We start from the raw sequence: 72089 nt of genomic DNA, 5'->3' as shown, positions 1-72089 counted from the left end.
GCCAATAAGAAAATGTTTCAGAAAAAAAATGCAATCCAACTATCTGAATTATTGTGACCCATGAAGGACCATAGCTGAGAAGACGTGCACATGCTTTGCATCCAGAATGTCCCAGGTTCAATCAATGGCATCTCCAGATCGGACTGGGAAAGACTCCTGTCTGAAATTCTGGAGAATTCTGTTCTCCTTCCTTCAGCCAGGGCCATAGCTCAGTGGTCGATCACATGCTCCGAATTAAGAAGGTCCCAAGTTCAGTTCCTCCATCCCCATCTCTAATTATATTGTCAGGTGTCATGGTTGGAACGCCTCCACCAGACCAGATATCCTGCAGAGCTGCTGCCAGGCAGTGTAGACAATACTGAGCTAGATGGACCGATGGTATAAGGCAGCTCCCTATGTTCATAGGAATGCATGGCACTTATCCATTTTGATTTAAGAGCAATCCTGAGACATTCTTGTGATCAGTAGTGGATAACGTAATAACTTACAGGATTTTATGGAAGTACACAGAACAAGTCATGCTTGTGTGACCTAATCATCTAGATCAGACCTCCTTAACCTTGAGAAAATGGTGTAGCATATAACTCCTACCCTGCCTCTATCTGTCTATCCATCGTGTGTGTGTGTGTGGGGGGGGGGTAAAGTGCTGTAGAATAGTAAGCCAATACACTTCCAAGAGATTTGTTTCATCTAAAAAGTCTTAACATTGACAGATAGCCAGTGAACTACACCACAGGATGGCCATGCATGTTTTTGTTTTGTTTATTAAATGGTTTCTGAAGGGTCAGTTTCCCACTCCAATTTGTGACTGCTGGAAGTGTTAGAAGACTTTATTTATTTATTTATTTATTTATTTATTTATAACATTTGTTGGCCGCCTTTCAGGACAGAATCCTGCCCAAGGCAGCTTACAGAAATAAAATACATAAAACAGTTAAAATATTAAAAGTGATAAAAAGATAAACACAATAAAAAAGCAATAAAAACAAGAATAAAAGCTAACAATAAAACCAGCGACACCGATGGCAATAACAGCAACGAGAGCAGTCATATCAAGAGAAGGCCACAGTAAAATAATAGGTTTTTCAAGGCCTTCTTATAAGCCTGCAAAGACGGAGCATAGTGGACCTCCAATGCCAACTTGTTCCAAAGCTATGGGGCCACTACAGAGAAAGCCCTCTCACGTGTGGTCACCCACCTAACTGCTCTCACGGGGGGGGGGGGATGGAATGGCCTGTTTTTTCGTATCTTAATGTCTGGGCAGGCTGATATGGGTGAAGGCGGTCCTTCAAATAACTTGGTCCCAAACCATTGAAGACTTTAAAGGTCAAAAACAGCACTTTAAATTGGGCTTGGAAACACACTGGTAACCAGGGCAACCAGGGCATCTGATGCTTCTGAGTTAGAAGCATATTTTTGCCTAGGATTTAGGGATGTACGAAAGTCACTTACCTTTTCGAAGGGTGACATTCGTGGTGGGGGGGAGGCGCTCCATCCCTCCCCCTGAAATTCTGGCTGGGGGGGAGGCGCTCCATCCCTCCCCCCCGAAATTCTGGCCAGGGGGGGAGGTGCTCCATCCCTCCACCCCCGAATCCTGGCCGGCCGGGCCCACAAATGGCGGCGGCCGTAGCCGCCACCGTTTGCATCCCTGCAGTCAGCTGTGATGGGCTACGTAAATGTTTACGTAGCCTATCACGGCTGAGTAAAAAAAAAAAAGCGCGTCTATGCTATTTGCGTTCCCCTTATTTTCGCTGTAGTCTACGTAAATGTTTATGTAGACTAAGATGTGCCAAAATAAGGAACGCAAATGGTGGCGCCCATGGGCGCCGCCATTTGTGTATGCACTTTTTTTTTTTTTTTTACTCAGCCGTGATAGGCTACGTAAACTTTTACGTAGCCTATCACAGTGTTTTTTAAAATTTAGCCATGATAGGCTATGGAAATCTTTACGTAGCCTGTCACGTTGGGTTTTTTTTGTTTTTTGTTTAAACTTGGAAATGGCAGCGGCGGCAGCCAGTTGGAAGACCGGCCGCCGCCGCCGCACCACCACTGAACCGCCGCCGCACCGCCGCCGCCGCCGCCAGGAAGATTTGCCGAAGGTAAGTCCCATCCCGGGGGGCGGGGGGGCAGAGCGTTTCTCCCCCGATTGGACTAGGAGAAAATTGCTGCTCCAGGCCTGCATTTAGAGCTGTACTCTGCTTAATAAACCTTCTTACATTACCACAGGGATGGCACGGAAGCCCGATTTCAGTCCGGGAATCCGGCGGACCTGCTCCTGCCCGCACCCCCAAGCCCTGCTCGCCAAGCCCCTGCCCCTATTTGCCCCCTACCTGCACTCAGTGAATGGCCTGCACTCACCCCAGTGTCCTCGTCAAGCTTCATGGTCGCCATTTTTTGAGAAAGAAAATGGTGATCGCAAAAAAGCGCAAATTTGTGCACACGCGGAAATGCACTTTTTCGCGTTTACACATCCCGAATTTACAAAAAATGCACATTTTCATACACACACGGTGTGCCTTTGCAAAAATTTGCATTTCATGCATGAGAATATGCGCATTTGTAAAATGCACATTTTCGCTCATACAAAAACATGCACATTTGTGAGACCGCCATTTTTTTTTTTTTAGAAGTGGTGACCGTGGAGCTCAATGAGGTTTCTGGGGTGAGTGCAGGCTGCTCGCCGAGTGTGGGAGGGGATTGACCATGGTCTGGGGCCCAGCGAGCTGGGCGGGGGCTGGGCAGGAGTCCAGAGAACCTAGACAGGGGTGAGTTTGCACATCCCTACCAAACCTTTGTGGAATCTGCATGAGTGAACAAGGTTCAGCAAACAACAGTGCCAGATGTCTATACCTGGCAGTGATGGAGGCAGCTTCATCTTTTTACGGTGCCATCTCCTATCGGAGGTTAGTTATCATTACAGCTATTTTTGTTTTTGACGCCACTGCTCTGAATCATTGTATATAGACATACAGCTGAACCATTCTCTCAGATTATTTAACTCATTCATCTTTAATGTTCATCTTCTTCCTATTAATCTTTTTCCTTCCACTTTCCCTTGTATAATGAGTTGGCGTATGGCATATATTTTTTGCCTTGGATAATATGCCCAAGGTATTGTAACTTTCTTCTCTTGATAGTCTTTACCAATTCTGTTTGTTTGCTTACTCTGCATAGTGCATTCTCATTTGTTACTCAATCAGTCCACAGTATTTTCAGCATGCGTCGGTATATCCACATTTCGAAGGATTAAATTGTCCTTGTTCTTTTTAAGTGTCCAAACTTCTACTCTGTAAAATAATACTGAGAACACATAGTGCAAGATTAAGACCTGATTACATAATAATTGTTTCATTTTAACAAACACTGTTCTTGCCATCTCCACTCTTGCATTTATCTCCTGTGTTTGTTCATTTCTTTCACTAAGCCAAGTTACCAGGTATTTGTATTTTGTGACTCACTCAATTGGCATATTATTTATCGTAATATTAAATGCAGTAAAGGGGTTTTTTTTTGCTTATCACCATATATTTTGTTTTCTTTATATTTATTTTAAGACCATACTCATTGCTTACTTTATTAATCCAATCTAGTAATTTTTGTAAGTCAGATAGATTAATTGTCATTACTATGGTATCATCAGCATATCAAACTGTGTTAATTATTTTTCCATTGATGTTTATGCCAGCCATTTGTTCAGCAAGTGCTTCATTAAATATAGCTTCAGAAAATAAATTGAACAGCATAGGAGCAAGCTAGCCTTCATGAATTGAATTTGTGAACCTGTAGTGGGGCAGTATGATCACTGCCCCCAAAATAGTAGAGAGATTCAATGGTAAACCAAGAATTTGCAATCCCCTTATCTAGGGGGATGCCCCCACCCACATCCTGTAGATGCCAGTAAATGCACTGACCACACACTCTTGGACAAGTTGTGATTGGTGTCACTCTGAAGGGGACCTATGCACTTAGGACTGTATGATGGCTGGTGTGGTTCAGCATCCATGGGGCAGGGCTAGTCCATGTGTTCTGGATACCTTTTATGCATTCAGTAGTCAAGAATACCAAAACCTGAATAGGGCTTTAGTCATGGCTGCAAGAATAAATTGTGTTTGAAAAGTTTAGGGGCTTTTCTACACAACATCGTAAATCCACTGTATTTACTTTTAGTTTAATTGCAGAATTGAGATCTGAGTACTACACTGCTTTTCTGCTACATAAACCCTAGGTGGTGCTGTGGTATAGCAGAATAGCACAAATACTCAAGTGGAAAAGGCATTTTCTTTCACTTCCAGAAATAATACTGGATTTTCCCTAGTATTTTTTTTAAAAAAAACCTTTTTAAAGTGCTCTTTAAAAACAGAAGCAAAACTGGAGGATCGCAACATCATTCAAAGAACCCATAAACAACTGTGAGTAGGGAATTATGAGTGCACAATAAATGTCCTGGGTGGAAAAGCTCTAGATATGATAATGGAAAATAAGTGGCACCTATGGTCAATTGGCCATGTTAGGGAGGAACAGAATCCCAAGTCCAGAGGAAGCACACGTTTGAATATCAGACACTTGAAATATTGCTCAGAGGTGAACCTTTGGGTCAACCCTGGATAGGAATGCTTATAAGGCAACAATTACTCACTTCCAAAACAAGGCATTATTTGTGAAGAAATGTGCATTCAACCCAAGCCCTGTCCTACATTGTTGCTACTTATTAGAGCTGGGCACTGCTTCGGCCCAAGGCTCAAATCCCTGCTCAAAGCGGGCCGCTTTGGGCTGTTTCAGGCCCCTTCTGAGGTGAAGTAGAGTGGGCACCAGGAGACCCGGAATGGGTCAGAGGCTCACCCAAGTCCTCAGTGTGCTTTGGAGCTTTGGCACCTCGGCCCAGCTGCACCGGCACCTCCAGAAGTCACCACAGTTGCTGCTGCCGCCGCCACCACCACCACCATCACCACTGCCAGCTCCTGAGCCCTGGATGCACATCGCCTCTTTTTGGCAGGAGTTGCCATTTTAAATTCAGGAACTGGTGGCGGTGGGTGCTAATGATGGCGGTGGCAGCTATGATAGTGGCAGCAGCAATAGTGGTGGTGGAGGTCCCCTCCACCACTGCTGCCATCATCGCCATTGCCACCGCCGCCAGGTCCTGAGCCCTGGATGTGAACCAGCTCTTTTTGGCAGGAATCGCCATTTTGAAAATAATAGTTCCCTGCAAAAAGAGCTGGTGCGTGCCCAAAGCTGGCAATGGCATGCAGTGGCAATGACGGCAGTGGTGGCAATAATGGTGGCAGCGGTGGCGGAGAAGGTGGAGGCGGCAATAGTGGAGGAAGCGGTGGAGGAGGAGGCAGAGGAGGTAGCAGCCCAGGTAAGGAGCTGGGGGGGCAGTTGCAGAAGCAGATTCAGATGGCCAAATCCTGGTTGAGGACTATGTTGGGTCAGGGGCCACACGAATCAGCCAGAGCCAAATTGGACCTGCCTCCAAAGCCACAAAGTGGCTTCTGAGTTGGATTGGGGGGGTCCATGCACAGCTCTACTACTTATGTCATGAGCTGGCTCTTTTCTCTCAGCCTGAAGGAGCGATCTTATAGTGAGTTCATTTTACATGGTTTATCTGTAGAGAAAGATGTCAAGATGGAGCAAAGAATCTCTGTATATCTTCTGGACTTTCAGATATTTATAATGGTGCCTTCATATGATCAGACAGCAATGGGGAAAAAACAAAACTATTTTTCTTTTGAATACTTAACTCCAGGACATAGCACCTACCAGACCTTGTGTGGTGGAGGAATGGGGCACCATGAAGTTGATGTGACATATGAACCATATTGTGGAATATTTTCATGGAGGCCTCTTCCTGTGAATTCTCACCATCGCCTCTTTTTAGATATGGGAAAAACTGCACACATGGACCTTTTTTGCAATAAAGTAGGTGTGCATCTGACTACTTCCCTCTGGCAAAGGTTTTCCAAACTAATTAACTAGGCCTGGAGAAGATCTTGTTAGATGTGCAGTCCATTGTGGGTACTCAAACCCCCAAAGAGAACTGAGATGTGTAATGTAACCTGTTATATTTACCACATTTCTTTCACTTTGGTGGAGGTAAAGGGAGCCCATCAGTACTTCATGACATTCTCTGCAACATCATGTTTAATTATCTCTATTGATCAAGGAAGAACAACATCCAGATGAATTATTCTAAGGCTTTGGAGCTTTCCTACTGGCTTCCAAAAATATTCAGCGCATTCTCACTTCTCTAACAAAATTTTACAGACAAATTCTGAAAGGAAGAAACCACTACAGTGAGGCTTCTGCTCATTTGAAATCAAGCAACAGTAAGTAACATATTCAAGTATTTCCTAAGACAGTAGTAGAATATGGGAACCACTGGGTTGGATCTAGACTTAAGCTACAGTCCTATGGCCACTTACCTGGAGCCCCATTGATCTCAATTAGCTTACTTTAGAGTTGACATGTGTAGGTTTGCATTGTTAGACATGCTTACAGCAATCCTGTTGAAATCAATGGGACAAGGTACTCAATGGGTCTACTCTAAGTTGACTAACTCTGGATTCAACTCATTGTTCACAAGTTCCAAGTTGAATTTGTAAATTGCTCATAACTTCTCATAACAACATGAGCTGCAATTTATCAAGCAAGGATCAAATATTAACTTTTGTGAACCACCCAGAGAGCTTTGGCTGTTGCGTGGTATAGAAATGAAATAAATAAACAAACAAAAAAATAAATGTTCTGCTATTCCTTAGCACCTTCTGATGAGCAATCTGCAGCTATTTAGGTGCAGGAAATACCCTGAACTTAGGTGAATGGTGAATCAAATGGAAAGCATACAGTGTCACAGTGCGGTAACCAATGCTGTGAGACAGGAAACTTCCCATTCAAATCTTGCCTCAGTCTTGAGCAACGTGGCTGTAGGAAACCCATTATCTCTTAGCCTTGCTCCTCATCTGTAATCTGGGGGATACTGGTCTAGCTTGGGTTGTAAAAAAATAGTTTGAAAAACTAGGGGAAGAGCTGTACAGAGTGTGATGCATCATCATCATCATCATTTTCATTCTTAATTATAGACATCAGTATTCTTTTCTAATCCCCTCCCTTTCTGTTTCATTTGCTCTCATCTCTAGCATCACAGCAATGTGTTTTCAAGCACCTATGTTGTGTTTAAAACCTACAGCTATTTTATTTACCACTATGATTTTTATTCTGTGTCATATAAACTTCAGTATAATGTAGGGATGTATGAAAGTCACTTACCTTTAATGAAATTTTATTCATGGGGGGGGAGGCGCTCTGTACCTCCACCCGAATCCTGGCTGGCCGGCCCCGCAAATGGCGGCGGCCGTAGACGCCGCCGTTTGCGTCCCTGAAGTCAGCCGTGATAGGCTACGTAAATGTTTACGTAGCCTATCACGGCTGAGTAAAAAAAAAAAAAGCGCGTACGCATATGGCAGCGCCCATGGGCGCCGCCATTTGCGTTCCTTATTTTGGCACGTCTTAGTCTACGTAAACATTTACGTAGACTACGGCGAAAATAAGCGGAACGCAAATAGCATAGACGCTATGCTATTTGTGTTCCCGTTATTTTCGCCGTAGTCTATGTAAATGTTTACGTAGACTAAGACGTGCCAAAATAAGGAATGCAAATGGCGGCGCCCATGGGCGCTGCCATTTGCGTACGCGCTTTTTTTTTTTTACTCAGCCGTGATAGGCTACGTAAACATTTACGTAGCCTATCATGGTGTTTTTTAAAATTTAGCTGTGATAGGCTACGTAAATCTTTACGTAGCCTATCACGTGTTTTTTTTTAAAAAACTTGGAAATGGTGGCGGCGGCAGCTGGTCGGAAGACTGGCTGCTGCAGCCCCTGCCACCAAACCACCACTGGAGCCTCCTCCAGAGCCGCCGCCGCCAGGAAGATTCACCGAACGTAAGTCCCGTCCCGGGGGGGCGGGGGGGGCAGACTGTTTCGCCACTGATTTCGGGGGGCCGAATGCGCTGGCATTCGGCCTCCCCATGATTTGTGGTGAAATTCTCTGACATCCCTAGTGTAATGCTGCTTTTTTTCTCTTCATAGGACAGAAACTATGCCAGCATGGTCACTGGCAATAAAACTCCCGTGTCCCATTTCATCATCTTGGGTTTCCAAAGTCTGAAGAAGTTTCAGCTTCTCCTCTTCTTTGTGGGATTGGTTGTTTATATCTTGACCTTGCGTGGACACCTCATCATTATCGGCATAGTACACATTGACCAGCGTCTCCAAACCCCCATGTATTTCTTCCTCAGCAACTTCTCCTTCCTGGAGATATGGTACACATCCAATATTCTTCCCAAGATGCTAGAAGTCTTCCTAGGTAAAAACAGATCTATCACATATGCTGGCTGCATTACTCAACTCTACTACCAAGATTACACTTGGCACAGCAGAATGTTTCATTCTGGCAATCATGGCATTCGATCGCTACTCAGCCATATGCAATCCTCTGAGATACCCAACACTCATGAATAATAAAATTTGCCTTCAACTGGCTGTGTGCTCTTGGATTGGTGCTTTCATAGTTTACATTCCCCCATTGGTTGCACTATGTAGACTGTCATTTTGTGGACCAAATAAGATCAACCACTTCTTTTGTGATGCATCACCATTACTGAAACTCTCTTGCATAAATCCACATGAAGCTGAACTGTCCAATTTCATTGTGGCCACTAGTGTCATTGTCAGTTCCTCCTCCTCATTTTGGTGTCTTACATCCTCATCATAATCACTGTTCTGAAAATCCCCTCATCTACTGGCCACCTAAAAGCCTTCTCAACTTGTGGCTCCCATCTGGCTGTAGTGACCATTTTATATGGCACTCTGATGTTCATGTATGTCCGTCCAACCTCAAACTTTTCCATCAATTCAGTGAACTTCAACAAAATTGTGTCTATGTTCTATACTGTGGTCACTCCCATGCTAAACCCAATCATATACTGCCTGAGAAACAAGGAGGTCAAAGATGCCCTGAAGAAAGCAATTAAAGGGAAGCGTGTGTCCCTACAAAAACCAAGCAACATAAGTGGGGTAATGAATTAAAATGAGGATTTGATTGCAATAAAGAGTCTATGTACAAAAGTCAAGGGAAGTGGAAATGAGTTTATATAATTGGATCCTTATAAAACACTAGCTTAATTTTCTCCATATGTAAGTATATTCACCATATTAGTCTACGTATCCAGATAAACAAACTGGGTTGGATCTGGAGAAGCTTCCACTAACGACAAAAACTCCTTCCTCTGATAGAAGAAGCTCTTCTGGCTAAGGAAGCGTCTTTGGATTAAACCCTATATCTTATTTCCTCCTTCTGCCACTAACAGTAAGATATTTGGTTTGTGTTTTCTCCCCATAAAAACCATTATTTAGGTTTTCTAACAGTTTAATTAAAATAAAATATATGTATAATAATTCTGAATTCCCCCCCTTTCACTACAGATGTTTAATTAGGACACTAAGACTAGGAAGAAGATGTTATTAATTAGGATACTAAGACTATGAGGGTCATTACTGCTGAAATGGTCAGTGACACTTTTCTGGTTTGTATTTGAACTTTGCATTGAAATACCATTGACTTTTTATACCCCTTGCAGTCCATTGCCTTTTAGTCACAATATCTACACCCCCTCCCCTTTGTACCCATGTGTTGGTATGTGTGTTACTGCCAACTAAGAATAGCACTTTAATTAACTAATGAGGTTCCCCTCTTCCCAAGTACTTTTGGTAAACTGTTGTTCCCTGTTATCCACTTAAAATGAATTCTGTTACATTCATTTAACCTTCATCAAGCATCTATAGTTATTGGTGGAGTTATCTTTCCATCCTAATCATTGCACCAGATTCTCTTGCAAGGACCATCTGTCCCTCCCTTTGACAACTTATTCCTCTGGAAAGTCATTTTCCTTAACACCTCGCTCTATTGTTCCGTTCCACAAATGCAATAGCATATCAATAACTAAAATACATTCATGATCCACCTAAAGCTAATGTCTTTTCAGAATGAGAGAATTGGCTTCAATCAATATTGCCAGCATGTCCCACACATTATTAGTTCCCATTACATATCACGAGTAAGTGATCTGATGAAATTTGCCTAAGACATATTTCCTGGAAATAATATTCATATTAAAAATAATACAAGTTATGCTCAGTTTCATCAGAAGTTGAGATAACATGATATAACAGTATGGCAGAGAGTTCAGGGTATCCACTGAGCTTTGGTCGTGGTCTTGGGACTGTGTCCTCTGAGGCTCCCAAAGCTACAGGGTAGGGTCCAACCACATGGTGGAGTGGTGTGGTGGAGTGGATGGTGGCTTGAGCAAACAAGGGCTCTAGTAAATACTAAACTTAATCTAAGATAATCCTAGACAGGTCAATAAGACAAGTCTGATGATGCACAGAAAGTAGACACCATTGAATGTTCCCTGATTAATATCACTAGGTTTTCTTAATAATCAGGCAATGTCTCCAAGTTTTCCCCCAATAATATTGAAATGGTCCAAGCTATAGTCTACCTTAAGAAAAAAAAAGGGGGGGATGCATGGGAAATACCCCACATCTTTCTGTAATGAAAATGATTGCTTTCTACTGTATTAATACTGTATGTAGTAGAGGTTACTCTTTTTCAGAGATATGAGATGATTGTGAGAGGAGATGGGTCAAAGAAGACGCAGACAACAAGCTTGGGTTGAAAATTGGGCCACATTTATTGAAATATTTACAAAGGGGTAACTAGGACGGGCATCTAACTGTGTCAGTGGCTAGCTGACACTTCTTGGGCGAAAACACACCCAGCCTGAGGGGTGGCGGTGATCTCGCCATCCCTCCAGACTCCCCTTCTGGGGAGGTAGACCTTCTGGTGTCACCCCCAACCCAGTGCTGCACAACACCTGGGTGATTGAGTAGGGTTGGTCTCCCAGGCAACACTTATCCCCCCACCGAGCCGCACAACCCGTTTGGGGGGCCTCAGGTGTCACCTGTCACCATAAGGTGCCTCTGCATGCACACCATCCCTACTCCCTTTCCTGTTTTGCCCGTCCTAGCCACCACAGGAATCACAAGCCTATTGCTTGTGAAACTCCCCCCACCTGCGCAGAAGAACTTCCCGCAGGCACCTTTGCAGATCGGACAAAAATAAGTCGTTCCCTGTGTCTGACAGGTGGACACCGTCCTGCCTGTAAAGCTCCCTCCTAGTCCAATGGATTCCTTGGTGGTTGATGCAACCATCACCATGATCTGACAACCCACATGCCAGTTCTCTGTTCACCTTGCGCTGGGCCCGTTCCATGGCCGCATTGCTCTGCGCCCTCCACATGATTCTTGGGAGCATTGAGGACCATAATATGGTCACCCCCGGCCAGTGACGTCGGATCGTCCGCAGATCGGCCAACACCTGCTCGATCAAGCCCTTTCCAGGCTTGCAGCCCAGGTCGTTCCCTCCTAGGTGCAACACCAGGACCTGTGGAGGGAAACTGACCAAACCTCGATGAAAGAGTGTGGGGAGAAGAGCGTCCCATCGCATACCCCGTCGGCCGAGCCATTGTATCGCCACCTGTTGGGGAAACTGCAGCCGGGATCCGAAGGCTGAAGTAGAAGCTCTGCAGGCAGCCCAAAAAACCATACTGTGCCCACGAATGAGCACCCATACCAGCGTTGGTCGAATTCCATCTAAATAAAACATTGGGGAAGGCGAAGAGAATCATCATGAAGCATCAGGCAACTTGCGAATGTAAGAGCGGAAGGCCCTGGAGCGCCATCTCCCTACCGCCTTCACTTGCTTGGATGAAAAACCTATGGCAGCTGCTGTAGAGGCCGCCCCAATACGGAATGAGTGAGTTCCAAAACGATAATGCCCCAGACCCAGTGTGGTCAAGGTTAACTTAGTGACTGCCCAAAATTGGAACTTTGTTAGTGGTGAACCATCAACATGGCAAAATAGGGGACCCTCACTCGCCCTGTGGTGCCCAATGAAAGCCTGCAAGGCCCTGACAGGGCATAACTCATTGGCCTGGGCCCAGTTAAGGGCCATCAATGCTCCCTTGCCTGACTGGTCAGTTTTTGATCATTGAATATGGAGGTGAATCAGGCTGGGATGGATCTGGATATCGGAATACCTCAAGGCCCTCCCGGTGGTGTCGGATTTGGATGCCCAGACCAGTTCTGAAATCCTAAGGGCCCCAAAAAAGGCTGTTAAAGCTGCAGCGTGAAAGAGGGAGGCTTCGTATGGAGAAGAGCAAATGGAGGGCCACAATGCCCGAAGCCCTATAAGAATAACTGGCGACAAAGGCCTAGCATCTGGCGGGGCGGGAGACATCCGTGCCCAGCCTTGCACAGCCCTCCTAACTTGGAAATCTGAGGTGGAGTCTTCCACCCCTCGCACTTTGGCCCAGAAGGCCAAAGAGGCGAGTAGGGGTGCACGAAAGTCACTTACCTGATCTCGCAGCTTGCTTCGCAGTGGGGGGGGGAAGCGCTTCGCTGCTCCCCCCCGAAGTTCAGGCCGGGGGGGGAGGCTTCCCTCCTCGCCCGGCCGAAATTCAGGCCGGGGGGGAGGCTTCCCGCCTCGCCCAGCCGAAATTCAGGCCGGGGAGAAGCGCCCCCTCTCCCCGGCCGTGAACTTCAAAAGAAAAACAAAAACAAAAACGCCCCTGTGATAGGCTACATAACGATTAATGTAGCCTATCACGGCTAGATCTGCAAAGTCAGCCGTGATAGGCTACGTTAATCATCACGTAGCCTATCACGGGTGACTTTGAAAAAAAAAAAAAAGCGCGTAGACAAATGGCGGCCCCCATAGGGAGCCGCCATTCGCGTTCCTTATTTGGTCCCTGTAGTCTACGTAAAGATTTACGTAGACTATGGCAAAAATAAGGGCAACGCTATTTGCGCTGTCCTTATTTTCGCCGTAGTCTACGTAAATCTTAACGTAGACTACAGGGACCAAATAAGGAACGTGAATGGCGGCTCCCTATGGGGGCCGCCATTAGCCGTACGCGCTTTTTTTTTTTAAGTCACCCGTGATAGGCTACGTGACGATTAACTTAGCCTATCACGGCTGAATTTGCAAATCTAGCCATGATAGGCTACGTTAATCGTTACATAGCCTATCACAGGGGCGTTTTTTTTTTTTTACTTTGCTTGTAATGGCGGCGGCGGCAGCCAGTCGAAAGACCGGCTGCCGCCCCCGCCCCTGACGAAGACCCAACAAACCGCAGCTGGGACCCGCGGCCGGGAGGGACATTCGTGAAAGGTAAGTCCCATCCCGGGGGGGGCGGGGGGTGGGGGGGCGGAGAATTTCTCCCCGAACAACCTTCGGAGGACCGACTGCGTTGGCGCTCGGCCCCCCGAAGTTTCGGGGAGAAATTCTCCCCCATCCGTAGAGGCAAGCCTCCCTGAAATGGTCCTAGTGGACAGTCCCTTGTTATGTAAATGTACGCAGAATTGTAACAAGTGGTCCACAGGTAAGGGCCACACATCCTGCAACTGAAGTCCACACCTGAAGGTGCAAAACTCCCTACCTGCTCTCTCGTAGGCAGCTCTAGTGCTGGGGGCTATCGAATTCAGGATAGCGTGTTCGACTTGAGAGCGCCAATCTCCCACAATTCGGCTGGCATGGGGTCTGGTAGCGGACGTGCCCATGGAGCCAATGCACGGAACCTGTCGATCTGATTTCGTGACAAAGCATCGGCAACAGGGTTCCCCAGACCCGGCACATGGCGGGCGCGGAACCATATGTTGTGGCATAGGATTGGAGGGTAAATGCTTTAATTAACTCCATGACCCTTTGGTTTCTGGAGGATAATGTATTAATGACGTGCACTACAGCCAAGTTGTCGCACCAAAAAAGGGCAACAGAGTGGCCATCAAGTCTGCCCGAATATGTACAGCCATGCAAATGGGGAAGAATTCTAGGAAGGTGAGGTCCTGACGAATACTGCTGGCAGCCCAGCCCTCTGGCCACTGGCCCTGGCACCACCGGTCTCACCAATTTAGCCCAAAACCGAAGGTGCCTGCCACGTCCGAATGGATCTGCAGGTCGGCTCATAGAAGTAACTCGCACTTCCAAAAGGATATGCCATTAAAGTCCTTAAGGAATTTAAGCCATACCCACAGGTCTATGCGCATAGCGGAGGTGACTCTGGTGCGATGATGCGGGCGTTGAAGACCCCACATTGCCCAGCAGAGCCGTCGCAAGAAGGCGCGGCCGAGAGCCACCACCCTACAAGCGAAGTTCAAATGCCCAACAACTTCTTGGAGGGCTCTAAGGGAGACTTTACGAAGGTGCAAGATGGACTGGAGCTTATTCTTAAGTACCAGCAATTTATCGTGAGGGAGATGAGAACACTGTGCGAGGGTATCGAGCTCGATCCCTAAGAAAGTCAAAGTAACAGATGGGCCCTCTGTCTTCTCGTGTGCCAAAGGGACACCTGAATCTGAGGAAAGGGATATGAATCCCCTAATCAGGTCAGAGCATTGACTGCCGTCCCCGGGTCCAGCAAACAGGAAGTCATCCAAATAATGGACCACATCGCCCGTCTTATCCCGTATGGCCCATTCCAGAAAGGTACTGAACATTTCAAACATAGCGCAAGAGATGGAGCATCCCATGGGGAGGGTGCGGTCAATGTAAATTTTGTCCTGGAAGGAGAATCCCAGCAAATCAAAATCCAGAGGATTGATAGGCAAAATGCGAAAAGCGAATTTGATATCACACTTGCCCATCAATGCCCCACAGCCCAGGGCTCTTATCATGGCTACCGCAGTATCAAAGGATGTATAATGCATGGAACATAGGGAATCTGGGATTTCATCGTTAACCGACTGGCCCTTGGGGAAAGAGAGGTCATGAATTAACCTGAACTCACCAGGCGATTTCTTGGAGATAATTCCCAAGGGGGAAATCTGCAGGTTGGGTAGCGGGGGCGAGGAAAAGGGGCCTATGACCCTACCTGACTGAACTTCTTTGTTAATTTTTTTCCTGCACTAAGCGCCGCATACTAAGGACCTACCGATGGTTACCAGTCAAATACGGCTTGCGCAGACCCCTAAAGGGGATCCTGAAACCCAGTGTGAAGCGGTGTTCCAAGTAGATCTCTGCCCGACGATTTGGATAACACCCTAGAAGTTGAAGGAGCAGAAGAATCTTAACTGGGCTGGGGCCCTTTGGGAGGGGGAGGCTGCCCACCGCCCTGTTTTCTGCCACTACGGCCATCCTTTGGGGGACCTCTCCAACCTCTGGCTCTTGCGCAAGAGGAGCAGGAGTGTTGACCGCCGCAAAGGGAGCACTCATGCCGGAAGCGGCATGGGTTATGGGAGCAGGAACCTTTGGAGCTGAACTCCCAGCACAGCCAGCGGTGTTGAACCGCTGGACCCGCAATAGTCCTGGCGGCTATTGCGGGTGACAGCTTGGCCAGGATATGGCCACTGTCGGACCTGTCACCAAAGCCTGGCCTGGAAGGGGTCATAAATTGGAGCCAAAGGTCCTGGTCCTTCAGATCCCAGCTCATGGAGGAGTCAATGGCGGCCCTTCTTCGGAAGGCGTCATTGTAGGCCAGCCATGCGCTCCCTTCATATTCGGTGTAAGCCCTGTATATTATGTCGAGGTATTTGGTGAGAACCCAAGCTCTCTCAGGGAATCTCTGTTGGAGGATGCCAGCATAAATTAAAAAACCTGGCAACCAGTTCGCCCAGGTGCGAGGCACGTTGTGAACTTTGCTCCGCTCAGGACCCCGGTCACGGGTTCTATCTTTGTCACTGGGTTTGGGCTCGCGAAAGAGCAGGGCAAAGACATCGGTAAATTCACCCCACAAAATCTTTTCTCTGGTGGCAATGGTTAAGTGAAAACCAATAGGGGAGGAAGTAGCACCTGTGGGCATCGATCCTCGACCCAGGTTGGCGCATGGGTCAACCGAGGACAACTGTGGGGCTAGCAGGGGAGGAGGTAGGGAAGCCAGGGGGTCCTGAACCAAACCGGCGGGCCCTGCCAAACACTGGCGGAGGCGGCGTTAAACGGATGAGGCTGGAATAGTGGCGGGGCTGACGTAATGGCATCTCCTGCTGGTAACAGTAAGGGGAATGAGGCGCCAGGCCCCAATGAACTGGGTGGGCTGGCCACCGGAGCGGTTGAACTAGGAGTTGAGGCCAAGGCCACTGGCTGAGGAGTACTAACTGCGGGGGCTGGAGTAACTGAAGGAAGTGGGAGAGGGGGGACTGGGCCGCCCTGCAGGGTAAACCACGGCACCCAACCCCATGGGGTTGATTTGCCCCATGCCTGGCCAGGCGAATTGAGGTGCCAAAGCAGTCTCACCTGTAACAATCATGCGCATGCTCTGATCCCCAGCTGGAAAAATCAATGTTGCTGCTTGTGCACCCGGGGAAGATGAGGCCACAGAAGGGCGGAGCTCCACTGAAGGCGGTGAGCCTTCTGGAAGAGCCGAGGAAGAGGAGGTGGATGCCTCAATAGCGTCCAGGAGAGCTGAAATAGAAAGGAGCAGCGAGTGTTGGGTCTGCTGTTGCGTTTGCTTGGGCTGGACCACTGAGGGTTTTTTAGGCCTGGCCGGGCAAGGGATCCCTGAGGAATGCTCAGCAGCTTCCAAACAAGAAAGAATTGATGCCAGTACTGGGTCTGCGTGCTCATCAGACTCAGAATCGGGCCTTGGCAGAGGTCCTTTGGGGAGGGAGGCCCTCCACTTCCCTTTCCTACCACCTTGGCTCTTCTTGGGAGGCATGATGCAGAAAGTGAGTTAAGGATGGGAGCGCCGCTACTATTGTTTAAATAGGAGATCAGCACTCAAGAGGTGTGGCAGTTTTTTTTTATGGGGAGCGGCACTTGAGCGCGGGTGCCCTCAGCTGAGGGCGCCCTGGACCGGGAACAAAGGCAGGGGCCTAACAGGCAGCTGCAGCTACTTCACAATTCAAGTAATTAATTATTTTTTATTTTGGGGGGGTAGGACATCCCGAGCCCTGGGCAGCGACCAGCTGGCACGGACGCCTGCCGGAGGAAGGCGCAGGGGGGCAGGCACACCGCCGCAGAGAGCGCTGGTGCGCGGGCAGGTCAGTCGGCGCTGGCAAACACCGGCGCCGCGCTCACCGCACACTGCCGCCGCTCCTCCTGATACTTAGAGCTCCAAGGCCATGGCGGCACAAGCGCACGGCCGCGGCCAATGGAGGCCGGCGGGAAGGCGAGCCAGGAGGAGGCCGGTGGCCGGATGAACAGGCCGGCTGTCAGGCGGGCCAGCGAGCCAGCGAGCTGACTGGCAGGACAGCTGGCAAACGGGTGGGGGGGATGGCAAACGGTCGGAGGGGCTGGCGAGCGAGTGACTGAATGAATGGCGAGCAAGCCGGTGCGCGGGCACGCGCCACCCCCACCCGCCCCCCCTCCCACAGAGGAGAGCTATGGGTGGCGGCCGGTTGGACAGGCCTGCCGACAGGCGGGGCGGCGAGCCAACCGGCAGGCCGGCTGGCAAATGGACGGGCGGGTGAGCGAGCAAGGGGGCGAGCAGGTGGGCAGGCGGGCACACGCCACCCCCGCCCACACCCCTGCAGACGAACGATCACAAGCGCCCTACCTGGGCGCACACACCCGGAGTCGCCGCTGGCGCTCCCGCCGAGGCAGGAAAGGCCAGCCGCGGGAGAAAGGGACTCACACACGTGCGCCACGGCGGCAGGTGCACCGGGCGACCAAGGAAGGAAGACCCAGCGAGGGGGGAGGGAGGGGGGCGGGCATGATATCACCAAAAACTCTGGAGCCCCAGAGGCAGCTGCCATCAGAGACTGGCCCCACGACACTCCCTGTAACGCCAGCAACGTTGGCTCTCCCGACGGCTGGCAGGCGCCGTCCCAGAGGGAGCTGCGCCGGGGCGCGCGAGACACGCCGCCAGCGTTGGCAACCCAATAGCCTCGGCATGGGAAGAGAAGCTTTTGAGCGCACAGAAGCACGCTGAGTCCAGGTGGCTGGAACAACGACGAAGCCGGTCTCCAGCAGGCAGGAGTCCCTCGTCGATTCCAGGCGAGTCTTTAGCTCTCTCTTGCTGCATCGAGCCAGAGATCTGAGATAGGGAGGGGGTCAAGTTTAAGACAACTTGGCCTGCTCCTCCCCGACTGGTGGTGCAACTGGAGTGCACCAATCAGTGGCCCTTACGTCTTGTCACCCCACCTGCCCGCAATGCCCCCCCCTTCAGCCAGACAAGCTGGCGCCGGGTAGGGAATTTTTGTTAATTGCTGAGTGAATCAATGCATTGCTGGCCTTTGTTGACTAAACCAGATTCCGTCTCCAGGTAGCATGTTTTATTTGTTTGTGTGGCTGTTATAGGCATCTGACTGGATAGTGCCTATGACACCATTAAATATTAAATGGAATACTCATCCACACACAAACACTCACAGCAGATGCTCACCATTGTGGGCATTTTAAAAAGGGCATCTCTTGTTACTGATCACTTCTATGGATATGTCCTCAAGTAGCACTTTAAGGGCGAGTTTTCCAGAAGTTTTATTGCCATTTTGGAGCAGGTTGCTGAGGGAGCAACTTTTAAAACATCATTGAAAATAGTAGGGATGTACGAAAGTCACCTACCTATTCGCAGATTATGTTGTTGGTGGGGGGGAGGCGTTCCATCCCTCCCCACGGAATCTTCGCCGGGGGGGAGGCGCTCCGTTCCTCCCCCCCGGAAACCTCCGCGGCCGGCTGTTAGGGGTGGACGAAAGTCACTTACCTGTCGTCGAAGGCCGTTCGCGGTGGGGGGGAGGCGCTTCGCTGCTCCCCCCGCGAAGTTCAGGCCGGGGGGGGAGGCTTCCCGCCTCACCCGGCCGAAATTCAGGCCGGGGAGGAGGCGCCTCGCCTCGCCTGGCCGCGAACGTGAAAGTAAAAAAAACCCACAAAAACGCCCCCTGATAGGCTACGTGACGATTCATGTAGCCTATCACGGCTAGATCTGCAAAGTCAGCCGTGATAGGCTACGTCAATCGTCACGTAGCCTATCACGGGTGACTTAAAAAAAAAAAAAAGCGCGTACGCGAATGGCGGCCCCCATAGGGAGCCGCCATTCGCGTTCCTTATTTAGTCACTGTAGTCTACGTAAATGTTTACGTAGACTACGGCGAAAATAAGGGCAACGCAAATAGCGTTGCCCTTATTTTCGCCGTAGTCTACGTAAACATTTACGTAGACTACAGCGACCAAATAAGGAACGGGAATGGCGGCTCCCTATGGGGGCCGCCATTATCCGTACACTCTTTTTTTTTTTTTTTCAAAGTCACCTGTGATAGGCTACGTGACGATTGACGTAGCCTATCACGGCTGACTTTGCAAAGCTAGCCGTGATAGGCTACGTGAATCATCACGTAGCCTATCAGGGGGCGTTTTTTTTTTCCTTTCATTGCAATGGAAAAAGACCGAAAGACCGGCTGCCGCTCCCGCCTCGCTCGAACACCCGCCAAACCGCCGGCTGGACCAGCCACCGGGAGGGACATTCGGTGAAGGTAAGTCCCGTCCCGGGGGGGGGTGTGGGGGTGTGTGGAGGATTTCTCCCCGAAACTTGTTCGGGGGGCTGAACATGTTGGCGCTCGGCCCCCCGAAGTTTCGGGGAGAAATTCTCCGCCATCCCTACCGGCTGTGCTGTGTGGCAGCTCCGCGGAGCAGCCGGCCAGGCCCAGCCAGACCAGAGCTGCCCGCAGCTGGATTTCTGGCCGCGGAGGGCTCTGGGTAAAAAAACAACAACAACCGCATACGCAAATGGCGGCAGCTATGGCCGCCGCCATTTGTGTTCCTTATTTTTGCCCTCTTAATCTACGTAAATATTTACATAGACTATGATGACAAAAATAAAGGGGAATGGAAATAGCATAGCGGGCGCTATTTGCGTCCCTTTTTGATTCTCCGTTTTAGCCTATGTAAATTTTTATGTAGGCTAAAACCGGGAATCAAAAAGAGACGCAAATAGCGCCCGCTACACTATTTGTGTTCCCCTTACTTTCGCCATCATAGTCTTCGTAAATATTTACATAGATTAAGATGGCAAAAATAAGGAACGCAAATGGCGGCAGCTGTAGCCGCCGCCATTTGCGTACGTCGTTTTTTGGGTTTTTTTTAACCCACCCAGCCATGATAGGCTACATAAAGATTTACATAGCCTATCACGTTGTGTGTTTTTTTTTAAACCTAGTCATGATAGGCTACATAAATCTTTACATAGCCTATCACGTCTTTTTCTTTCTTTTCTTTTTTTTTACAAGAGTGGAAATGGCGGCGGTGGCAGCCGGTTGGAAGACCAGCCGCCACCACCGCTGCCGAAGCCGCCGCCGGAGCCGCTGCCACCTGGAAGATCTGCCCCAGGTGAGTCTCGTCCCAGGGGAGATCCGCGGGAGGGCAGGGGGGTGGCAGGCCATTCTGACATGGAGTTTGGGGGGCGAATGCACTGGCATTCATCCTCACTGTGATCCGTGGCAGAATTCTCTGCCATCCCTAGAAAATAGGGATGTACAAAAGTGACTTACCTTTTCGCGGATTCTGTTCATGATGGGCGGTGGAGGCATTCCGTCCCTCCCCCCGGAACCCTCGATGGGGGGGAGGCAATCCGGTCCTCCCCCCCGGAATCCTTGACGGCCAGCTGTGCTCCGCTGCAGCTCTGTGGAGCAGCCGGCCAGGCCCAAGCCAGGGCCATCTGCAGCCGGATTTCTGGCTGCTGAGGGCTCTGGGTAACAAAAAAAAAATGCGTACTCCCACTAAAAAACTATGGCTGTTGCTATTTGGGTTTCGCCATCTTAGTCTACGTCAATATTTACGTAGACTAAGACAAAGAAAAGAAAGGGGAATGCAAATAGTGTAGTGGGCGCTATTTGTGTTCCCCTTTCTTTTCTTCATCTTAGTCTACGTAAATATTGACATAGACTAAGATGGTGAAAAATAAGGAATGCAAATGGCGGCGGCTGTAGCTGCCGCCATTTGTGTATGTGTTTTTTGTTTTTTCTTAAACCCAGATGTGATAGGCTACGTAAGTCTTTACGTAGCCTATCACATCTATGGGGGGGGGAGCACATAGGCTGCAAATGGCGGCGGCCTCCCCCCCGGAATCCTGCCCAGCTGGCTCCGCTCCGCAGCGGCTCTGCGGAGCAGCTGGCCAGGGCCGTCCGCAGCCGGAACTCTGGCTGCGTACTGGCTGCTGCGGATGCAAATGGTGGCCACCGTTGTGGCCGCCATTTGCATCCAGCCAGGCTGCCATGATAGGCTACGTAAGCATTTACATAGCCTATCATGGCAGGAAAAAAAACAAACAAACAGCATACGCAAATGGTGGCAGCTATGTTGGCCGCCATTTGCGTTCCTTTTTTTTTTGCCATTTTAGCCTACGTAAATATTTATGTAAGCTATTACGGCAAAAAAAAAAGAACGCAAATAGCGCCCACTACACTATTTGAGTTCCCTTTTTTTCACAGTAAGAGACTATGTAAATATTTACATAGGCTACAACGGCAAAAAATAGGGAATGCAAATGGCGGCCACTGTAGCCGCCGCCATTTGCATATGCTGGTGTTTTGTTTTGTGTTTTGCTTGCCATGATAGGCTACGTAAATACTTATGTAGCCTATCACAGCAAACAGCAGACGCAAATGGCAGCCGCAGCAGCCAGTCGAAAGACCAGCTGCCGCTGCCGCTGGAGGCGCTGACGGAGCTGCCACCGCCGGAACATCCACCCCAGGTAAACTTCGTCCCGGGGAGGAATCCGCGTGGGGGCATGGGGTGGGATGCCGTTCCACCATGGATATCGGGGGGCCGAATTCCAGTGCATTTGGCCTCACTGAAATCCGTGGCAGAATTCTCCGCCATCCCTACAGAGGGGCCATCTTTGGTATCAATCTATTGCAGCCTTCTTCAACCTGGTTGTCTCAAGATGTTTCTAATCAAGGAGGATTCAACTTTCCCTCCCGGCATGGACCTAAAACAGCTTCTCTTCCTGCTGATCACCTAATGTGATTATATATAATACACTCTGGCATAGCATTCAAGCAGCTGCACTACCATCTGTGTAGAGTCCTTCATTTATATTCCCTCCTGTTGGTACTCAGAATTGAAGTGGGAAGGAAGTTGCATTAGGAATGGTTGAGGGATTGGCTAACAATGGTCGGAGGTGGTGATATCCCACTATAGATCTCAGGGCCTAGGAACTAGAAAGGAACAATGTGTAGAGGCTTTGAAACATGCCTGGAAACCTTCACAGAATGTAGTGTGACATCACTTCCCATAGGGACCTTCTGCTAGACTTGGCAGACCTGTGTATAAGTATATAGGATCTGGCAATGTACCTGTCTCCTCTACTCTTCAGTTAAAATAACAGTTTCAGTAACTTTTTTCAAAATTTAAAATGGATTGTAGATGTCAATGTGTATCAGTGTGTAATATGAGAAAGAGTGGCCTGGTGTAGTTTGAGACCAATGGTAATATTGGAGAAGTAAAACTAAACATAACTTGGGTAGAAACACAATCTATACATTTATTTATTTACTATATTTTTAATCTACCCAATAACAAATATTATTTGGACAGATTATAAAAGCCAAAAGAGTAGAATACAAAAGCTTAAAGAATAGAATACAATACAAAAGCTTTGTAATACAATACAACACAATACAAAATAACAAACAGTATGGGAATAAAATTTCTATAAATAACCATAAAATCTAAACTAACTAACTAACTAACGGCACATTCCTATGGGGATAGTCAGCTGCCTCTGAACTCAGAAGTGACTGACTGTCCACTGCAGGGAAGGTAGAGTGTGGAGGGGATCTTCTCTTCTACGCTCCAGCTGACCTGCATTTGTGGCTAGATAGCCGATTTCGGATATCTAGCCAGTGCACCTCATAGCAGGATCGGGGAGGCTGGATGGAGCATAGGAAACGTCGTAATGGCACTTCCACCACCCCCTCCCCGCCCCCAGGAACACCACCTTTTCAGTCACTCTGCACAGCCCTTATGAGCTCAGTTCCCAGAAAATGAAAAATCCCATAGCTGTCCAGACGCTGTCTAGCAGCCATAGGATTGCACCCTAACTAAATAGTGTTTATAAACAGCCTTAATCTCCAGTAGGGATGGTGGAGAATTCCGCCATGGACTCCAATGAGGCTGAATTCCAGGGAATTTGGCCTCCAGGAGTCCATGGCGGAACATTCCCCCTCACCTCCACCTCCACCTCCATTCCTCAAGCAATACAGCCACCATTGTTGTCTGTATCACTGTGGATGAGAAATAGGAAGTGATCCAGACACAAATGGCATCTGCCACACCATTTGCGTCCCTGTTTCTTCTTGAGATAGGCTACATGTCTGTATTTACATAGCTATTTAGGTAGCCTATTGCGTGAAAAAACAGGGACATTTTTTCACACAATGGTCTACGTAAATAGCTACGTAAATACAGATGCATAGCCTATCGCAAAAAGAAACAGTGATGCAAATGGCATGGCGGATGCCATTTGCATTCAGATCACTTCCTGTTTCTCATCTTCAGTGATATGGCATGGCAATGGCGGCCATATTGCTTACGGAACGGAGCCGGCCTGCGGCTCCGCGGAATCACCACGGAGCGGAGCCGGTCAGCAAGGATTCCAGGGGGCAGGGAGGAGCAGATCACCTCCCACCCTGTGGACCTCCCTGAGGAGCCCAGGTAAGGGGATTCGTACATCCCTAACTCCAGTTCTCAAGTATAATGAGGGTGATAACTCAGCTTTTACTGCAGTTTGACAGAAAAATCTCAAGGTTTAAGCCTATGCATTATTTTTCTCAGTGCTATTTTCATGTCCTTATTTTTCAGACTGTAAATGATGGGGTTTAACATAGGGGTTAAAATGCTATACTGAATGGAGATGACTTTGTCTAGGTCTGACGATGACCCTGAAGTAGGTTTCATGTACCGAAAAAAGCCTGTCACATAAAATAAGCCAACAATAATGAGGTGTGAAGTACAGGTGGAAAAGGCCTTGCTTCTGTCTTCTGTGGATGGTATTTTGAGGACGGTGGAGATTATATGAACATAGGACACCAAGGTGAGAATTGAGGCACTCATGACAAACATCACAAGAGAAACCAGCAGCACAACTTCATTCACTAAGATGTCAGAACAGGATAAAATCAAAAGTGGAGGAAGCTCGCAACTGAAATTGCTCACTACATTAGGCCCACAGAAGTGTAATGTTAATATGGGAAGAGTATTGATGAGGGCATGAAGAAAGCCAATCACCCAGGCACCACCTATCATCTGGTTGCACATTTGTTTGTTCATGGTCTCCAGGTAATGCAGTGGGAGACATATAGCAACATATCGGTCATACGCCATTGCTGACAGGATTAAAATCTCTGTGCAAGCCAACATTATAATGAAAAACACTTGGGCAATGCATCCACCAGCTGAGATGGCCTTCTTCTTGGCTACAAAGTTTTCTAGCATCTTTGGGATGGTGACTGAGGAATAGCAGATATCCACAAATGATAAGTGAGAAAGGAAGAAGTACATTGGGGTGTGAAGGTGAGGATCTGCTCTAGTAAGCAGAATGGTAGTCATATTCGCAACAAGTGTAATGAAATAGATAAGCAAAAACATTACAAAGAGTAGAATCTGCAGTTGTGGGTCACTAGACAGTCCATCAAGAGTGAACTCAGTCACCACAGTTAGATTTTCCATCCAGGCTTGTTCGGCTTCACTCTTAGCTAATAAGGAGAATCATAGCTGTAAACAAAGGTTAGTTATAACTCAGAAGTTAGTTAACATAATCATCACTGTGTTTTTTTCCCCCTGCATTGACCTCACTGTTGACAATCAGCCCCCTCCCCCGCCCCCTCCAGAAATATATCCTGCTAACTTGAGGTTAACACATAATGCATCTGATGAACTGGACAGTGTCCATGAAAACATATGCCATAATACATTTGTTAGTCTTTAAGATGGCACAAGACTGTTGATTTTTCAGAACTTTCTTTAACATCACAGTCCTAGGCCTTTATATGCAGAAATAAGACAGTTTTAGTTCAATGGGACTTCCTCCCTAGCACATTTAAAGCTGCAAACGTATGCATACTTACTTGGGACCACATCCTATTGGACTCAGTGGGATTCACTTTAGGATGAACATAGATGGAATCTGTAGGTTAGATATCCATGAACATATTAGCATAATCGTTAATACCCAGACTACTCATGTACACAGAATACCCAGACTACTCATGTACACAGACTACACATGTAGTCTGTGTACATGAGTATACATCTGTACAGTTGTACAGTTATTCACATGTAATGGAATGAGCATGTGTTCACACAGGAGTTACTGGCATGTGAGATAATATTGTAACTCTTACATTGCTGTTGTATTCACATTTATTAACACACAACAGAAATAAGGAATTTTGGGGTCCTGAGAAAATGGATTACTTTTTAATTTAAGCAATTGCTCATAAAAGTACTCCTGCCTCTCTACACAGAAATAAGTCCTTGTGTCTTTAGTTGGGATTGCATAGGACTGTGCTCCCTGCAAAAGTAACTAGTTTTATCTACACTATTATAAACATAAGTAGTCCAGTTGTATGTTGTTTTTTTCAAACTACCCACCCGAAATACTACTATAAAATGTTAAGAATTGTATAAAAATGTTAATGAAAGTCAAAAATATTTGCTGACAAGAGTTTATTTAATAAGGAGGGGGAAAGCAGGAAGGAAGAAACAAGAACAAGTCAGATAGCTATAAAATTTAAGATATATCTCTAAACCAAGCAAAGCAAAACACAGAACAGGATGGAGACCAATACATCAGTTACCCAGCTTAGAGTCTGTCATTGCAGCCCTGTCTATTGTTACACAAGCCTGGGCTGGAATTAATAAGTAGGCCTCAAAGCTGCTCTTGGATTAATGTTGTGAGGGTATTAGGGATGTACGAATGTCACTTACCTTTCGCCGATTCTGTTTATGGTTGGGGGGGGCGTTCCATCCCTTCCCCGGAATCCTCGCCAGAGGGGGAGGTGCTCTGTTCCTCACCCCCCCCCCGGAATCCTGGCTGGCCGGCTGTGCTCCGCAGGGATTCTGCGGAGCCGCCGCCCGGCTCCGCCAGCAGCCAGACATCCGGCTGCTGGCTAGCAGGGTCGCAAATGGCGGCGGCCGTAGCCTCTGCCATTTGCGTCCCTGCAGTCAGCAGTGATAGGCTACATAAATGTTTATGTAGCCTATCATGGCTGATTTAAAAAACAACAACAACACACGTACGCAAATGGCAGCGGCCGCAACCGCCGCCATTTGTGTATGCGCGGGATTTTTTTTTTAAAAAGAAAACAGTGCGGGGTTGTTTTTTTTAAGTCAGACATGATAGGCTATGTAAAGGTTTACGTAGCCTATCACTTTTTTTTTTTTTACCTAGCCGTGATAGGCTACGTAAATCTTTACGTAGCCTATCACATCTTTTTTTTTTTCTTCCGCCGCCGCCAGGAAGATCCGCCCCAGGTAAGTCTCATCCCGGGGGGGGGCAGGGGGGGCAGGCCATTCCACCACCGATTTTGGGGGGCTGAATGCGTTGGCATTCGGCCTCCCCGAGATCCGTGGCGGAATTTTCATACATCCCTAGAGGGTATTTGCCTGCAGTTCTCTCCTCTGCTGTTTTCCCTAGTTGGTGCTTCTCATTTGCTCATTCCTAGGGATGTACAGATTTTGTTACCTCCATTCTGCTTGCGTTTCACTGTTTGTCAGGCATCTTTCATTCCATCATTTGCTCATTGATGGAATCAGATTTTTTGTTACCAGAATTTCATCCTACTTGCATTAATTCAGATTAGCACAAATGTGCAAGTGTGCATTAATGCTAATGCGCACTTGCACTGAGGCATTAATGCACATTAGTGCTAATGTGGATTAGAGCAAATCCCACTCCCCCAAACATGGAAAACTGGCCCACAAGTCAGTTGTGGAATCCTTGTGACTCGGAAAGAGACATTCTGCTGCAGAATCTGCAGGTTGGATTCATAGAAATCCAAACTCATTTGAATCCATTGTGGATTTCTGACTACTCGATCTCCCTGTGGTCTTCCCAGTCTCTTTCCCATCTCCAATTGTTCACTTTCCCTCAGAGTTGCCTCACAAAAATCTCTGCAAAATCTTCTATGGCAGCTCATCAGGGCCAAAGAGGGTTGCTCTCCAAGCATTCTGCAGGGAAGTACACTTTATATGGTTACATAACATGAAAAAATTCATCAGTTCACACAAGCATATGTGTCTTCTTGATTCAACCCAGTACAGTTATACATTTAATCTGTACCCTGTCTTAAATAGTCTTGTAGTGCTTGTGTACACATCAGGAATGAATAGGGATGGCCATTCCAGAGAAATCCTGTTCACTTTTGGCTCAACGGATCCCTGTGGTGCACCTGATTTGAGCATTTGTGAGCTGCGTGGTGGGTCAGTTCCCAAAACTTGGGAACTTTCCGACCCTTTTTAAAATCCACAATTTGCAATTTGAGCAAAACCTCAGGTATGAATGTTTATGGAAGTCACGATTTGCACATAATTGTGGCCATAAATTGCCCAATTTGTGCAAAATTGAAGGTGCAAATAACCATTTAAGCCTATTTTTTTTGCAAACTGAGCTCTTTATGGCTGTGATGTTGTGCAAACTGCAATTTCCATAAATATTCATATCCATGATTTTGCACACATTGCGATTTGAACAATTTTTTTAAAAGTGGAAAATCACGAGCTTGCCCGACTAGGTGCATGCTGAGTTCCTAATGACGCATTCATGTTTGAATAGCATAGACTCTGAAGACCTTCCCTACCAACACAGGGAGGCTGGGAGTGGAGGGGATGGGGTGGAGTGCATGTCTCCAGCTTCCTCTACATAGTTCTAAAACTGAATGCCTCAAAAGGGGTAGATTCTCACAGTCATCTGAAAGAGTATATATACAGTGGTAATGCATTTTCAATGTAATGTGTGAGTCTGAATAGGTCCCTGTAGCCCAGTCCTGTCTATCCTGGCTGCAAAGAACTGTTCAAGTTCACAGCTAAGGGTCTTAGCTAGGGATGGACAAATCTGTCAGTTTTGTTTTCTCTTGCATTCAAATTATTTCAGTCTAAAGGTCCTTTTCTCCCAAACATGAACATTGCACATTTTGCTAAATTCTTATTTAAAGTAGGGATGGTGGAGAATTCCACCACAGATTCCCGGAATCTGTGGCAGAACAGCCTCCTGCCCACCCACCTGCCCCGCAGAACCCCCCAGGATGGCACTTACTGGGGCAGATGCGGTGGCGGCGGCTTCGGCGGTGGGTGTGGTGGTGGCAGCGCAGTGGCGCGGCAGCGGCAGCGGAAGGTGTGGCGGGTGTGGGTGCGGCAGCATGGCAGCCGTGGCGGAAGGGGCGGCGGGGGTGGCAGGTGCGGTGGTGGCGGGGGCGGCAGTGGGGGCGGAAGGGGCAGCGGCGGCGGAAGGGGCGGCAGGTGTGGCAGCTGCGGGGGTGGGTGCGGGGGTGGTGGCGGCTGGGGCGGGGGAGGCAATAGCTGGTCTCCTGGCTGGGCGCAGCATACACAAATGGCGGCCGCTACGGTGGCCGCCATTTGCGTTTGCTATTTTTAGCTGTTCTAGCCTACGTAAATATTTACGTAGGCAAGATTGGCTAAAAATAGTGAACGCAAATGGCAGCCGCCGTGGCCGATGCTGTTTGTGTACACATTTTTTTTTACTTTGCCGTGATAGGCTACATAAATATTTACATAGCCTATCACGGTTAAGTACAGGGACGCAAACGGTGACGTCTATGGCCACCGCCATTTGCGTCCCTGCTGCCCAGTGGCTGGATGTCCAGCTGCAGCTGGAGCTGGCCGGCAGCTCTGTGGAATCCCCATGGAGCGGAGCCGGCCAGGCAGGATTCCGGGGGGAAGGACGGAGCGCCTCCCCCCCACGAACAGAATCCGCGAAAAGGTAAGTGACTTTCGTACATCCCTAATTGAAAGTGAACTGAAACAAAATTCTCAACTGTCTGCACAGGTCAGATTCAATAGGCACAGCCTTTCCCAGCATGGAGAGGACCATAAGAACATAAGAAGAGCCATGCTGGTTGAGACTAAGGGTCCATCTAGTCCAGGATTCTGTTCACACAGAGGCCAAGCAGCTGTTGACCAGGACCCATAAGCAGGGCATGAGTGCAACAGCACTATCCCACCCATGTTCCCCAGCAACTTGTGTACATAGGCTCATTGCCTCTGGTACTGCCGGTAGCACATAGCCATCAAGGCCAGGAGCCTTTAGCTCCAGGAATTTGTCCAACCCCCTTTTAAAGCCATCCAAATTGGTGGCCATCACTGCATTCTGTGGTAGCAAATTCCATAGTTTAAGTATGTGATGTGTGAAGTATTTCCTTTTATTTGTCCTGGATCTCCCACCAATCAGCTTCATAGGATGACCCTGGGGGTTCTAGTATTTTAAGAGGGAGGAAAATGTCTCCCTATCCACATTCTCCACCCCATGCATAATTTTGTAGACCTCTTTCATGTGTCTCCTTAACATCCTTTTTTCCAAGCTAAACAATCCCAGCTATTGTAACCTTCTCTCATAGGGGAGATGCTGCAGCCCCTTGATCATTTTAGTTGCTCTGATGTCCCTAACTGCTATATAGCTTAAAGATGAGGTGCTTGTGTGTGTGTGTGTGTGTGTGTGTGAGAGAGAGAGAGAGAGAGAGAGAGAGAGAGATGGCAACCCTAATTAAGCACTAACCTGATTAAATACACAGGGATTCAAACCCAGACTTTTAAAAGCAAAGCACTCAAATGAGGTTGTTAATTTCTCCCACATTCTTTTTGTCCCAGACATTGGCTCAGTTGCTCATAAATTGTGCATGCTTCCTATGGGCAAACAACATGTTACTTGCTAATGGAATCATTTGAAAAATGAAATGAAAACTCATGACTGCTTTAGAAAAGAGAAAGAAACTAGAGATGTGAAAATCTGTAAAATTCAAGCCTGTTGAGGTTCTCCGATTTCACCTTGAAACCCATTCCAACTCAAGACTGTTTCTGATTGCAGGCACTTTTTGTTTGTTTGCTTAGTAATTTATGCAGATTTTGGTTAACACTTTCCAAAAGTACGCAATTTTTGTACACATGTTTTAAAGATACACACTTTTACTCCCATGAGTTAAAGCATGTGTCTGCACATTTTTCAAAAGTACACACTTTTTCATGTGTATGCATTTTGAAGACACTTTTCTTTGGTCTCTGAATTACATCCCAAGCTTGGGAATGTGTGAATGTCTACCACAGATTAAGAATATAAGAACATAAAAAGAGCCATGCTGGATCAGACTTACCAGTGGCCAACCAGCTTCAATGGGAAACCCACAAGCAGGACACAAGTGCAACAGCACCTTCCTGCCCATGTTCCCCAGCAACTGGAGTACATAGGCTTACTGCCTCTAATACTGGAGGTAGCACATAGCCACCACACCTAGTAGCCATTGATAGCTTTCTCCTCCAGGAATTTGTCTAACCCCCTTTTAAAGCCATCCAAATTGGTGGCCATCACTATGTCCTGTGGTAGTGAATTCCATAGTATGACTATGCACTGTGTGAAGATTGCATTCAAGTCTGCATTAGCATTTGGGAGGTGGGTATATTGTGGTATAAAACAAACTGAAAAACATTTCTCATTCACCTCTAAAAGAAACTGCATTTAAACAAACATCCTGTGCAAGACTCCTCACCTGGGACAAGTGTTCTTTGTAGTCCTTAAGAACTATACTCCTTGGTTGTGATGGTCTCAAACAGAAGCAAGTAAACCCCAAGGCTTTATTTGCTAAATCAAGGAAGGAATCTTAAACTGAGGAGGAAACCCTGGTAATTTCTTAGCAGGCATCTCTGAAAGTGAGAAAATCGAATGGATTCCCTACTATTCAGTGGGTTGTTATTGCTTTCTTTTGTTTCAAGTGAAACTCTAGCTTTATTATATGGAACATACATGGCTGACTGATCCAACTGATCCCTTGGGAAATGGATTCCCCTGAAGTGTTCAACTGAAGTCAAATGAAGACTCAAGTGAAATATGTAGTCCACATATCATGTAACTAAGAGTCTCAATTAAATATAAATTCAATGTAAAAAAATAATGCAACTTCCCAAATTTGGGCACCTTCTGCAGTAATAAATGTGAAACAGTAGAATGGGGGGTTACTGAGACAATGACAGGCCTGAAAGAAATTCAAAGTCTTTTTTTTTTTTTAATGTATTGAATAAATAGTTAACCAGAAATATTTAATACTAGCCACACAGTCTTAGGCCACCGTTAGACAAGCTACAGAACAAGGCGATAGAACTCCATCTTCTTGCTAAGCAGCCATCTCATGTGAGCTGGAGTGTAACACATAGGGATGTTAGAGAATTCCACCATGGATCTCTTTTCCATGGGGGAAAGGAGCAACCCGCCCCACCACCCTGCAAAAGCCCCCCTGGAACGGAGCCTACCTGGTGGCGGCTACGGCTACGGCTTCGGCTAAGGCGGTGGCTCCAGCAGTGGCGGCGGCAGCTCCAACCGCTGCCGGGCTGCTGCGGACGCAAATGGCGTCCTGAGTAGGGGATGCCATTTGTGTCCCTATGGTAGCCCATGATAGGCTACGTAAATATTTACATAGCCTATCACGGCTAAAGCGGGGACGCAAATGGCGTCCCATACACCATTTGCGTACGCGCATTGTTGTTGTTGTTTTTTTAAGTCAGACATGATAGGCTATGTAAACATTTATGTAGCCTATCACATTTTTTTTTAAACCAAGCCGTGATAGGCTGCGTAAATCTTTACGTAGCCTATCATCGTTTTTTTGTTTTTTTTTACTGGAAATGGTGGCGGCGGCAGCCGGTCTGGAGACTGGCCGCCGCAGCCGCCACCACCAGGAAGATCCACCCAAGATAAGTCCCATCCCGGGGGGGGCGGGGGGGCAGGCCGTTCTGCCACCAATTTAGGGGGGCCGAATGCGCTGGCATTCGGCCTCCCCGAGATCCATGGCAGAATTTTCGTACATCCCTAGTCCGCGCTGACATGCGAATAGGGATGTACGAAAATCACTTACCTTTTGGGGATTATGCTGATGGGGGGGAGGCATTCCGTCCCTCCTCCCAGAATCCTTGCCGGGGGGGAGGCGCTCCATTCCTCCCCCCCTCCGGAATCCTGGCCGGCCAGCTGTGCTCTGCAGCAATTCTTCGGAGCCGCCGGCCGGCTCCACCAGCAGCCGGACATCATCCAGCTGCTGGCTAGCAGGGACGCAAATGGCGGCGGCCATAGCCGCCGCCGTTTGCGTCCCTGCAGTCAGCCGTGATAGGCTACATAAATGTTTACGTAGCCTATCACAGCTGATTTTTTTAAAAAACAACAACGCATGTACGCAAATGACGGCGGCCATGGCTGCCACCATTTGCGTTCCTCATTTTGGCACGTCTTAGTCTACGTAAACATTTACATAGACTAAGATGGCAAAAATAAGGGGAACGCAAATAGCGTAGCATCTACGCTATTTGCGTTCCCTTATTTTCGCCGTCTTAGTCTATGCAAATGTTTACGTAGACTAAGACGTGCCAAAATAAGGAACGCAAATGGCGGCGGCCATGGCTGCTGCCATTTGCGTATGCGCATTTGGTTGTTGTTGTTGTTTTAACTCAGCCATGATAGGCTACGTAAAAATTTATGTAGCCTATCATGGTATTTTTTAAAAATCTATCCGTGATAGGTTACATAAATCTTTATGTAGCCTATCACATTTTTGTTTTTGTTTTTTTTTAAACCTGGAAATGGTGGCGGTGGCAGCCATTGGAAGACCGGCCGCTGCCGCTGCCGCCGCCGCCACCAAACCGCTGCCGCAGCTGCCACCGGAGCCACCACCACCAGGAAGATCTGCCCAAGGTAAGTCCCATCCCGGGGGGGCTGGGGGGCTGGGTCGTTCTGCCACTGATTTCAGGGGGCTGAATGCGCTGGCATTCGGCCTCCCCGAGATCCGTGGCGGAACTTTCGTACATCCCTACTTGCGAATGGCGGCCGCACTGCGACCGCCATTCACTTCCTCATCATAGCTGTGATAAGCTACATAAATAATTTACGTCACAGCCTCTGCACAGCTTCCCTTCACAGCTACGTAAACAATTTACGCCACGTCCTCTGTGCTGCTTCCCTCTCACTTCCCAATCCCATCCTGCCATCGAGAGAAACTGTGCCCCTTTCTGCCAGTGGTGCTCAGCAGAGAGGGATGAAGCTGCTTGTGGCAACCAAAGCAACAGTGCTTGCTGGGCCTCTGCGAGTCACCAGCCAGCTTGCGTCCCAGTGCAAACTGGGTCTGGCAGTGGGCAGGGATCTGGCGAGAGGGTTTCAAGGGAGACTCAGGTTAGTTCGCACAACCCTATCAAGACAGCAGACATAGGGCAAGAAAATCTGTTGTCTGGTTTAGGGTTAAAACCATGCCCCAGCATATTTGCAAGCCACTTCAAATAATTGAATGACAGCAAAGTAGGATATCAAGCATTACATTAAATACAATAATCATATTGAAGATGTTCCAAGATCCATGTGATTGGAGAGTCATTGTCCCACTCTGACAAAATGTTGTTCAGTCATCATTTCACAGCTCCATTTCCTATGCAAGTGATAAGCAACCATTTATTCATAAACATCACTCAGAGACTGAAATCATGACTGTCTTTGAGTAGGGGTGGACGAAAGTCACTTACCTGTCCTCGAAGATTTCCCGCGGTGGGGGGGGCGTTTCACGGGGGCGTTTTTTTTTCTTTTATTGCAATGGCGGCGGCGGCAGCCAGTCGAAAGATCGGCTGCCGCCCCCGCCCCTGACGAAGACCCGACGAACTGCCGGCCGGACCCGCTGCCGGGAGGGACATTCGGTAAAGGTAAGTCCCATCCCGGGGGGGGGTGTGCGGTGGGCGAGGGGGTGCAGAGAATTTCTCCCCGAAACTTGTTCGGGGGGCCAAACACGTTGGCGCTCAGCCCCCCGAAGTTTCGGGGAGAAATTCTCCACCATCCCTATTTTGAGTGGTTGCTCCTTACATCAAGCAAAGCTGCAGTGGATTCCTCTGCATCTAGCAGTTGTATCTCCAGAACTGGGGATGGCTGAATACGAAGAAAAAGAATGTTAGATAATCCCTGCTGGTTCCTACCCAAGTTCCATATAATGTAGCATCCTGCTTCCTACAGTGGCCAGAAAGATGGCCTCATGGAAAGCCATTAGTAGGACATGAGGGTAATAGCCCATCATCCACTGTTTCTCTTCAGCAACTAGTATTCATTGGAGTACTATACCTCTAATCCTAGAGGGGAATGATCAGAGTGGCAGGGTGGAAAATGAGAGTCCCTCTTCGTCCCTTTCAGGTAGGGATGGCAGAGAATTCCATCATGGATTTCAGTGAGGCCGAATGCACTGGCATTCAGCCCCCCGAAATCCATGGTGTAATGGCCTTCCAAACCCCACCCCCCCACGGATTCCCCCCGCGCCGTGGCTTACCTGGGGTGGATGTTCCGGACTGTGGCGGCTCCGGCGGCGGCAGTTTTGGCGGCTGGTCTTTTGACTGACTGCCACGGCTGCCATTTGCATCCTGGTCTTTGCCGTGATAGGCTATATAAGTATTTATGTAGCCTATCACAGCTGGGCAAAAAAAAAAAACAGTATACGCAAATGGCAGCGGCTATGGTGGCCGCCATTTGCATTCCCTATTTTTCGCCGTTTTAGCCTACGTAAATATTTACTTAAGCTATTATGGCAAAAAAAAAAAAAAAAGGAACGCAAATAGCACCCACTGTGCTATTTGCGTTCCCCTTTTTTTTCACTGTAATAGCCTACGCCATTTGCGTATGCCGTTTTGCTTTTGTTTTGCCTGCCGTGATAGGCTACGGAAGTACTTACATAGCCTATCATGGCAGCCTGACTGGACGCAAATGGCGGACACTATGGCAGCCGCCATTTGCATCCACACCAGCCAGTCCACGGCCAGAACTCCAGCTGTAGACGGCCCTGGCCGGCTGCTCTGCAGAGCCACAGCGGATCGGAGCCGTCGGGGCAGAATTCCGGGGGGGAGGACCGGATCACCTCCCCCCCATCGAGGATTCCGGGGGAGGGACAGATCGCCTCCCCACCACCACGTATCAATCCGTGAAAAGGTAAGTGACTTTTGTACATCCTTAAATTTTGCACAAATTGCGCTATTTGCAGCCATGATTTTGCGCAAATCATGATTTCCATAAATGGTGAAACTTGCAATTTTGTGCAAAAAGACAGCTCACAAAAAAGCAGAAAACGGTGAGCTCTCACCAGGCACCCATGGACCATCTGGTGGCTTACCCTGTGTGCCCGCCGGGGTCGGACAAGCGGCAGGAGTCTGGCATGCAGCATCTGAACAGGGCATGGGGGAGTTCCCCCATCTCTATTCCCAGCATCCCCCAAAGTAAAATTCCTTTGGATTAATGAGAAAGTCTCTTCATGGGCTGTGCCCAGTCTCTGGAAATGAGGATTTTGAAATTAGGTCTCCCGGGTACAAGTCCAACACTGTAATCTCTAGAACATATTAGTTCTTATTTCAATGGGCACTGCGTTGGCTTCAAGAATTCAAAAGAAAGAAAAACATGAAGTATGGCTTGTGGTTTGCTTTCAAGGGGGTTGTTTATTGTGTTGTGCATCAGACTCCACCTTTGCCTTGTACATAGTCATTTTGGCAGGTTACTTGTCCTTTATAACTAACCATGCCTCTCATGGTAGCCATTTTGTGGTGATGTCCATGACGATTTCTCAAATTGCCAAATGTGCCCATGGGCCCAAAAAGGTTGCCTACCCCTGTTTTAGGACTTCAAAGGTTAGAAACCAAACTGGGCCCAGAAACAAATTAATAACAATGCAGCTGGCATAGTATTAGAGCTATATGGTCCATTCCCCATGAGAATAGCTGTGCCTGAAGGGGAGAGGGGACTCTTGCAGGAGAGAAGGTTCAGGTGAGAGGGAGGGGGCATTTATAGGGAGGAGAAATGTTGGGTAAGTAACAGTTGAGATTTGGAAGTTAAAGCAGTTAGTGGGGCTGGGCTAGGGTGGAGGACAGGTGTGGGCCTGGGAGTAGGGTGGAGGATTTGTTTTTTAGGTTAGGATTCTAACCGAAGCATTCTCTTCTTTTGAGCATTCCTGTGTGTATTTAAGCTCATACCTTAGATAACCCTGTGCTAAATAACAAACCTAATTCAATATTGTGTAATTTTCACCTTCTCTTCTGAATAATAATAAGAAACCTGTTAAATTGTTAATCCCTCCCCCTCATATTAGGTGTATTCTCACAGCTGTTGTAATTACTTTGCCAATATCTACAGGAAGCATTATAGCTACTGTCCTTTGTTATGAAAGTATGGTAGGAAGCAGAGGCAAAACTTTTTTTCTTGTTAAAGAAAATAAGTAAGACAGAAAGAGCAGCAAACTTATGTTTGTTTGTGAAAAACGTGGCCATTGCTGACAAACAACAACATGGGAAGCACCTTTAAAAAATAATGCTTAACTTAATTTATAGTTCGACCTAAGAGACAGAGGGAAACTGGGCAAAATGGGCAAGGAGCTGTTGAAGGAGAGAGTAGGAAGAAAGGGGAGGCTGAGAGAATATGTCGGACAACGTCTAGGGTTGGGACAGCTGCTGCTTTTGGCAAAGTATGGGAAAAAGAACTCAACGAGGTTATATGGAAGGAGGTGTGGCTGAAGGTAGAGCAATTGACTGGAAAACAGACCTAGGAGTATCAAGTGCTTAAGAAAGGAGGAAGTGGAAGGAAAAATCAGTGACATAGAAAGAAATTTGGAGGACAGAGGAATGGATGAGGCTGGGTTGAGGAAAAGCACAGATCATTAGAAAAATGTCAACAGAAAGAGAAAACAAAATGAAATCTGCTAGGGTTGAGGAAGTAGAGCGGCTGCATGCATGTTCTTGGCATGAAGTTAGAGCAGGCAAGTATTGTTTCGATCAGGGTGGTTATGATCCAGAGAGTCTATCAGATGAACTGGTGTGGAGGTGAGGCATGGAACAAAGCTGTATATCACATATTATTGAACTAAGTTCCTAATTCTGTGACTGCAGATCTTCTCTACCCCATTATGTAGCTGAAATGACAGAAAACAAACTCATTATAGTCTCCAAAGATCCAAATGGGTTGAAGTGATGCTTCGAGTAGACCTATCAAAATCAATGGGACTTAAAGTTAGTCATTGCTAACAGAAGTCCTACTGATTTCAATGAGTCAACTGGCATGACTTGAGTCTGGAACCAACTTAATGATAGTTTTGGCATAATAAAGCTAGCCCCACTACTACACTAATATACAGTACTAAACTAAATTATAACATTTACTTTTTCAAAAATAATCTCCCAAGAGCTCTCTTTACTTCCTTATTTTTCAGACTATAGATGATCGGATTCAACATGGGAGTCAAGATGCTATACTGAATAGAAAAAAGCTCATCCAATATCATGGAAGAGACACTGCTGGGCTTTATATACTGGGTCATTCCTGTCATATATAGTAAACCAACCACAATGAGGTGGGAGCTGCATGTAGAGAAGGCTTTGCTCCGGCCCTCTGCAGAGCGGATCTTCAGGATGGTGGAGATGATGTGAACATAGGAGACCAAGGTTGGTAGGAAGGAGCTAAGTCCAAAAAGCACAACAGAAGAAAGAAGAATCATATTATTGAGGGAAGTGTCAGAACAGGAGGCTTTCAGCAGTGGTGGGAGCTCACAGCTGAAGTGGTTAATTTCATGAAGGCCACAAAACTGTAAATTGAATATTGGCGCTATGTTTATTATTGCAAAAAACAACCCCATTAGCCATGCTCCCATCACCATGTAAGTATATATTGATTTGTTCATGATGACTACATAATGAAGTGGGTGACACACGGCAGTGTATCTGTCGTAAGCCATGGCTGAAAGAATAAAAACCTCTGTTACACTCAACAGAAGGCTGAAAAACAGTTGTGCAAGGCAGCCAACAAAGGAAATTGTCTTTTGCTTCATAAGCAAATTAATTAACATCTTAGGGACAATGTCAGTAGAATAACAGATGTCAACAAAGGACAAATGAGATAGAAAATAATACATAGGTGTGTAAAGAGAAGGATCCATTCTTATCACCAGAATTATTGTGATGTTTCCTGACAGTGTTATCAGATAAATGGTTGAAAACACCAAGAAGAAGAAGATCTGCAGTTGAGGATCATTGGAAAGTCCCAAGAAAATAAAGTTTGACCTATCAGTTTGGTTTTTCATTTCTGTATAGTGACCTGTAAAACAATAACAACAAATAAGCAGACAGCCAGACAGGACACAATTCATCCAAACCAAACTGATGTTAAGCCCCCTTGATTTCAACTCTTGCATTGCAATCAGTGGAACTTAAAATATATGTTACTTTGGCTATCTCATGCTGACAAATGGACCAACATAAACGTACCTTGGAATATTCTGAAATATCTAACGCGTATATAAATTAAATGGTCAACATGATATAATGGGTAAAATGTTCACTATGGGGAAAACTACAAAAATTACCAAATAGAAACTGATGAAACATATTGGTACATCTTTTAGAAAAATGTGTGTCTGTGTGGTATGGATTACTATTTATTTTGAATTTTGTTCCTTAGGAATTCCTGATTTTGTATTTTATTTTAGTTTTAAAAACCATTTAGCATTTTAGATATCTAGCTCCAACATGCCTCCTTTAAATCTGGAGAATTTAACTGGAGTTGTGGTGCACACTGACTAAAGGAGTTTTATACATACACAAAACTGTGCACCCAGAAGATGTTTTCCCCTTCTCCAGCTCAAGGACCATCTCCACATATTGTCCTGTGATTAAAAGAAAAGAAAGGCCCACGTGCAGATTTCTCTGTGTCACACAGAAACTTTGGCTCATAGACAAAGGTCTAGCATGCTAACAAAAACTGAGATGGCCTACAGAAGGGGTTAAATGTAAATGTTATGTTAAATGAGGAAATCAAAGAGAGGCACAATTTGTATCAAAGAAGAAATGCACAGCTTGTATCATACTACTGCAGCTGCTGTCAAACTGTGTTTTGAGAAAATCTGGGCTTAAAGGGGTTCCTAAATGAGAAGATCAATAATGGTGAACAAGTTTCCCTGAGAGATTACTTGGCCACCACACTGCAACTGATCTTCACTTTCAATGTGCCCAACCAGTTCTCTGTGTGAACTTCATGAGTCCCGAGCCATGTAGGTCAAAACCAGGGGTGATAGGCCAAAACCAGCACTTTGAATTGAGCTTGGGAGCATACAGGTAGCTTATAGGCAACATTAATCTTTGTTAAGCAGATACATGGTTTCCCGCAAACACAGATCATGGAGAAAAAATAAACTCTAACGAAAGCAGTTGGCTTTATGGACATAAACACCTGACTTCTCTGACTTTGAATTATAGTGAAAACCATTATTTATGGAATCTGTGTGTCAAGAACTTTCCAATGAAGTGTGTTCCATGGCAGTCGTCCAATAGTCAATGGGAAGTTAGTCAAAAAGGAATGACCAGCTAACTCCTGACTTTGAATTATATATGTATGTATGTATGTATGTATGCGTGCATGCGTGTGTGTGTGTGTGTGTGTGTGTGTATATATATATATATATATATATATATGATTTTCTGATTTTCTGGAAAGTTAGCACTTTCTATTAGAGACAGTGCCTCTCACAAATGAAGAGGAAAACTCAGCTAGTTCAAGAACTAATCAGTAGGTTGGGGTGCATCAATATGAAAATTTCTGAAAAACAAATGAACTTACCTGGTGTGGTCACAAGCAGTGGAGCAGCAGGATAACACATGTGCTCTAAAATAAATGTTTGAGATTGAATAAGTAGAAAATCCAGACTGTAACCCCATGCATTTCCATGCCTTTTTAATTAACTAAGACAAATCCGGGGCTGTTTCATACAAGAATGTGTTGGAAGAATGTATTTGTGAGGCTATGATTATCTCTTATATAATGTTCACATTAATTCCCAAAATAAGTAAAGTGTTATTCTGGGGGGGGGGGATATTCCCACTTGAGAACTCATCACAAATAATTATCACCATCAGGCGGTGTGCTTATTTCTCTATCACATGGTTCTAATAATAGGAAGCAACTTAAATAATTCAAAAGCTGGCAAGAACCTCTCATGCGGTGCATTCACATGCCCCCACCCCCATGTGGAATCACATTCATTTTATTGATCAACAACTTATTGAGAAACCTGAAGCAGGATTTAATTTAGAGGTAGGCACATTTAAGTTATATTAAATTAACGGTTCATTCATTGTAAACATTCCCTTGATGCATGATTTCACTTCCATATAGTTTCATGGGTATCTGTTCAGTGGGAAGGACTTCCTAAGAAAGTGATGGGCTCCACCAGTCTAAATCACTCCTGTTGGTTCCTCGCCACCCCATGCCATCCCATGGGCTGTGTCCATTGAGAGCTTGTGACAGATAGGCAGTGACAGATAGGGGGTCCTTTTTCCATATGTGTGTGTGTGGGAGAGAGAGAGAGAGAGAGAGAGAGAGAGAGAGAGAGAGGTGTCCCTGCTGCAAAATTAAGCATGAGATGAGCCTGCAGCTGCATGCCATCTTTATTTCCCCAGTATGGCTCTGGGATCAGAGACATTTTGGACAAAAGAAAAGGGCAGGCAGCTGAAGCATCTATAGGCCCTTCATAGCATATCTGATGCACTAGTAAAATGTCAAGAGAGAGAGAGAGAGAGAGAAAGGGATGTGGGCAATGTCAGCCAGCATGAATCCTGGTGGGGCCTCCTGAGCCTTTGCATTTGCCTAACAATGCATGTGCTGAAGCTGGAAGTGTATGAGAGAGAAGGAAGAATGCATCTTCTATCATGCCACTTGGCAGCACCACACATGGGGGGGGAGGGCAGTATACGTAAAATAATTAACATTTTATATTAAAATGCTGGCTGATTAATCAGTGACACCCATTTTAATGTATCAACATCTTTTTTAAAATTGATTAATCTGGATTCATTAGATTACATAGATTACATCAATGAATCTACATAGATTAATTTAATTACAGTGGTGAGAAAAAGTTTGTGAACCCTAATGATAATTACAGAAATTCCATCGTTTTACCATGATAACCTTCATGAATCAAAACCAGTCCTTTTCTAAATATCCAGTAGGGTTTATATTAACCAACTCTGAGTCTTGTGAAATAAAATGATGTATAAATTAGGCAAACTATGAGTACGTAAGAGTCATGGTATGTGCAAAAGTAAGTGAACCCCTAGTTGCACCAGCTCAATTAAAGGGAATAATTAGAACCAGGTGTTTAAGTAATTAGGTAGAACTTCAGGGGTGCATTTGGGAGGCCCCATCCTACAAAAGGATCAGAGTTTGGTCTTCACTATATGGTTGTGTGGAAACATGTCACGCAACAATCAAAAGACACCTCTGAGGACCTCAGAAAAGCAGTTGTTGCTGCTCATCAGTTTATAAAGGTCACAAAACCATTTCTAAGGATTTGGGCCTCCACCAATCCACTGTCAGACAGATAGTCTATAAGGTTCTGGACCACAGGAGCACTTGTCCTACCAAAATCTCTCCAAGAACAAACCAGTCCATCATCCAGGATGGAAGTCAAAAAGAACTCCAGAGTAACATCCAAGGATCTGTAGAACACTCTTGCCTTGGCTATCATGAGTGGTCATGACTCAATGATCAGAAACAGACTGAACAAGAATGGTGTTCATGGGAGGATAGCCAGGAGGAAACCACTGCTCTCTAAAAAGAGCATTGGTGCCCATCTGAAGTTAGCTAAAGATCACATACAGGACTGTGTAGCCAGAGACAAGTCTCTTAATTGCTCACCTGTGGACACCTCAACTGTTGGACTTCATCCCCTCCTATTTTGTTGTTTAGAGACTTGCTTTAAATTGTGTAGCTCTCTCAGCTGTTCCTTTTGCTTCCTCCCCTCTTCCCCCCTCCCTCTTAAATAAATCCTATTTAATTTAATTATGTTGCATACTAGTTTTCCCCACTGTCCCTCCACATTTCACTCTTGCAGGCTGGGAAAATAAAAATACAAAAATAAACAAAACATGTTAATCCCCCCCACCCCACTTCCTGAAACACCTGCAGACTGAGCAAATAACACATACAGTGATTTCTTCATAGTGCTTTTCTACAGTTAATTGGCTGATAACTTTTCAGTTTCGTTGCAGAATTGAGATCCAAGCAGGACATCAAACATGTTTCCTTTCCTGGTTTTTGGCTACATAACCTCTAGGTGGCTCTGTGGTATAGCAGAATAGAACACATATACAGTCAGGACCAGAAATATTGGAACAAAGATAACTATTTTGGCAATTGGCCTCTGTACACCACCACATTGAAGATGAAAGGAAATACTTAGGGTTGGCGGAGAATTTCTCCCCGAAACTTTGGGGGGCCGAGCGCCAATGTGTTCGGCCCCCCGAACAAGTTTCGGGGAGAAATCCTCCGCCCCCACGCCCCCCGCACCCCCCTCCCGGGACGGGACTTACCTTCACCGAATGTCTCTTCCGGCGGCGGGTCCGGCCAGCGGTTCGGCGGGTGTCCGAGCGGGGCGGGAGCGGCAGCCGGTCTTTTGACCGGCTGCCGCTGCTGCCATTGCAATGAAAGAAAAAAAAAACCCTCCCCCTGACAGGCTACGTGACGATTCACGTAGCCTATCACGGCTAGATTTGCAAAGTCAGCTGTGATAGGCTACGTCAATCGTCACGTAGCCTATCACGGGTGACTTTAAAAAAAAAAAAGTGTGTACGGATAATGGCGGCCCCCATAGGGAGCCGCCATTCCCGTTCCTTATTTGGTCGCCGTAGTCTACGTAAACATTTACGTAGACTACAGCGACTAAATAAGGAACGCGAATGGCGGCTCCCTATGGGGGCCGCCATTAGCGTATGCGCTTTTTTTTTTTTTAAGTCACCCGTGATAGGCTACGTGACGATTGACGTAGCCTATCACGGCTGACTTTGCAGATCTAGCCGTGATAGGCTACGTGAATCGTCACGTAGCCTATCAGGGTGTTTTTTTTTTTTTTTTTAAACTTCCGCGTTCGCGGCCGGGCGAGGCAGGAAGCCTCCTCCCCGGCCTGAATTTTGGCCGGGCCGAGGCGGGAAGCCTCCCCCCCGGCCTGAATTTCGGCCGGGCCGAGGCGGGAAGCCTCCCCCCCCAGCCAGAACTTCGCGGGGGGACCAGCGAAGCGCCTCCCCCCCACCGTGAACGTCCTTCGAGGACAGGTAAGTGACTTTCATCCACCCCTAGAAATACTCCCAGATGGGAGCGAAGTCAGGACTTCCAGCTGTAATTGAAGGGGTTTGACAAAAGTGGGGCACTAACCATTCAAGAAGGACAGCCAGTGGTATACACCCCCCCCCATCATTGGTGGCTCATAAGTAATGGAACAAACCAACATCATTTCAAACTTAAGGGTCACCTTTAATACCTGGGTGAAAATCCTTTGCAGTCAATGACTGCCTAAAGTCTGGAACCCATGGACATGACCAAATGCTGAGTTTCCTACCTCGTCCTCAAGACGCTTTGTCAGGCCTTTACTGCAGCTGCCTTCAGCTGCTGCTTGTTTGTGGGTCTTTTGCCTTCAGTCTTGTCTTCAGTAAGTGAAAGGCATGCTCTATTGGTTTGAGATCAGGTGACTGACTTGGCCATTGAAGAACATCCCACTTCTTTGCCTGCAGAAACTCTTGGGTAGCTTTTGCTGTATGTTTTGGGTATGTTTATCCATCTGCAATATGAAGTGGCATCCTTTCAGTTCGGCAGCATTCAGCTGAATCTGAGCAGAAAGTATAGCCCTATACACTTCAGAATTCATCCTGCTGCTTTTATCAGCAGTCAGGTCATCAATAAACACCAGTGACCCGGTTCCATTAGCAGCCATACATGCCCAGGCCATAACACTGCCTCCACCATGTTTGACAGATGATGTGGTATGCTTTGGATCATGAACTGTTCCTTTCCTTCGCCATACTTTTCTCTTCCCATCATTCTCGTACAAATTAATCTTGGTTTAATTGGTCCAAAAAATCTTATTCTAGAACTGGGCAGGCTTTTTTAGGTGTTTGCTGGCAAAGGCTAATCTGGCCTTTCTGTTCTTGAGCATTACCAGTGGTTTGCACCTTGTTATGAAGCCTCTGTATTTACATTCATAAAGCCATCTCTTGACTGTAGATGTTGACAAAGACATTCCTACCTCCACAAGAGCATTCTTGACCTGGCTAGATGTTGTAAAAGGGTTCCTCTTCACCATGAGCAGAATTCTGTGGTCATACACTTTAGTTGTCTTCCGTGGTCTGCCAGGCCTTTTGCTGTTGCTGAGCTTGCCAGTTAATGCCTTCTTTTTCAGGACATTGCAAACCATTGTGTTGGCCACTCCCACTGTTTCTGCTATCTCACTGATGAGTTTATGTTGTTTCCTCAGCCTAATGATGGCCTCCTTCACTCGCATGGACACCTCTTTGGACCTCATGTTGGGAATTCCAGTGAACAGCCACCAAATGCAAATGTAACACTCAGAACCACCTCCAGGCCTTTTATCTGCTTGATTGGTCATGGGGTACCCAGGAAACAGGCCACACCTGGCCATGCAGCTGCTTGTCAGCCATTCGTTCCATTACTTATTAGCCACCAATGATGGGTGTGTGTGTATGCCACTGACTGTTAGGGATGTACAAAACTCACTTAACTTTCCACGGAATTTTTTGCGGTGGGGGGGAGGCACTCCCTCCCTCCCCCCAGAATCCTTGATGGGGGGGAGGCGATCCAGTCCTCCCCCCCAGAATCCTGCCTGGCTGGCTCTGCTCCGTGGTGGCTCCGTGGAGCAGCCGGCCAGGCCCGTCCACAGCCGGAGTTCTGGCCATGGACGGATACTGCAGACGCAAATGGCGGCCACCGTAGCGGCCTCCATTTGCGCCCAGACAGGCTGCCATGATAGGCTACATAAGTATTTATGTAGCCTATCACAGCTAACCCCCCACCCAAAAAACCCAGCGTACACAAATGGCAGCGGCTACGGCGGCCGCCATTTGCATTCCCTATTTTTCGCCATTCTAGCCTACGTAAATATTTATGTAGGCTATTACGGCGAAAAAAAGGGGAATGCAAATAGCATAGTGGGCGCTTTTTTGACTGTCAAAAAAGTCTCAGTTCATAGAGTATGAATTTGCATAGGAGAAGTTTGCTGGCACCAAGCTTAAAACAAATTAGACTGCAGTGTGATGAAAGTGTTGTTCTATGAAAACAGTTATGTGTTCAAATATATATGGTTGCTCGGTTTTGTTTTTGTGACCTGTCACAAGTTTAATGATACTTAAGCATTCCTTTATTTACTCTCTCATTCCTTTATTTACTCTTCATTTACTTTATTTACTTAATTTATGTTCCTTTATTTATTTACACTACTTTATTTACTCTCAAGTTAGCATGTGTGGCCCTGATTTGGATTAGGACCATGCTGCTCTAGGAGAGGGGATAAGATTCTCCCATGCATTTTTCCCCACAAAATTCCACCACCACCTGTTTTGGCAGGTGGTAAAAAAAAGAAGGAAAAGCCTCCATTGATTCGAATGGATATATTTTTCATTCTTTTTTTAACCCCTCCCCCCCGCAGATGCATGTGTTTGATTTCATGGGGGGGGGGATGTGTGTGTGTGTGGGGGAGCTTAAACCGCTCTCTTTGAGTGCCATGGTCCCAATCCAAATTAAATAAATAAATGTAGCATGTATATGTGTGCTTAAAAGAATGTTTAATTTAGCCCTGGATTGCATCCAGTGGTGTCTACCCAATAGCGGAATAGGCACTGTTAGTGGAAAAGATTTTCCCTCCATTTCTGCATCTATGGATATTGGAGAAATCTGCAGTGGATTCAAATGAATTCAGATTTCTATTAATCTGACCTGTGGATTTTTCAGCAGACTGGCTTTTTCTGAGTAGCATGGATTCCACAGGTTGCAGACCAGGATTTTACTTTTTGGGGGGATTTGCACAAGTGCGCACTTGTGCTAATGCACACTTGTGCTAATGTGCTTTAGCAAAAAGCACATTTACAAACAGGAACTAAGTTTGTAAATGTTTGTAAAAGCACATTTACAAACAGGAACTAAGTTTGTATGGAAGGACTCCATACATCCCTAAGGAACAATCTGATTCTGTTGATGAGTGGATGATGGAACAAAAAATGCCTAACAATCCGCTAAACACAGACAATATGGATTTAACAAAATCCATACATCCCGACCTGCAGCCCTGCTGTGTGCCCCCCAATGCTCTTCTAGGGGTTTTTGTGATCCTCTGGTACCAATTTGGAGCAGGGCACAGGGGTGCAGAAGGCAGGAGGAGAAGAGGGAAATTGCATTGCACAACTGGAAGTCTGCTTGCACAACACTAGATATACATGTCTTTAAAAAAAAAAAAAATCCATGTTTCTCAAAGCCAGTTTATACATTCAGCAGGATCAAATACTAAAGATCCCCCCACCCAAGCCTGGACTTTACCAATGCATGTTATAACAGATGTGGGTGTGTTGGAATTTTCCCCTTGAGTAAAAGTCCTTTCACTTAAAAAAGAGCAAGTCAAACTAAGTTGTACCATTTTAGTCAACATGCTAGGTTTCTACAAGCAGAGATCCCATTTTGTAGGAAAGTATGTGGACATGTAACCTCTACACAGAGTAACTTATGGCCTGGGGTCCTGGGAATTGGATGGGGATGTGGAAAGTGAACATGCTTCTCCTGCTAAAAGCAATGGTTAAAATACCTCTCTTTCCTCCCTTAAGTATCCAGTTGGCTATGGCACCACTCATCTGACCTGTTTATGCATGTAGTAGGATCAAAGCCTGAATGTTTAGGATATAAAATAAAGACATACAAATGGCCCTGTTGCATCAGACCAAGGCACATCTAGATTGACATCCTGTTTTCAACAGTGGATATCTAAATGCCTCCAGGAATCATATGAGCAGGGTGAAAAGACAATAACTTTTCCTTTGTGTTCATTCCATCTGAGACTCAACAATATAATATATTTGTACTTGAGGGCCTGCCATTTAGGTGTCCCACCCTTTTGTACCTGGGGAAGAAGGAGTGGCTGGTCAGCTGGTGTCAGGCTGTTGTCAGGCAGGTGGGGGAAGCCACAGGTAAGCAGGCTTCAACTGTAGAACTAAGTTCTCAACCGAACCACACTCCACAATGTACTACAATAAAACCACAAAACATCACAATAAAAACAATTCAAAAGCATAAAAACAGCAGAACAAGCTAAAGAAACCAGCTTACAACTTTACAGTGCCTGGGGGAGAAAAGTAAGTTTTAATCTGATGCTGATTAGCATGCAACGACAGCATGGACGAAGCATATCATTCTGGAATGGAGAGTTTAATTATGTGTAGTGAACAGCCTATCTATTCCTTGGGGAATTAAGCACACCTAACTCTGTGCAGCCATCAAATGCAAAATGCTCCTAAGAGCAGAACTCCAAGGAGATACACCATAAACCAATATTAACAACCCAGAGACAAGTACATTTCAGTTTCACATGTATCCATTTTGCACCATCATCCCATTTAATAAGAGGAACGATGAGTCTAGCCTATTTATTTCTGCCTCCATTTGCAAGTACTATGATATGTAAATGGATCTCTTCCATGGGTGGGATGTCGGGGCACATGACAAACATAAACGTCATTAATCCTTTGCAATAATCAATCTAAGGATACTATTGTAAAAAAGATAACAATTATTTATAAGCAGATTTCCTGAAATTTTAATTAAGGAGAGAAGGAATATATCACATATTTAATTTATTTAGAGTCAGGGTTAGGGTTTTTATAGCCACAATCCCATACCCACTTACCTGGAAGTAAGCCCTATTGAATGGAATGGTATTTGCATCTGAGTAGACATATATAGGATTGCATTGTTAGCATGTTTTCTGCATGTATATCAAGATATCTGGAGTGTCCCTCTAATTTTCCATGTTCTGATTACCACTTCGGGTAGATTTGAATTCTGTTTCCCACATCCAGCCACATTATCTCTGCTTGTTCTACATCCTGAGCTTGGGATAAATAGTTTTTCAGTATGATAAGAATGTACTCGTTTGACTTTCTCACTCTGAATATACTTTTTAGATTCTGGGTGTTTGTGGTCACGTGCTAAAATCCACTCAGTACATGTGCCTTTGCTCCTCACATGACCATGTCTGTCCACGCTGATAGCAACCATGCATCTGTTATTATGTTGTCAGTTGCAGAAGAGGATCTCTTTTCTTTACCCGTCATTGGTCTCTGAAGTCTACATACTAGTCACCCACCTCTGAAGCTGGCATATCCCAAATTCTAGATTTCCTCTCACACTACCTCTGTTTGCCTAATTGAATGATTTTTTATCCAATCATATTTGAGAGGTTTTCCTGTGTTTATGGGTTGTTGTTGTTTTCTTCTTGTTCCCACAAATGCTAGAACTATGAGGTCAAATTTCCTATCTACTGGTGAGGGAGGGGGATTTATCCAGCAGGGCAATGAGCAAGTTTTAGGACAAAATTACAGAAGAAACAGCAGCAATGTGGTCCAGCCGTGTACCTCAAGGCCAGAGACAAATAATAGGTGGTCAGAAGGGGGTTTGCATCAGCAAGTCCAGGGTTAACTGAAGTTCATTTACATTTTATTTTGATTTTGTTCATAGGCCATACGAGATTCTGTGTCGACTTCCTTGTGCTTTTCTGGACTCTTTGCTATGGGTGGATGGACTCACCTCCATCTGTGGTCACCAGGAGCTTGCCAAACTGCAGCTGCCACACTGCCTGCCCCCACTCACCAGATGAGCCCCTGCACAATAGCAGCTCATTCTTTTTATGTAAAGGGGCTTTTTATGCAAATGGTGGCCATAAAGGGTCCATTTATGTAAAATTGCAGGGCTGTAATTTTGCGTAAAAAGCCCCTTTACGGCCGCCATTTACCCAACATTACTTTTACAGAGAAACCGGAGCTGCCATTTTTATGCAAAATGATGGCTTGCTAAGGGGTGTTGCCTGCTGGGTCCTTGTGGACTGTGTGAGTGCCCATTGTCTGGATCCCGTAAGGGCCAAATGGGAGGGGGGAGAGCGTGCCTGACTCCTCCTCCCTCTTGGACTCCCACGACATCCCTACTCTATGTATCTACAATTCATCATATAAGCATTATAACATTTGCTTAGGTATTCCTGTCAAAGTCATCTGAAACAGAACAGATGTTAGTATTGTGATTTTTTTTAATAAAAACTGTATATCTCTAGAAGTCATATTTGAATCAAATATGACTAAGATAAGATGACATAAATGTTAGTTTTTTTCCTTGGTTCATACAGTATTCATTTTGTCATTGAAACTAAGTTTTAACGTTAATGGGGGCTCAGATAATGCCTAGTAAAATGCTCAAACTATTTGCTGAGTTGGCAGCATGACTTTTCTGATATGGATAATGAAATGAGGTCTATAGTGAGACACCTTTAAATTGCTACTTTACCTTACTGCTGGAGACACAGAAAGGACTAGCAGTGCCTGCTTTCCCTTGTATTGCTTTATGAAATAAACCTTATGCAGGAGTCTTTAGATAATGCATCCATAGCTTCATATGACTTCTGTATGTATTTCAAAGGCACATCTTTCATGGGGATGCCTTAGACACCCCTTTTTTGCACTAAACATTTGTGGTGCAAATAATTTAGAAAAGAGGGTACAACTAAAATATGTGTATGCATCTCCTTAGTAGTTGCATGATTAAACCTTACATAATCTGTCCCAGAGGAAACTATTAGTGATTTCAGAAAAAATCCCAGAATACAAATTTGTGTTTCAAATGTCTCTATGAGCTCTTTGCAGCCAAGGGCAAGAGTAACATTATAAAACCCCACAGAAACCCAGTTAGACTTTTACCTGATTATGCGGTGGGTTGTTCACTGAACATCTAGAAAGGAGAAAGATTCGAAACAGGGAGTGGTGGGAAAGAGAGAGGTATTCTGAGTGATGATTCCTTGTTTTACCTTGTTCTTGTGAGAACAATTTCAGGTACATTTTCTGAGTTATTCAAGCATTTCCTAATATTTACTCTTGGACACCCCACATAAAACGTAGCACAATTTGATGTGAAAGATATTGTGCAGTTAAGTTCATTTTCAATAATGGGGATGCACAATATAGACCCAGTTTTTGCTTTTTAACTGGATACATGATGAGGGACTAGAAGGGTTCTACATGGCAATGGAATCAAAAGTGTTTCCTGTTTTTATATCCAGATTTTCTTGAAGTTGCTTCAATCAGACTTGAAACGTCGGGGTTGGGTGGGCAGAGTCAGGGAGGAGAGCTGAATGTTGTCAAGCCCAGAGGTGCTGCTCAGCAAATGGGAGAGGCTTATTAGCAACTACTCCAGAGGCTAGAAAGAGTGCAGTGGCAATTTTAAGAATGAGACAGGCAGGCTAGTTACTTGCAGTGGCAAAAGCAACAACTGCCCAGGTTAGATACTAAGGGGGGGTATGTGGAGGGGGGGAAGGAGCGACCCCACCTTTTAACCACATCACTGCCAGGTCACTGCCACATCACAGAGGGATGCCCAGGATTTAATGTGCAGGGATGGGGCACACTGCAATGGAACTGCCAGGAAGCCACTTTAATTTTTGTTTTTAAAGTGTAAAAGGACTTTCCAAACATGTGGCTTTTCGAGAAGGAAGTTGCTGGTTGGCTGTGCATTGGTGACAACATCATGTTTCACAAAGGACCTCAGACTGTTCTCCCTCTGCACTAAATCACGTGTGCAGATTGGCTCCAGCCGATGCCGCCCGATCACAGTGAAGTGCAATAACTATTTGGTTTGTAGTTTGAATTGTGAACTCTCCTTAAACCAGATGAATACATGATAGCTAGTCAGTCTTTGTGTCGAATGGGGAATAGGATGATATGATGAATAATGTTTCAGCTGGATCCACATGCACAACAGCAAAACTGTATCAGTTTTCAATGGGAAACAGGAGAAGCATTAGAGAATTGTGTGCTATTAAGGGTGCAATCCTATACATGTTTAGCAAGAAAGAAGTCCTACAACCCCCAGCATTGGTGGGAAGGCTAGGAGTTGTAGGAGGGGTTTTTTTATGTTGAAACATGCAGAAGATGGTGCCCTAAAGCCTGTTTCTCTGAATTTCAATGACATTAGAGTGCAAGAATAAGAAACAGAGGAAGTGGCATGAGGGATTTGAATATCCTACCCTTGTAAAAACTACTTCTCTGCTTTTACAGATGTGATCTAAAGATGAGATACCACTTTTATCTATCTGTGGGATATTTGTGGAAATGACGGGGAATGTTTTGCACATTTCTGACTGCTGGTTTTGAATTACAAACCTTTACGACTGCTCCTTGCATAGGTTACTACCATGCAAAGATGTTATCCTACAGAAAAAAATAAAGCATCAAAGTGCTTTCTACTTTCATGGTACCCACCAACACTATCTGATCTTAGACTGGATTGGAAGTAGATCATTCTCTTGGTATAGGAAGGGTAGAAAATGAGGCAACCATAATAAGTTCTGATCCTAAATTTATATTGGTTTTCTTTTTCTTAGTTGCAACAGACTTGAGATGGGGACATTTGGGAAACTCTGATCTAGTGTGAACCCTTTTCCTGAGGTAAGAATCATGTACCATGACTTTCTTCACTCCTGTGCATGAGTAAAATACCACATACACATATATACAAATGCTCTTTGCAAAGTGTAATTAATGTGTGCGCATGTGCATCAGTAATACAAAGGTGGGAAGATACAATGGAACCAGAAGTTGAAGTAAATGGAACATGCCCAGCACTGTGCACAACATTCATAAACTGAAAAAAAGAAAAGAAAAGACAGATAGAGCAGTGGCTTAGTTAACAGAAGGAAGATCAGGATATGCCCAAACTGTGGACTGCAGCCAGGTGGCACAGGACAGCAAGAAGGACATCACTACAGTTTCTGGATTGAAAATGGTCATACCTTTATTGGCTATATGTTATACAGCATTTTGTTTTGCATAGGGCAAGGACCCAGCTTTCAAATAGCCTGACTGCTGTCAATGAAACCCATCCTGCATGCTGGGGGTGGTGGGGAGTTAAGAGGTTGAAGGCAGTCTCAGGCCAACTATGACATGGAATGATACCATGGCCATGCCTGCTAACCTTGGCTGATACTGGCTTGCAGGCCTCCATGCTAGGCTGGACCTTAAAGTGAAATCCCCTCAACCCTACAGGGGTGCCCCGATGGTAAGCAGGGAGCCAGTGCCTGTTTCCTGTCTGTTAAGGATCTTGCCCAATGCCTCCAATGCTAGACAGGACCATTGTGATGAAAACAGAGCACATTAAAATAGTAACTAAAACATGGCTGGGAAAAGACAAAAACAACCTGGAGGTGGTGGCAGTGACAGCGCTACCCAGCAGCGTCATTCTGGGTAGGGATGTAAGAACTCACCTTAGTTTGGTTCTCCGTGCACTCTCTGAAGCAGCATCCCTGCTCGCTCCCCCCCCCCGAACCTGAGCCGCCGGCTTGGCCGATCCACAGCGGATCGCTCCATCCGCTGCTGGGCTGCTGCGGACGCAAATGGCGTCCTGCGTAGGGGACGCCATTTGCATCCCTACGCTAGCCCGTGATAGGCTATGTAAATATATACGTAGCCTATCATGGGCTAGCATAGGGATGCAAATGGCGGCCACTACGACGGTCACTATTTGCGGCTGAAGCAGCCTGGCAGTGGCAGCTGCCACCGCTTCATCCACTGCTTCATCTGCAGCTTCATCCGCCGCCACCACATTTGCCACCAGGTAGGTCCATCCTGGGGGGATTCCGCAGGGTGGCGGGGGGGGGGAGGCCGTTCCACCACGGACTCCAGGGGGGGCGGATTCTAAAGAATCCAGCCTCACTGAAGTCTGTGGCAGAATTCTCTGACATCCCTAACTGCTTCCTTGCTGCGGCAATTTCCATTATAGCAGAAAAGCAGCCAGTAAAGCTCTTCAGAGAGCCCTCCAGGAGCAGCAGCCCAAATGCTTCACTGTGAGGGGCCTCGCCTTCCTCATAGTTAGGCATTAAAGGGCATTGGAGATTGCCTGTGTTGTGGCAACACAGACAGTTTTCAGGTCCACCCTGACCTTGAATGCCTCTCTAGCAAGGACCCTTCATGAAGACTGAGGCATCCGTGAGAACAGAGGATGATGGTGGTGAGGGGAGATGGGGAGAAGGGAAAGAAAGGAGGTGGAGGAGCTGGCCAAGGATGATATGTAGGGAAGGGGAAGTGAAGAGTAGATGAGGAGGATGGGAGGCAATAGTGGTAGTGGCAGTGGCAGGCAGCCAAGAGGGAGGTGAGTAGGAGGAAGGTGAGTAGTGGCAGCAGTGGTGACTGCTTGAGGAGAGAAGGCAATGAGGGCATGGGGGCACAAAAGTACCACCTTGCCTAGGGCTCCAAAATAGGTTGAGACGACCCTGGGCTTCCTGACACTGGATAATTATGGTTTGTAGCCAAGCACTGGAGGCTATGCTTGGCCTAAAGGATCACTTTTTTTCAATAGCACATTTAATATGTTTCATACTCTTCTGCTAACAACACTAATTGTTTCCATGTGGTATAATGATCAGTGAAAATAGCAATACTGGATGTAGGAATGTAACATTCCCAGCACTGAAATTATACAACCTCCCCATTCATATTAAATCAAAATAGACAAATCACTTTTGTCCCAATTCTATGCTTAATTACTCAAAGGACTCTCCCACTGGCAGTAGATTCATGCTCTAGGCCTTCCACACTGGTGGATATCCACTTTGCTGATGGGAAGCAATTCCATCCTAACCCCTTTTGGTCAGCTGCTGAATGTGGTTAGAATTGCTATGCCCAGGCAGAAATATACACTTCACATTATAAGATCATATGAGTGCTGCCAAGAGCATCTGCTCTTGTGTTCTCACATCATTACTGTACATTTTCAGACGGATTAGCAGATTCCCTCAGTCACATTCTGTAATAGTTCTGCAATTACAACATCCCTTTGCCTCTGATTCAGTTGATTCCTGGAAGGATTTCCGCAACTGGGAATGTCCGAACGGACTTTGTGCATGTACCCACAACTGAGGAAATAAAAATAAAAACTTACTCAGACTGATTGTTTTTAAAAAATCCCAAGTAACTGAATACACACACACATATGCACACACACACGTAAAATCTAATGCTGTGCAGAAACCGCACTTGCCCTTTCACAACCACTTTGTTTCCCTGCAAAAGAGGCAGTCATTTTTCTGCCTCTACCATTGGGATGTTGAGAATTTTGGATAAATTTCTCAGGGTGCTCGGCTTCACTTCTGTGCTCACAGTCACCTTATTGTAAGGAGGTGGCTGCGGGGTTTGTATGTGCCCTTTCTTTTGCCATCTTCCACGGTTCATGTCTTTGCAGCCTCTCCAGGGCTTGAGCTTCTTGGAAAACCTCCTAAGAGAGCTTAAGCAGGACTTCCTCCCTTAGGGCTTCCCAGTGCTACTGCCTGCTGAGTGCATGGAAGGAAGCTGAGCGAGGAGTTGCTGTTATTCTTATTTTTCTTGTTGTTCTCAAAATTACTTTTAGTAACAACAAAACCAAACCAAAAAATGCTTCTCTCAACTTTCAGGCACTCTACAGACAGCAGCACAGGAAGCCCCAGGGGGAGGGAGTCCTGGCCAAACCCCCTAGGGGGCTTTCCAAGAAGCTCAGGCAGTCAGAGAGGCTGAAAGGACAGGACAGGGAAAATGGTAAAAGAGCACCCCAACTCCCCTCAGCCACCTCCTTACACTAAAGTAAGCACTGAAGCCAAGCTCCTGAGAGATTTATCCAAAATTCTTAGTGCTTCCCACAATTCTGGGGTGCAATTTCATCCCCCCCCCCACAATGAGGGGTCAAAACTAAATAGATTTAAAAAAATGGCACAGTGCTAGTAAAAACAATACACATGCAAAGTAAATTAAATCTGTCATGGAATATATTTTGGGATGGGGGAGCTGTCATTTTAAAATTTACTTTGAATGTGTTTTTACTGCAAAGAGACAAATACAAAAGCAAGAATCCCCGCTTGAACAAATTGCAAAATTCTGGAAATAAACCTCTGGAATTATAATTGATTGAAAATGTTGAGCCCCACACCAGTAAACATGTCCAGAACACTGGAACCCAAAAATCTGGGCCAGAAATTATACCACTGGGAAAGGAATTTAGAGGAAGGGGAATTTGTACTATGGAGGTCTGCCATTCATTCTATTTCATTTTCCAAAAGTATTTATTTGTCTCTTCCTTTTATTTTCTAGTTCACCCTTTTGATGGAAATGGAAAATCAGACCACCACTGTAACTGATTTTGTCTTCTTGAAATTTGCATATGACCCACCAGTCCAAATTTTCCTCTTCTTGACATTCTTCCTCATATATGTAATAACACTAATGGGAAATATTACAATTATGATGGTAATAAGGGGCAACAGTAACTTCAACAGCCCAATGTACTTCTTTCTGAGTCATCTGTCTTTTATAGATATCTGCTTTTCTTCCGTCACAGTACCGAAGCTGCTAGACAACATTTATTCAAGCCAGGCCATTTCATACAATAGCTGCATCTCCCAGATGTTTTTTATCTTACTGACAGCAACCGCTGAATGTTTAATTCTGGCAGCGATGGCTTATGACCGATTTGCTGCCATCTGCAAGCCCCTGCATTATGTCCAAATCATGAACAAAGCCTTTTGTAGATGGCTGGTGGGTGGTACATGGGCAATCAGTTTCTTTCATGCCATAGAAATACATTACCTGTACTGAAGCTTGTGTTCTGTGGCCCAAACATTATCAAGCATTTCAGCTGTGAATTTCCATCTTTACTGGCTTTATCCTGCACTGAAACTTTCCTGAATACCGTTATGTTCTTCATTACTGGTGGCATACTCATTTTTTTTTCATTCTTCGTTATTCTATTATCATATGTCAATATTATATCTTCGATCCTGAAGATGCATTCAGCAGAAGCTAAAAGGAAAACCTTCTCCACTTGCAGTTCCCACCTCATTGTTGTGGTTCTACTGTATGGCACTGGCTGCCTTAGGTATATGAGGCCCAGCTCAGCTGCTTCAGTAATTATGGATGAATATTTTTCCATTCAGTACAGCATTTCAACTCCCATGTTGAATCCCATTATCTATAGTCTAAAGAACAAGGAAGTGAAGGAAGCCATCAAGAAACGAATAGGGTACAAAGCATTGATCTCTTGTGTAATGCAAAATTGGTAAAATTAAGCAAACTAGCCAATGTATAGGCACCGACCTGACAAACAGCCTTAGGCTGCCACACTCTGTCCTCTTCTGATTAGAGATATTCTGGCCATGGTTATCCATGCTCTGGGAATTTCTGGAGAAGTATACTGAAATATGTCATTCATGGTGCAGCCCTAATTAAGTACATATGCTAGACTACTAACTCTGGAATCTTTGCTGGGAACATATTGTCCATGAGCTTAATGAGCTCCACTGTTTACCAGTCCATTTCCCACTCATGTTCAAAGTGTTGGTGCTCCCCTTTAAAGCCCTACACAATTTAGCAGCAGGTTACCTGATAGAATATCTTGTCCCACATCTACCTCCCTCCCCTTGTGCTGAGATGATCAGAAGCACCTCACTGGGTGACCTGGTACATTAAGATGAGGCTGGTGGAAACTGGAAAGAATCATAGAATCACAGAATAGCAGGGTTGGAAGGGGCTTATAAGACCATCGAGTCCAACCCCCTACTCAACACAGGAATCTATGTCAGAGTATTCCTGACAGGTGGCTGTCCAGCTTCATCTTGAATGCCTCCATTGTGGGAGAGCCCACCACCTCCCTAGGTAATGGGTTCCATTGTTGTATTGCTCTAACAGTCAGGAAGTTTCTCCTGATGTTCAGCCGGAATCTGGCTTCCTGTAACTTGAGCCCAATATTCCGTGTCCTGCACTCTGGGATGATCAAGAAGAGATCCTGGCCTTCCTCTCTGTGACAACCTTCTCTCTCCAGGAAAGCTCACTTGACAACTTTTTTTCAGTGCCAGGACCAGGAGAGGATTGTTTTCTCAGGTTTCTATCATCTGATGAGCTTGTAACATCTGATCTTTTTATTGCTGCTGTTTTATCCTATTGTTCTATTAGTTACTGATTGCTCCAAGTTTGTGGGGTTTTGTTTTTCATCATGTGAACCAGCCTGGTATGCTCCCTTATTAATTGAATTAGCAAACATCTATCTCAATGAATTCAGCATGTAGTTGCTCATGTACAGGTAAACTCCAATGCATTGGTACATCAGATATTTTTGTTGCTGTTGTTTTGAAAAACCTACAGTTTAAGCCATTAAGGGAACTTCTTACCATGGTCTGATCCTGGTTTCTATCCCAAGCTCTTTTAATTGACAGTCATATATATATATTCTTTTAGCTGATGATGAATAATTGCCCTCTTTCCTTTCCCTCTTCACACAATATAGCTTGGATTGCACTGGAACATGGATGTGAACAGAAAGGTGCAAATCATGAGATAAAGTGAGAAAAGGCCTTGAAGTTAGTGGAGGGAAGAAGTTGCAGGGAGAATCAGGGCCAGATTCACATGGTGGCCAAACTGAACATTGTCACTTTATACAAAGTACCCAAGAGGGTCTGAAGCCATATATGAGATTTCTCTTCCAGGTTAAGGGGCCATTTGTTTGTTCTACAACAAAGGTGAAGGCAAAACATTCAGGACTATGGTGCATGACAAAGGAGTTAACCCTTTCCCCTTCTACTGTGGTTCCCTTGAAAATTGTTCCCCAGCTCAGCTCAAGTTACACTTGGTATCCAACAGCAGCTTTCCTTCTAGGGGGAAAGCCAGCCTTTAGGAGGGTGTTCATGAAGGCCATGGTGTGGAGGATATACTTAACCTTGTTTCCCCATGCACCATTGTCCTGGGCCTGATCTCCATCCCACCCAATTGGCCACTATTTAAAAATGGCAACCCCAACATAACAAAGGCAGGAACTTTGAAAATATTTGCACATTTAAAGCTTTGCATCTAAGTCTATTCCCTGCAGGGGACAATGGCATTTTATGTTTCATCTAACATACAAAATGCATTTAAAAAAGAAATATATAATGGAAGAGGAATGGGCAGTGGAATCCCTCTTTTGAGCCACAGTATATGGCTGCTGAGCTATGGTCAGCTTGTAAAACTGTACAAAATCCCTCCCTCCCTTCTCACTTAACATGACGATATTGCGCCAGGCGCATGGCTACAAAATCAAGCTGTGGAACACAACCTGGCCTTAGCAGATTTGCCACCATTTAAGCAGTATGGGATCACCTCCTACTTCCCCTGTTCCAGCATTCTGCATCCATCCAACCAATTCTTCTGATTCCCCTGGGCGGTGGGGTTAGGGGTTACCCAGGGTTCTTAAAGGCCAAGCACCTGGTTTTGCAGGAGTACTTGCACTTTGAGATGATCTGGCAGCACTAGTCAGAAATCATTATACTTCGGTCTAACGTTCTTCCCCGTAGGGTCTGGAGGGGTGACAGAGACTCATGGGGTCACAATGAAAAAGGCAAACAGGGAATTGTGGCTTGCACTGGTGGTTCTTGGGGAGGGGATGTATTCTGCACCCAGCTCTTCACTCTCAAGAAGAAATATACAGGGCAGAAGGGGTTCAACTTTCTGCTGATGGTAAAGACACATTCTTTTCTGTTCTGCACGGGGGGCTATAGGATGTATTGTACAGATGTGGGGGGAATGGCTAAGCAGGAAATTGTTAACTGTGGGAAAATTTCAGGTAGAGAGAAGGCAGTTGAGTACTCTTTTGGTCCTGTCCTGTATGGTGACTGGCAATTCCTGAGGCTTTCCATTCAGGGCTGTGGGACCCACCGGCAAGATACGGATTGCTTTGGACCTAGCTTGCCTAACTCACTTGGTGTCGTGGGGCCCTGAGAGATTATGACATGGGAAGACGTTCCTACTCACTTAGACGAGGTGTATCCAAGGAAGAGGGCTGGATGGATCTCTTTCATGGGTGGGCTGTCAGGAAGCATGACAAACATACACGTAACAAAATAGTTGTAATCATCAGCCCCAGAATATTAATCCAAATGAGAGAACAATTCTTTATCAGTGGATATCCTGAATTCTTAATTAAGGAGAGAAGGAATATGTAGCATGTATTTATGTAATTAATTTAGGCTGCAATCCTATACCCCCTTACCTGGGAGTAAGCCCTATTGAATGGAATGGGACTTATATATGAGTACACATATACAGGATTGCATTGATACATTTTTCTGCATTTATATCAATATCTGGGGAGTCTCCCTCTCATTTCTCATGTTCTGATTATCACTTCAAAATAGATTTGAATTCTATTTCCTGCATTGGACCACATTGTCTCTGCTTCTCCTACAACCTGAACTTGGGATAAATAGTTGTTCACCATGACAATAATGTATATGTTTGACTCTCTCACATGCTGAATATACTTTTTGTTTCTGGGTATTTGTAGTCACATGCTAAATCCACACAGTATATGTGCCTTTGCACCTCACATGACCACGTCTGTTCATAGATATAGCTAGCTACTATAATCTGCTATTATGTTGTCAGTTGCAAAAGAGGATCTCTTTTCTTTACCAATTTCCAGTCTCTGATGATTGTATATGAGCCACTGTCCCTGAAGCTGACATATCCCAAATTCCACATTTCCTCTTACGTTACCCCTGTTCGCTTAATTTAATGAATGCTTGTTCATCCATATATGAGAGGTTTTCCTTTGTTTGGGCTTTGTTCTTACTTTTTCCCTTGTTTCCACAACTACTGGAATAGTGAGGTCAAATTTCTTGTCTACTGGTGAGGCAGGGGATCTGTCCAGCAGGGCAAGGAGCAAGTTCCAGCAGCACAAAATTGCAGAAGAAGCAGGTGTAACATGGTCCAGCCACATGACATGAGACCAGAGACAAAGAGTTGGTCAGAGGGAGTTTTGTATTGGCAAGGTTCAGGCAGCTACTGAAGTTTGGTTCAATTTTTTTTTTTTTTTTTTGATTTTGTTCATAGACCTTAAGAGATTTTGAGTCATCTTCCCTGTGCTTTGCTGGACTCTGCATCTCCAATGCATCATATAAGTGTTATAACACTTGCTCAAGAGTGAGACTTTTACAGGCAATCTCCATTGGAGGTATTCTGTCAAAGTAATCTGAAATGGGGCAGCTTTGCTATAGGTATCATGAATTTTTGGTGGAATCTAATAATGATAATAACTGTCTATTTCTAGAAGTCATATTTGAATCTGATATGAGTAAGATGACGGAAACGTTACGGTTAGTCTCCATGGTTCGTACAATGTTCGTTTTGCCATTGAAACTATTTTTTAATGTTAATGGTAGCTCAGATATTGAGTAGTGCAATGTGAATTCCTGACGGCCATTTTGGATTACAATATGGCAGCTGCTCAAACTGGCTGTGAAGTTGGGCAGCACAACTTTTCTGTCAGGAATAATGCAATGACTCCTATAACCTTTAAACTGCTAGTTTTCCTCACTACTGCAGGCATGGAAAGGACTATTGGCATCTGCTTTGGCTTGTATTCATTAATGACATAAACCTTTTGCAGGAGGCTTTAGATAATTCTTTCATTGCTTCATATGACTGCTGTACATTTCAAAGGTATATCTTTCATGGGGACTCTTGAGACACCCCCTTTTTGCACAAAACCTTTATTGTCCAAAGAATTTAGCAAAAGAGGTATAACTGGAAAAAAAAAAGTTTCCTGCCTGCACAAACATTTTGTGTATCCCTTTAGTAGATGCATTATTAAACTTTATATAATCTGTCCCAAAGGAAACAATTAGTGCTTTCAGATAGAATCCCAGAATACAAAGTCATGTTTTAAATGTCTCTATGAGCTCCTTGTGGCCAAGGGCAAAAACAACATTAAAAAACCCCAAAGAAGTCCAGTTAGACCTGATTATGGTGTGGGTTGTTTTCACTGAACATCTAGAAGACGACAGCTTCAAAACAGAGAGTAGTGGGGAAGAGAGTGGGCAGCCCAGGAATATTTTGAGCAACGACTCCTTATTGTACCTTGTTCTTTTGAGAAGTATTTCAGGTATGTTTTCTGAGTAATGCAAGAGTTTCCTAACAGTTACTGTGTGTCCACCTCCCATAGCACATTCAGCTTTGCCTTTTTGATGATAAAGTTGTTGTGCAATTCAGCCCATTTTAGCAAATGGGTCTTCACAATATATGGTCAGTGTTTGTTTTTTAATTGGAAACACGAAGAGAGACCTAGTTACGGCAGATGTGAAACAGCTATTTGGTTTGTAGTTTGAATTGCGAACTCTCCTTAAACCAAATGGATACACAATAGCTAGTCATTCTTTGTGTTTAATGGGGAATATAATCATATGATGAATAATATTTAGGGTGGATTCATGCAGAATTGCAATATTAGTTTTCAGTGGGAAAGAGGATAAGCATTAGAGAATTATGTGCAATAAAGGATGCTATCCTATCCCCATTTAGACTGAAAAAAGTCCTACCATACCCAGCATTGCTGAGAATGCTGGGAGTTGTAAGACTTTTTTCTGTCTAAATCAGCATAAGATTGTGCCAAAAGGCATGTTTCTGTTCATTGAAATGCCATAAGAGCACAATAATAAGCAAAACAGCATGTCGTAGAAGAAAAGAGATAATGCCACCCTTGCAAAAGTTACTTATCTACTTTTGCAGACGTGACATTCATGAACATGTGATATCACTGTTCTCTATCTGTGGAATATCTGGAAATGACAAGCCAAATTGTGCACATCTCTAGGTCCTGGTTGTGAATCACAAATCTGTATGATCTCTCCTTTTGTAAGTCCTACCATGCAAAGATATTATCCTAGAGAAAAATAAAGAACCAGTGTTCTTTCCTCGAGTTGCATGGCACCCACTGACACCATCCAATCTTAGGCTGGATTGGAAGCAGATGACTCCCTTCATATTGGAATTAGAAAATGATGCAACCATGGTAAGTTCTGACCCTAAATTTATATTGCTTTTATTTTCCTTAGTTGCAACTGACTTGAGATGGTGAAATCTGGGAACTCTGATCTAGTGTGAACCCTTTTCCCAGGGTAAGAATCTTATATCTTGACTTCCTTCTTTTCACTCCTGCCCATGAGTAAAATCCCATGTGCGCACTCACGCACGCACACACGCACATGCACACGCACACACACACACACACACATAAAGGTGTCATGCAGAATGTATTTTTGCACAAGTGTATTAATGTGTGCACATATGCATCAGTACTATAAAGGTGGGAAGATACGATGGAACTGGAAGCTGAGGCAAATGTTAAATCCCCTGCAATCTGTACAGAATTGATAAATTGAAAAAAAGATAGAGTCAAAAGTTTTGGTCAAAAGAAGAAGATCAGGTTATGCCAAAAGTGTGGGCTGCAGGTGGTACAGGAGAGCAAGAAGGACACCAATAGAGTATATGGGCTGAAACTGGTCATAATGTAGTTGGCTACAGCTTATACAGAGTTTTGCTTGCCATAGGGCAAGGAACCAGGTTTCTAATAGCCTGACTGCTGTCATACAAATTACCAACCATGTATGCTTGGGGTGGTGGGGAGTTGAGGGGTAGAAGGCAGGCTCAGGCTAACTATGACAGATAATGATACCAGCATTCTTTAAGGGAGCAATTGTATGGCTGCCAGACAGCAGCTAGATGGCCATAGGATATGCTGTTTTCTGGGAAATGACCTCAGAGCCCTCGCTCCAAGGTTGTTTCCCAGAAAATGAACCTCCTCGCAAGTCCATGCTGCCTTAGAGCAGCACAGAGAAGCCCCACCCTCCACATTCGGAAGAGGGACATGGATCATCTGAAAAGGGGTGAGGCTGGAGGCATTCCGGGGCAGGGAAAGTGGATCTGCATGTACAACACATCCTAGGCCAGGGGTGATACATGGCAAAGAGAAAGTGAGGAGGAGGTGAGGAGGAGGAGGCAACAGCAGTGGCAGCAGCCAGGAGGGAGGTGGGTACGAAGGAGGTGAGTGGTGGTGGCGGTTTTGGTGGCTGGGGAAGAGAAGGCAAGAAGGAGAGTAGTGGTGGTGGCAGCTCACACAGGAGGTGGGGTCAAGAGAGAGGGGAGGGCATGGGGCAATGGGGACCCAGGGAATAGTCTGAAGGCACTTGAGACAGCCGCCTTGTTGAAGCTAAGCAGGTCTGGGTCTGGTCAGTGCTTGGAGGGGAGACCACTTGGGAACCACATGTAGCCACCTTGAGTTCCATGATGGAAGAAAGGTGGGATATAAATGTAATAATAAATAAATAAATAAATAAATAAAAATACCACCTTGCCTCAGGTCCCAAAATAGGTTGGGATGATAGTCGGCTGCCCAAGAGTGGAGAATTTAGGCTTGTAGTCAAGCTTTGTAGGCTATGCTTGGCCTACTCATTCACATTTTTATTCTATACATGGTTTAGTATGTTTCATACTGTTATGCTAATAGTAATTGCTTCCATGTGGTATAATGAAGTAATCTGTGAAATACAGTAAGACACTGGATGTAAGAATGTAACATTCCTAGCACTAAAATGTTAAAACTTCCTAATTGATAAAATGATAAAACATTCTAATTATCCCAATATACACCAACCACATTAATCCCATTTCTCCAGCACATCCCCCCCCCATCCTAACCCCTTTTGGATAGCTGCCCAATGTGGCTAGAATTGTTCTGTCCAGGCAGAAATACACATTTTCCATTATAAGGATCATATGAGTGCTGCCAAAAGCAACTTATCTTGTGTTCTCATACCATTATCCTTCATTTTTATAGGGATTAGCAAATTGCCCAGTCACATTTTGTATTGTTCTGCAAATACAACATCCCTTTGCCTCTGATTCAGGAGAATCCTGGAAGGATTTCCACAACTGGGAATGTCCAAGTGGACGTTGTGCATGTACCCACAACTGAGATAATAAAAATAAAAACTTAGACTTATTTTGACAATATATTTATATCCGAGGAAATATCAATATAGTCAGATGGATTAAAAAACAACAACAAACCAACCAAGTAATTGAACACACACACATACACACACACACACGTATGTGTTTGTGTTCATGTGTGTTTTATACAGTAAACATATACACACACGTGTTTGTGTCTGTGGGTGTTTATGCAGTAAAAACAACAAACATCCAAAGTAACTTAGACCACAAGCTCCCCTCACAAATGTACCTATAATGGGATACATTTTGGGATGGGGAAAATATCATTTTAAAGTTTACTCTGGATGTGTTTTTACTGCAAAGAGAGAAAAATGAAAGCAAGACTCCCCCTCATGAAAAGGGCAAAACTCTGAAAATAAACAACTGAAATAAGAATTGATTTCAAAATGTGGAGCCCCGCTCCAGTAAACATATCTGATAAAGTAAAACACAAAGATCTGGAAGAGAATCCATCAAAGGTAAATTTTCTAAGTAACCTTATTTTTTTACTCCTTGGCTGCCTCAGGTGTTGGTGAGGAGATAATAACACTGGGTAACAAATTTAAGGAAAGCGGGGAGTTGTACCATGATGATCTGCGATTCATTATACGTCACTTACTAAACATACTTATTTCTCTTTTTCCCCATAGGACAAACTTTTGATGGAAATGGAAAACCAGACCACCACTGTAACTGATTTTGTCTTCTTGGGATTTTCATATGACCCACCAGTCCAAATTTTCCTCTTCTTGACATTCTTCCTCATATATGTAGTAACACTAATGGGAAATATTACAATTATGATGGTAATAAGGGGCAAAAGTAACCTCGACAGCCCAATGTACTTCTTCCTGAGTCATCTGTCTTTTATAGATATCTGTTTTTCTTCCATCACAGTGCCTAAGCTGCTGGTCAGCATTTATGCAAACCAGGCAATTTCATACAATAGCTGTATCACCCAGATGTTTTTTATCTTAATGACAGTAAACACAGAAGTTTTCATTCTTGCAGCAATGGCTTATGACCGATACGCTGCCATCCGCAAGCCCCTGCATTATGTCCAAATCATGAACAAGGCCTTTTGTAGATGGCTGGTGGGGGGTGCATGCGCAACCACTTTCTTCTATGCCATGGCAAATACATTACCTGTACTGAAGCTTGTGTTCTGTGGTCCAAACATTATCAAGCATTTCAGCTGTGAACTTCCATCTTTACTTGTGCTATCTTGCACAGAAACTTTCCTGAATACCATTGTGTTCTTCATTACTGCTGGTATAGTTGGTTTTTTTTCATTCTTTGTTATTCTATTGTCCTATGTCAATATTGTCTCTTTGATACTAAAGATGCATTCAGCAGAAGCTAGAAGAAAAACCTTCTCCACTTGCAGTTCCCACCTCCTTGTTGTGCTTCTACTGTATGGCACTGGCTGCCTTAGGTATATGAGGCCCAGCTCAGCCTCCTCAGTAATTGTGGATGAATACTTTTCCATTCAATACAGCATTTCAACTCCCATGTTGAACCCCATTATCTACAGCCTCAAAAACAGGGAAGTGAAGGAAGCCATCAAGAAATTAATCAAGAAACTAGTCAAGAAGGGCACTGATTCCTTCTGTTATGTAAAATCGGTAAAATTAAGCAAACCAGAAAATATATTATCATTGAGCTAACAAATAGCTTGAGGCTGCCACACAAGCTCTGACCCCTTCTGGATAGAGAAATCCTGGCCATGGTTATCCACCCTCTGTGAACCTCTGGGTAAGAATGTTGTTGTTGTTGTTGTTCAGTTGTTCAGTCGTGTGGGGATGCCTGAATGAAGCATAGATGCTAGGCTACTAACTCTGGAAACTTTGTTAGGAAGGTATCTTCCATGTGCTTAAAGAGCTCCACTGCCTACCAGCCCAAATCCAAGTGTAGTTCAAAGCGCTGGTGCTTCCTTTGAAAGCTTAACACGGTTTAGCATCAGGTTACCTGATGGGATACTGCTCCCACATTTATCTGCCCTTGCACATCTCTAGAGGACTTGATACATAAAGATGAAGCAGGTGGCAACTGGAAAGGGCCCTTTGCAATAACTGTGTATGGAATTCTCTCTCCCAGAACACTCACTTGACACCTCCCTTCAGTGCTGCAGGAAGACCCATTTTCTCAGGCATCTAAACATCTGAAGCACCTGTAAGATCTGATCTTTTTTATCGTTGCTATTTTAACCTGTTCCTTTATTATTTATTGATAGCTCTGATTTTGTAGGGGTTTTCATGAAGTGAACTGGCCTGGTATGATCCCTTATTAGATGGATAAGCAAACATCCATATCAATGAATTCAAAATATTCTCACTTGTACAGGTAATGCAGAATGTATTGGTACTTACGGCCTTTTTGTTGCTATTGTGCATGTCACCAGAAGGCGCAAACCATGAGATTGCAAGAGAAACAGCCCTGAAGTGGGTGGAGAGAAGAAATCATTGGGCCAGAAGCACATGGTGGGAAAACTGAAACTTTCCACTCTGTACAAAGTACACAAGAAGGCCAGAAGCCACCTCTATGTGTTCTCTTCCAGGTTAAGGGAAACATGTTTGTTCTACAACAAAGGTGAATGCAAGGCATTCACGAGTGTGATGCATGATGAAGGACTTAACCCTTTTCCCTTGTGCCATGGTTCCCCTGTACATGGTTCCCCAATTCCACCCAGCCAGCCTACACTTGGTATGCAATAGCAGCTTTCCTTCCAGGGGGCATAGCAGCAATTAGGAGAGTGTTCATGAAGACCGTGGTGTGGAGGACAGACTTAACCCTGTTTCCCTGCACTTTGGTACTGGGTCTGAGTCTGATCCCCATCCCACCAACCTGGCCGTTATTTAAAAATGGCAACACCAAAATAACTACACTTTGATAGCTTTTACAAATAAAAAGTATGATCTGCTTGGGATCTAAATCTATTCCCTTCAGAGGGAAACAGACATCAATCTGTGTGTGCGTGTGTGTGTTTATGTTAAATTATACTATGAAAATAATCCTTAAAAAACATATACAGAAGAAGATTAACAGGCAATGGATCTTCTCTATGAAGCCACCACATATAGCTGCTGGGCTATGGTCAGCTTGCAAAACTGTGCAAAATCCCTCCCTCAAATTTCAGTTAGCTAGGTGAACCTGGGCCACTGCAGGGCTAAAAATGAAGCGATGGTACAGAACCCGGCCGTAGCCAGTTTCCCACCATTCAGCAGTTGGGCTGACATCACGTGATATGAGATTATGCCCTACTTCCCTGATCCAAGCATCTTGCATCCATCCAACCAGTTCTTCTGCCCCCTCCCCCCGATGTGTGTGTGTGTGTGTTGACCTAGGATTGTTAAAGGGCAAGTCCCTGGTTTTGCAGGTGCACTCGCAATTTGAGGTGATCTGGCACTGCTGGTCTGGAATCATTATACTTTGGTTTACGTTCTTCTCCATAGAGTCTGGAGGGGTGATAGAGACTCATGGGGTCTCAAAAGCACTAGAAAAAAAAGATGAACATGGATATATGGCTTGCACTGGTGGATCTTGGAGGGGGGATTGATTCTGCACCCAGATTTTCACTCTCAGGTTGAATTATAAATGGACGAAGAGATTCAACCTTCTGATGACAGTAATGACACATTCCTTTTGGATCTGTGTGGAGGCCTGCAGGATACATTGCACAAGTGGGGGTGAGTGAGTAAGGGGTTGCTATCCTGTGGGAAAAATCCAGGTAGAGATAAGGGAGTTGAGCATCCTTTCGATCCCATATGGTGACTGGTGATTCCCAAAGCATTCCATGAAGGAGTGTGGACCCATGGGAAAGGTCCAGATCACCTTTGAAACTATCTTGCCTCATCCACTTGGCTTTAGGGGGCCTGGAAGATGGTGACATGGGAAGTCCTTCCTACTCACATTGAGTAGGTGTGGCCAGGAGGAGGGCTGGTTACAAGCACAATAGTCCTGACAGCCAACGTAGACTCTCCCAAGGCACACAAGCTAGTTGCCTCGAAGTTAGATTTATTCTCACAGAGACTCTCTGGTAGATCCTATTATGTAATTAATACATGTGCCTCTATTATTTCAACTCATTTGTCCTTGTCTAGCCTCTGTATATCTGCCTCCACATGGAGGTACGATTATTACATATCTATAGCTATCCATGAGTGAGCTGTCAGGGAACATGACAAACATGCACCTAATGATTCCTCTGTAATAATTAGCCCCAGAACATGATTGTAAATGCAAGAACAGCTCTTTCTACCAGGCACTGGTCTCTGAAGCTAGCATATCCCACATTCCAGATTTCTTCTCATACTGCTTCTGTTTGCCTACTTTAATGAATGTTCATTCATCTGTATTTGAGAGATTTTCCTGTGTTTGGGTTTCTTCTTTTTTCTGTCTTCCCAGAAACACTGGAACATTTAGGCCAAACAAAAAAAGTTAGTGGGGGGGGGGGTTGCATCAGAAAGGTCCATGCTTGACTGAAGTTTAGTTAAGATTTATTTTTAAGTTATTCATAGGTCATAAGAAATTCTGACTGATCTTCCCTCTGCTTTGCTGGACTCCCTACAATGCATCATATAAGCATTACAACATTTGCTTAGGAATGAGTCCTTTATGGGCAATCAGTCTCCACTGGAGGAAATCCTTCCAATGTAACCTGAAACAGAACAGCATTGATATATGAGTTCTGCGGTGCAGTGTCTAATTGTGTCTATGTTGCAGATGAAAGGAACAAACCAGAGACACCAACTTAAATAGCATTGACCTTATTTTCGCCGTAGTCTACGTAAATCTTTACGTAGACTACAGGGACCAAATAAGGAACGCAAGTGGCAGCGCCCTATGGGGGCCGCCATTTGTGTACGCGCTTTTTTTTTTTTCAATGTCACCCATGATAGGCTACATGATGATTTACGTACCCTATCACGGCTGACGTTGGGAATCTAGCCATGATAGGCTACATAAATCGTTATGTAGCCTATCACGGGGGTGTTTTTTTTGTTTTTGTTTTTTTACTTTTTTTTTCGCGGCTGGGTAGACAGGGTGCTTCTACCTGGCCTGAATTTTGCTGGCGAGGGATGGGGCGCCTCCCCCCCGGCCTGAATATCGGCCGGGCAAGGCGGGGCACCTCCCCCCCTCACATGAACTTTGGGGCGAGAAGCAAAGCACCTCCCCCCCACCGTGAAGCAAGCTTCGAGGACAGGTAAGGGTCTTTCACATATCCCTAAAACCAGCATAAGATTGAGCAGGTTTCCCAATTCAAATATTTATGGGTAGTCTTCCAAGCAAATGGTTCCAGGAAGGCTCACAGTGAATATGTGGCATTAAACGCACAGAGAAGCTCATCAGGAATAGCACAATTTATGAGAATGAAAAGCAACCACTATATCCCTTTAGCCCTCCAATTATACCAAGCAAAAGTACTAGCACAATTATTGTACGGCTCTCAACTGGGGTCTTTCCCGAATACCCAAACATTAGAATGTGTACAATCAAAATTTTTGAGGGCAATATTGGGTGTTCCTAGGGATGTCTCCAATGCAAAGATAAGATTAGAGACTGGCCAGATCATAATAGAAGCTAGGGTCTGGGTGGCTATTCTTGTGTACCAGCTTAGAATGTCATATTTTCCTACTGGCCTTGCCCCACTAATTTTGCAAGACGATTTTAAATCCAATTGGATTCAGTCAGCTGAACAGAAAATGGCTTTCTTGGGGCTTCCCTTGTGGACTTTATTAAATATGGGTTTTGATCAGGCAATGGAGACTATCAAGCAGCGCATTGCAGATATTGAGACAAAGTGACCTCAATAGTGCCCCAGAATTCTATCTCAGGGAGGACTATAGATACATTGTAACAGCTGCACCCTATCTTGAACAACTGGAACTGCATAAACATAGAAGGGCATTTACCTTGGCCTGTCTAGATGGACTCCCCTCGGCAGTTTTGGAGGGATGGTACAAAAAGATCCCCTGGTCAGACCTCCTCTGCCCCTGTGGCATGGAACAGATAGAAACTACAGAGCATGTTTTGCTGTGGTGTATATTTTATAGAGATATTCGTGCCGCACTCATCTCCCCACTGATGAATCGCTTTCCGGGATGTACAGGACAACAATATGCCTACATATTGTTGTCTGACACTAATTTGACATTTACGTATAGTGTCGCCAAATTTTTTGCAGCCGCAATAGGTGTTTGAAGAAGGATGCTGAGGGAGCTCGGACTTACCTAGTTGGATGAAAGACAAAGTCTGGAGAGTAATGCCATTCACTCAATATGGCTGATATGCATTACATTAGTACTACACTGTGTTGAAGTGTCTATTAATTTGATTGGGGATATATGGCAGATAATTTTAATGTAGTTCCTTTTTTGAGCTGGTCCTTGACCATAATAAAGTTTTATTCTATTCTTTTACCAGGTGTGGTGGGTGGGGAAGCTGGCAACAGCGAAGGCGCCAGCAAACAGGAGTCCTCGCTCTTTTGTGAGCCTCAGATGGCCAAGAGAGGGAACTGCCTACCGCTGTTCCCACCAGTGGAGACAATCAGCCTTTTGATTGGCTCAGCGCTCCTGCTGAGGGGAGGTGCTGCTGCTGCTGCTGCTGCTGCTGCTGCCCAGGCTCTCTCCAGCTCCCTTCCTTTCCCGCCACAGGACCTGTGCATGCTCACAATGGAGGCTTCCCGGAAAGCAGGGAACTGGGTATGTGAAACTTTGGAGGTATCTAATAATGATAAGAACTGCATATTGTGATATTTGAATCCAGTATGACTAAGATGACAGAAATGTAAAAATTGGACTCTGTGGTTCATACAACATTTGTTTTGTCATTGAAACCACTTTTTTAATGTTAATGGGGACTCAAAAATTGGCTAGTGCAATGTGAATTCATGACAGCCATTTTGGATTCCTATATGGCAGCTGCTCACACTATTTGCCAAGTTGGCAGCACAACTTCTCTGTCAACAATGTCTCCTATAGTGTAAAACCTTCAACTGCTAGTTTTCCTTGTTACTGACTGGAGGCACTGAAAGGACTAACATCATCTGCTTTCTCTCGTATTGATTTATGACATACACGTTTTGCGAGGAGCTTTAGATAAGGCATTCACAGGTTCATATGACTGCTGTACATTTCAAAGATACATCTTTCATGAGGGTGCCTAAGACACCCCCATTTTGTACAAAAGGCTTATTGTGCAAAGAATTTAGCAAATGGAGTATAACTGAAATATGTTTCCTGCACAAACATTGTGGGCATCCCCTTAGTCGATTCATTATTAAACTCTAAATATACTGTCCCAAAGGAAACAATTAGTGATGTCAGATAAAATCCCAGAATACAAATCCATGTTTTAAATGACTCTATGAACTCTTTGCAACTAGGGGCAAAAATAACATTATAAAACCACAAGAAGTCTAGTTACATAGTTACCTGGTTATGGCATCAGTTGTTTTCACTGAACATCTAGAAGGAGAGAGATTCAAAATAGAGACTAGTGTAGAAGAGAGAGGGTGGCCGAGAAACAAATATTTTGAGCAATGATTCCTTATTTTGCCTTGTTCTTGTGAGAAGAATTTCAGGTATGTTTTCTGAGACTTGCAAGAGTGTCCTAAGAGTTACTCAGCGACCCCCACCCCACCCCACCCCCGCATAGAACATTCAGCTTTTTGCTGCTAACAGTATTGTGCAATTCAGTCCATTTTAGAGAATGAGGATGCACAATATACAGTATTGTTTGTTTTCTCATTGGATACATGATGAGAGACCTAGTTATGGTGGATGTGAAATAGCTACATGGTTTGTAATTTGAATTGTGATCTCTCCTTAAACTTGATGGATACACAATACCTAGTCAGCCTTTGTGTTTAATGGGGAATATGGTGATATGGTATATAATATTTAGGATGGATCCATGCAGAATTGTAATATCCAGTTTCAAA

The 72089-nt window shown here is 45.2% G+C and overlaps 3 protein-coding genes and 2 pseudogenes across 3 annotated transcripts; 3 read left to right on the top strand and 2 right to left on the bottom strand.

The window, feature by feature from the left end:
- The first annotated feature begins 8100 nt into the window (after positions 1 to 8100).
- Positions 8101 to 9081, top strand: LOC146341497 (olfactory receptor 6B9-like; annotated as a pseudogene).
- Positions 9082 to 23782: 14701 nt separating this feature from the next.
- Positions 23783 to 24709, bottom strand: LOC146341496 (olfactory receptor 5BS1-like). Its single transcript, XM_084807493.1, has one exon. The coding sequence runs from the start codon at positions 24707 to 24709 to the stop codon at positions 23783 to 23785; it is 927 nt and encodes a 308-aa protein (XP_084663619.1).
- Positions 24710 to 37404: 12695 nt separating this feature from the next.
- LOC146341495 (olfactory receptor 5V1-like) lies at positions 37405 to 38331 on the bottom strand. Its single transcript, XM_084808358.1, has one exon. It carries the CDS (start codon positions 38323 to 38325, stop codon positions 37405 to 37407), a length of 921 nt encoding a protein of 306 aa, XP_084664484.1. The 5' UTR covers positions 38326 to 38331.
- Positions 38332 to 55459: 17128 nt separating this feature from the next.
- LOC146341494 (olfactory receptor 5G9-like) lies at positions 55460 to 58686 on the top strand (annotated as a pseudogene).
- Positions 58687 to 64815: 6129 nt separating this feature from the next.
- On the top strand, positions 64816 to 68569 carry LOC146341493 (olfactory receptor 5G9-like). Its single transcript, XM_084807492.1, has 3 exons — positions 64816 to 65772; positions 65861 to 65902; positions 68552 to 68569. Exons 1-3 carry the CDS (start codon positions 64816 to 64818, stop codon positions 68567 to 68569), a joined length of 1017 nt encoding a protein of 338 aa, XP_084663618.1.
- Positions 68570 to 72089: the final 3520 nt, after the last annotated feature.

Source organism: Heloderma suspectum, chromosome 6 (genome assembly GCF_057233095.1).
Source record: "Heloderma suspectum isolate Gila_16-S chromosome 6, 16-S_ref, whole genome shotgun sequence".
Taxonomy (NCBI): Eukaryota; Metazoa; Chordata; class Lepidosauria; order Squamata; family Helodermatidae; genus Heloderma; species Heloderma suspectum.
The sequence above is the reverse complement of the archived record's forward strand: the minus strand, read 5'-3'. Positions and strand labels throughout refer to the sequence as shown.

Coding starts and splice junctions, on each gene's coding strand:
- LOC146341496 (XM_084807493.1), bottom strand. CDS start 24,709: ATGGAAAATCTAACTGTGGTGACTGAGTTCACTCTTGATGGACTGTCT.
- LOC146341495 (XM_084808358.1), bottom strand. CDS start 38,325: ATGAAAAACCAAACTGATAGGTCAAACTTTATTTTCTTGGGACTTTCC.
- LOC146341493 (XM_084807492.1), top strand. CDS start 64,816: ATGGAAAACCAGACCACCACTGTAACTGATTTTGTCTTCTTGGGATTT. Junction 65,773..65,860: donor CCTTCTGTTATGTAAAATCG/GTAAAATTAAGC, acceptor CCTTCTGGATAG/AGAAATCCTGGCCATGGTTA.